At 35.7% G+C, this 70359-nt stretch overlaps 6 protein-coding genes across 17 annotated transcripts; 3 read left to right on the top strand and 3 right to left on the bottom strand.

Annotated features, from left to right (window-relative positions):
* Positions 1-2253: 2253 nt before the first annotated feature.
* LOC111801044 (transcription factor KUA1) lies at positions 2254-5831 on the top strand. The gene is made up of 3 exons (XM_023685009.2): positions 2254-2719; positions 4226-4434; positions 5006-5831. Exons 1-3 carry the CDS (start codon positions 2431-2433, stop codon positions 5510-5512), a joined length of 1005 nt encoding a protein of 334 aa, XP_023540777.2. The 5' UTR covers positions 2254-2430; the 3' UTR covers positions 5513-5831.
* A 7953-nt stretch (positions 5832-13784) lies between these two features.
* On the top strand, positions 13785-14759 carry LOC111800979 (ethylene-responsive transcription factor ERF038). Its single transcript, XM_023684920.2, has one exon. The coding sequence runs from the start codon at positions 13840-13842 to the stop codon at positions 14479-14481; it is 642 nt and encodes a 213-aa protein (XP_023540688.2). The 5' UTR covers positions 13785-13839; the 3' UTR covers positions 14482-14759.
* Positions 14760-19127: 4368 nt separating this feature from the next.
* On the bottom strand, positions 19128-23594 carry LOC111799829 (formyltetrahydrofolate deformylase 1, mitochondrial). The gene is made up of 9 exons (XM_023683306.2): positions 23426-23594; positions 23144-23345; positions 22810-22922; positions 21229-21379; positions 21087-21160; positions 20854-21013; positions 20537-20635; positions 19857-19943; positions 19128-19404 (listed from the first exon to the last, which is right to left on the bottom strand). The coding sequence occupies exons 2-9, from the start codon at positions 23291-23293 to the stop codon at positions 19258-19260; spliced, it is 981 nt and encodes a 326-aa protein (XP_023539074.1). The 5' UTR covers positions 23294-23345; positions 23426-23594; the 3' UTR covers positions 19128-19257.
* Positions 23595-25981: 2387 nt separating this feature from the next.
* Positions 25982-34580, bottom strand: LOC111799830 (DWNN domain, a CCHC-type zinc finger). Of its 2 annotated transcripts, none has more exons than XM_087126273.1 (15): positions 33568-34580; positions 33050-33146; positions 32662-32746; positions 32417-32583; positions 32248-32324; positions 32041-32097; positions 31751-31907; positions 31516-31664; positions 31135-31302; positions 30736-31035; positions 30460-30501; positions 30076-30328; positions 28682-28801; positions 27979-28060; positions 25982-26988 (listed from the first exon to the last, which is right to left on the bottom strand). In XM_087126273.1, exons 1-15 carry the CDS (start codon positions 33731-33733, stop codon positions 26332-26334), a joined length of 2577 nt encoding a protein of 858 aa, XP_086982399.1. In that variant the 5' UTR covers positions 33734-34580; the 3' UTR covers positions 25982-26331. The 2 variants fall into 2 exon arrangements, with proteins under 2 accessions (XP_086982399.1, XP_023539076.2); XM_023683308.2 differs by having other exon boundaries at positions 25982-26991.
* Positions 34581-37785: 3205 nt separating this feature from the next.
* G2484-1 (protein) lies at positions 37786-55928 on the top strand. Of its 11 annotated transcripts, none has more exons than XM_087125960.1 (17): positions 37786-38179; positions 42367-44147; positions 44365-44889; positions 46694-46795; positions 48766-49145; positions 49281-49753; positions 50054-50106; positions 50186-50293; positions 50364-52129; positions 52333-52441; positions 52704-52884; positions 53583-53650; positions 53753-53865; positions 53948-54425; positions 54495-54814; positions 55029-55125; positions 55214-55928. In XM_087125960.1, exons 2-17 carry the CDS (start codon positions 42380-42382, stop codon positions 55225-55227), a joined length of 6555 nt encoding a protein of 2184 aa, XP_086982086.1. In that variant the 5' UTR covers positions 37786-38179; positions 42367-42379; the 3' UTR covers positions 55228-55928. The 11 variants fall into 11 exon arrangements, 10 of the variants coding, with proteins under 10 accessions (XP_086982086.1, XP_086982085.1, XP_086982087.1 ...); XM_087125959.1 differs by having other exon boundaries at positions 42370-44147; XM_087125961.1 differs by having other exon boundaries at positions 37786-38152.
* Positions 55929-57325: 1397 nt separating this feature from the next.
* On the bottom strand, positions 57326-69227 carry LOC111800371 (O-fucosyltransferase 29). The gene is made up of 9 exons (XM_023684029.2): positions 68453-69227; positions 68237-68327; positions 67202-67278; positions 66334-66422; positions 66050-66239; positions 65563-65744; positions 59495-59597; positions 58997-59325; positions 57326-58161 (listed from the first exon to the last, which is right to left on the bottom strand). The coding sequence occupies exons 1-9, from the start codon at positions 68723-68725 to the stop codon at positions 57855-57857; spliced, it is 1641 nt and encodes a 546-aa protein (XP_023539797.2). The 5' UTR covers positions 68726-69227; the 3' UTR covers positions 57326-57854.
* Between the last annotated feature and the right edge of the window lie 1132 nt (positions 69228-70359).

Genomic DNA, 70359 nt, shown 5'->3' on the forward strand with positions numbered 1-70359 from the left:
TAGATAGAAAAGGACATCAAAACACTAACCTATTGCTATCTATACATATTATGGACTCAACTCTTGACTTGAGCACCAGAGCAGAGGTGATTTGACCCACGCTAGCTCATCTCTTTCTATCTTGTAAGTGTTGGATGAAAGTTTCACGTCGGCTAATTTAGGGAATGATTAATGTGTAAGACGTGCCTGTCCGGGGGATTATGCGATTGAATATGCCCGAAGACATCCAATGGGAGTTTCCCACGTGGCACAATCCACCAAGATCTCAGATTTTAGCCGCCTGGACCTTTTTGACCATTCAAGTGTTGACCAAATCCGACCGTCTACGTTTCATCATCGAGTTGTCTCTATCCAAATCTGCTTTTGACGTGGTCTATTATTTTATTCAATTAATTACAAAATGGTTTAAAAGTCAGCTTCTTTCCTATGCCACCCAATAACATTGGAATATACATTATCGATATTTTCCTTTTATTTTTTAATTTTTTGTATGATAGATTTTTAATTAAATCTTAAATACGTAATTTTGAAAACTTTTTATTGGATTATTATTTTCTTTGCTCGTTCTTGCTACCCTCGATCTAAGATGTTACGTTGAATGATATTGAATTAGATTAACCGTAGCTCAAAACAGTGATGCATGTCTAAAGGGTTAGGTATACATGAAGTGATCGACATGAAACAATCAGAGTGAGGAAAAAAAAAAAAAAAAAAAACTAAATTTTAAGGCGCACGATAGTCCGTAAGTTATTGGTTTAGGTAGAGATATCCATTTACTCCATCGGACCGAGTATCATGGTACCCATCCCAAATAGGTTAGGGAATCCCGTGGAATGAGAGAGTTACTGAGCAGAGATTTCTCCCTATTAGATAAATGAGGCAAGGACGGATATTACATTACCTTAGGTTTTTGTTTACATTTTTTTATTTATAAAAATTATATTGTAAAACGGAAATTATGTATTAGAAAAGGTTTTCATGGGAAACTCGATCCCGTACATTGATATGAGAAATACTCGCACTAATCCTCACAAAAAAAATTGAAAATTTCACGAAAATAAAAATAAAAATTGGGCAGAAACCAAGACTTGCACTACTCTGTAGACCTCTCAATTTATGTTTGTATATCATAATCCTAACAATGAAGTCAGTTACTATATAATTTAATACTCAATCTTTTCGAAACATTTTTTTTAGGTAAAGTCAAATACATACAAAATGAGTGACTAAAGTTATTCGTTAAATGTGTCATGAGGTCAGACATTCATGGCATTTCATGCTTTTTAAATTATTTTAAAAATTATGTCGTGATATTTTATTGAGAGTGCGACCAAAATCACTCCTCGATTTAAAAAAAGTAGTCATGGATATATAAATATATAAATGACTATCTTCACTGATAAAATGCATTTTATATCTGTTGAAAGTGTGACAAAAAGACGGGTATTCAAAAAATTCGATTAACCAAATTTAATTTCTACCCAACCTTATAGAGATATATTTATTCAATTTTATAAATTTTTATTTATTATTTAATAACTCTTAAAATAGTTTTTTTCCACAAAAATTAAATTAGAAAAAGATAATTAAATACTTAAAAATAAATAAATAAATATTTTGATAGATTTTTTATTTTTATTTAAAAAAAATTAAATAAATAATTAGACCTAAATGAATGCGACTTAAAGAATTTAGAACTGAATTGAGTTTATTATTTAAAATAAAATTTATTTGAATCGAAAAAATTTACAATGTCAGCCATTGAACCGAGTATAAAAAATATTTAAACCCGATTTAATTCAATTAAAGAAAATGGTGAAATAATATCATAGCTAAAATAAATTAAAATTCTTTTTTTAAAAATAAAATATCATTTTCAATAAACATCATCTATAAATTAACATATATTTTCTTCTCTTAATTCATTGTACCATTGAAAAAAAAAAAATAATAATAAACTAATTACAACCGAGAAATGCACGTCTTCTTAATATTAAAGAAAAAAAAAACATTTATCAAAATTTAAATTATAAATAAATAATAAATACTGATCGACAAAGACACCTTATCCGAATGGTGTGCAACTTTTCATGAAATGATCACAGCCGTTGATTAATGCGACCATCAAGATTGATGAAGGAATTGATGGATGAGATGGAAGAGTATAGGAAGAAAGATAGACACGAAGCAGGGGATTATTTCACATTTATCCAGGGCTGATAAATGGATAGTGTTGGACTTAGTCGGTCTTCTCTTTTTCTCTCCCACCTGCGAAAGCTTAGAGAGAACAAAAAAAAAAAAAAAAAGGAACAAAAATTTGCTGCGACGAGGAAATCTAGCCCTAATTTCTGGTTTTGATTGGATCATGTAACTGGGATCTTCTGATCTGATTCTACTTCAGTTCGATTTCTGAAACGCGGCGGCGGAACGATGACGCGGAGGTGCTCGCATTGCAGCCACAATGGGCACAACTCTCGGACTTGTCCCAATCGCGGCGTGAAGCTTTTCGGAGTCCGATTGACCGATGGTTCCATTAGGAAGAGTGCTAGTATGGGGAATCTGAGCCATTATGCAGGATCCGGGTCGGGTGCACTGCACGGCGGGTCGAACAATCCGGCTTCTCCCGGGGAGACTCCTGACCATGGAGTTGCGGCAGACGGCTATGCGTCGGAGGATTTCGTTCCTGGTTCTTCGTCGAGTTGCCGTGAGAGGAAGAAAGGTTTGGGAGTTTATGCATTAATTTGAATTAATTTTGCTGTTGTTGTTTGATTTTTGTTTTTTCAATCCTGGTGTTTGCTGGATTCTTTTTGGTTATTGATTGTTGTTCATTCTTTTTCCCTTTGTGATCGGCATGTTTTTAGGTAAATGAAAGGAATCTAAGTAGAGAATTTCGAGTATGGATGTGGAATGATGAAAAGTATTTTTTGCTTGATTGAGCAAAAATTTTGAACTGTTTGGCTAGGATAAGCTGTAGGATTTGTTTGGTACCTAATCAATTTTTCTTTTCATGCTTTTGGAAGAACAATAGTTACTGTGAAATTGTTGAACTTATGTGATAGGCCTGTATTTGGAAATGAATTCAGAAATCTGCAGTGCTTTTGATTCAATTTTGAAAAAACACATGTTATGATGTTTTCTTTGTTCTAGGAGTTTCATGTTCATGAAACATTGAGTGGCGTTGAATAATAGAATATCCTATTGTCTTGTAAACATGTCCTGTTTCTATGTTTTCAATGTGCACTACCAAGCATAGTATTTTTTTTTAGAGATTATTCCCTATCCATGTTAATGATGAACAAGGCAAGCTTATGTTCTTGTTAATACACTCTAAATATAGGAATCAAGGAACAATGTTATATGTACTTGACTTTGAAAAATAAAGAAAAATTATGAGAAGATGAATTTTGGAAACACTTTACCTTTAAGATGGAAAAGTTGTAATTGGGCCCACCGCTAGCAGATATTATCCTCTTTGGGCTTTTCCTTTCGGGTTTTTAAAATGCATCGGTTAGTAAGAGGTTTCCACACATATGCTTCGTTCTCCTCCTCAACTGACGTGGGATCTACAGTCCACCCCCTTATGAGCCCAGTGTTCTCGCTGACACTCGTTCCCTTCTCCAATCGATGTGGGACCCCCCAATCCACCCCTTTTGGAGTCCAACGTTCTTGCTGGCACACCTCCTCGTGTCCATCCTCCTTCGGGGCTCAGCCTCCTCGCTGACATATCACTTGGTGTTTGGCTCTGATAATATTTGTAACAGCCCAAGCCCATCCCTAGCAGATATTGTCCTCCTTGGGCTTTCCCTTTCGGGCTTCCCCTCAAGGTTTTGAAAACGCGTCTGCTGGGGAGAGGTTTCCACACCCTTATAAAGATTGCTTCGTTCTCCTCCCAAACCGATGTGGGATCTCACACATGGATTGACTCATCTGCTGGTGCCCGATGAAAGAACTTTTCCATTTTTTTTGTTATTTCAAATGACAACCATTCATGTAGGTTGTCTCTCTATTTTTTGAATTTGAAAATAATTTTGTTCATACTCTTTTAGCATGGATTACAAATATCCTTATATGCCAGTATTGTATTAATTGTTGGTATTTTCTGGAAAAAGTTAACCAGGAGTAGGATATTTGAATTGTACTGAATTCTCTACAATATACCTTTGATCAGTTAATAAGAATAGGTCGATTCTTTATTTGAATTATATGCGTGTCTGGTAATGCACAGGTGTTCCATGGACTGAGGAGGAGCATAGGATGTTTTTACTCGGGTTACAGAAACTCGGAAAAGGAGACTGGCGTGGGATAGCACGTAATTATGTTGTATCTAGGACACCTACTCAAGTGGCTAGTCATGCCCAAAAATATTTCATAAGGCAGACCAATGTATCAAGAAGAAAGAGGCGCTCCAGTTTGTTCGACATTGTTGCAGACGAAGTTTGTACTCTCCATCAATCCATCTGTAAATGCATATACGTTTCCGTCTTTTATCTATTTCATATCACAAGGATGCTATTACCCTTTACTAAAGTCCAGACATTCTAGTCGTACGGTTCATCTAGTCTTCAGCATTAGAAATGTCAATGATCGATCACCAGGGCCCTATCACAAGAATATTTTTTTAGTGGGACGATAGCTCTGGAAAGACAGCCCATCTTTTCTTTAATCTCGGGAGAAATACGATTGGGGGGCTAATTCAAACCCTTTAGGTAAAATAAGAACAGCCCCCCAGCTTCAAACTGCCTCTTTTCCCAATCGCAAGAACTTGTGTCAGTTGCACATCCTAAGGAATTCAAACAACTACTTCAAATACAGTATCAGGAAGTACCGCTTGTGGAACCTTGATATCCACGGGCTTATTATCTTGATTTCTCAAATGTGTTTGATGATAGCATAGTCATCGAGATGTTGAAATTTCTGTTTGATGCATACATGCCAATTAAGTAACATGATTAGCCTTGTTATTTTCACTGATTCTTTCTTTCCACTTCCCTCAACTTCTTTGCAGCCTGTTGAGAATTCAATTGCGCAGCAGGAGTTCCTATCAGTCAGCAGTTCACATGCTGAAACACAAAGTAATAACCCATTGCCTACACCTCCAACTGTTGATGAAGAATGTGAATCGATGGATTCGACCCACTCAAATGATGGAGAGTCAGCTCCTGCAAAGCTAGACGGTCCCCAATGCTGTTATCCAATGGTATATCCTGCATATGTAGCACCGTTCTTTCCATTTTCGGTCCCGTTCTACTCAGGATACAGTGCAGAGACTGCTAATAAGGAGACACATGAGGTTCTTAAGCCAACAGCTGTGCATTCAAAGACTCCTCTCAATGTTGATGAGCTAATTGGCATGTCGAAACTCAGTCTCGGAGAATCAATTGGTCATGCTGGCCCTTCATCTCTTTCACTGAAACTACTCGAGGGGGCGTCTAGACGGTCTGCTTTCCATGCAAAGGCAGCTTCTGGCAGTGAAAACATGAATTCTGGTTGCAGTCCAATCCATGCTCTATAATGGATGATAGTATATTTCTGAACCTCAGATTGTAGGTTATAGTTACAGGTTATTGTCAATCAACAACAAAATAATGTGCAGTCTGGTTTGGATTTATTAATATTTTCCTGTTAGGTCACTCCATTTTCTCCCATCCCATCCTCGCCTGCCCCATCCCGTCCCACCTCGTCCCACCTGTGTTAACTAACTTGGTTGTAACTTGTAGGCTCTAGCATCTTCTGTTAGAAAGTATCCGTTGCGACTCTTAAAGATTGTATGTTGTTTATCATCAGTTTCTGGACTTGATGCATATTTATATACTTTGTGACGTTTTCATTGATGCAGGAACGGTTTCGAGCCGAATTCCATCTGGTTGAACATGTCTATGATTTTTCTTCCTAAATCTAAAAGAGGAATTGTTGGGTTGAAAATTGGGTGAAGAACAGGTACGCTTCATGTGTAATCCTATTAGTTAGGAGATTGCATTGTTTCTTAAGCTGAATGTATAAGGCCATTCATAGTTGGAATGATGCTGAATGAATGCTTGTTTCTTAGGTCACTGTCGTTATTTTCTTTGGAACTATGCTAAGAAAAGTAGTGTTTTCAGGCCAAATATAGAAATTTCCTATGGTTGTTTTCTCAAGCATTGGGACAAAAAGTTGTCATTGCTCCAACTTTTCTGTCAGGGAATATGTTGAAGATAATGTGTTTCCTTTGGTAGAGGGAGCAACCATTTTTTGTTCTTACCTTTTACTAGTTATGTATTGATGGGCCGACATCGACATCGACCGATGTCGAAAGAAGTCACATGGCATATGTTAGCCAAGGGGGTATTGGATAAACATATATTAGTTGACGAAGTAACCAAAAAGATTGAAACGTATGAATTTCTGATCTTTTAGTTTAGCGTATATGTTTTAACTATTTGAGTTATGTTTAAGTTTAATCAACGAATCATTAGTGAGATTCTAGAGAGATTGATATGAACCAAGACATTTCAATTGTAATAGTCTAAGTCCATCACTAGCAGATATTGTCTGGTTTTTCCTTTCGGGCTTCCCCTCAAGGATTTTAGAACGCTTTTGCTAGGGAGAGATTTCCACACCCTTATAAAGAGCATTCCGTTCTCCTCTTCAACTGATGTGGGATCTTACAATCCACCTCCCTTTGGAGTCCGCCCTCGTTGGCACTTGTTCCATTCTCCAATCGATGTGCGCCATCTAATCCACCCCATTCAGGGCCCAACATTTTTGCTAGTACACTACCTCGTATCCACCCCCTTCGGGGCTCATCCTCCTCGCTGGTGTATCACCGGATGTCTGGCTCTGATACCATTTATAACGGTCAAAGTCCACTGCTAGCAGATATTATTCGCTTCGGGGCTTGAGCTGTTACATCAATCATACAATATGGAGTTGAAGGAAGTTGTGAAGACGGTTGTTCAAATTAAGAAGAATCAAATCTCATTGATGACTTCAAAATACTTCCGGATGTCACTTCATCTATTCTTAAATGGATATAAATTTATGAGGTTTCATTAACGTATTTTAACTTTTAAAAACTTTTTATTTATTTTTAGATTATACATACCTAATAAGTAATTATGTCAAATTATGAAGGTTACGAACTCTTGAAATGACTTACTGAAGGTCAATGATTTCAATTTTATTCAGTTTAGATTACATGTTTAGAATAATTCAAACTTTACATGATCAACCTAGTTTTTGAAGTGATTCGAATCTCATTAAGTGTTCTTGCCCTGAAATATTTTTTCAACAAGATAATTCAAATTTTACTTTCATTTCTTGTTATTAGGGCTAACTGTTCTCACCTTTCCTTTAGCCAATAGCTAAATTTCTTTGCCATTCTAAATAGTTTAGATTACATGTTTAGAATCATTCAACCGAGACATGATCAATCTTATTTATAGAGTGATTCATAAGTTGATTCTTTGTCAGAAGTTCATTTAAAAAGACTTCAATTACACCCACCTTAATATCGTCATTCAAATTAAAAACATTATAAACAAAGGTGAGATCTTAATTCATGTATATTATAATTGAATTTGGGCCATTCCCATATTTTTAAAACAATTATTTTATGTCATTAAATCCACTAATCAAATCCACAAAATTGAGCCATTCCCAACAAACCCACCAAAGATTCTTCAAGATTTCCCAAAATAAAATAACATTATAAGTCTCTTAAGTTTCCTAATATTGTGTGCAATTTGTCTTTGATTGCTTGATTTTGGTAATCATCTTATAAAAGCTACCAACATAACCATTTTCTAAACATCTCGGGACACCTCGACTTTGTCTTTTCTCGTCAACAACTATATTCAATCTTTACGAAATTATATAAAAAAAACATGAAACGTGCATCAATCAATGGAAATGGTTTGCTTTACCTGATAAAATGAACGAGAACAAAGATTTTTTGGACAATTTTTTAAAGGTAACTGTCACTAATACGTCCAAACTTAAGTGTTTTATTCATCGTGAAGATGAAGCTCGATTAAAATTAAGTAGAGGTTAGAATCAACTGATATTAAAGAATTAGTAAATAAACTATGGTTAATGATGAAATATTATTCGACCTTAAAGTTAACTTATTCTTCTCGAAATGTGTAGCATCTAGCACATACTTCGAGTCTTATATTATTATTATTATTTTTTTTTTTATCTTTATCTATTTTTTCCTTTTAGCCTTTATGCTTTAAGAATAATAATAATGATTGTCCCAAAATAATAATAATAATAAAAGAAAAAAATAATTAAATTTTATAAATTTTTATTATAAACTTTCCATTTCAAAGAATAAATTTGCAATGATTACTTTATATTGATTAAGGATATAAATAAATTTAGGATGATTATTTTATATCGATTAATTTTCAGTCGTTTTGAAATATATTCTCATGTGTTTTTTTTTTTTAAATTATTATTATAAAACATATGTTTAGTACCAAATTAGTTGAATTCTTCGACCGATGTAAGGTCTCAAAATCCACACCTTTTGGGGCCAGTGTCATTACTAGCACAGTTCCCACACTCTTATAAGAAATGCATCCACTCCCTTAGAGCCCAACGTCCTAGTTGACACACTGCCCGATGTCTGGCTCTAATACCATTTGTAACAACCCAAGCCCACCGCTAGCAAATATTGTCCACTTTGGCCCGATACGTATCGTAGTCAGGCTCACGGTTTTAAAACACATATGTTAGGGAGATATTTCTACGCCTTTACGAGGAATGTTTCATTCTCTACTCTATCAATGTGGGATATTGATCGAGTAAAAATCAAACTTGACAATTACTCCTTATTCATTTTCTCGACCTACATCACGTCACGTCGTCGGAACAACAAAGAAATTAAAACGTATTTGAATACTTTTATTATTTGTTTTAAATGAGAGAGTTTTATAGAAAGTTATATTCAAAGAAATGTCCTTAGTGACTTCTAAAAATATAAATAGAGAGGAAATTTTCATATTAGGGCTCCACTTTCTTATAATTACCAAAACCACAACAAATCCAACTTTTTAGATGTTTCAATTTGGTCCCTCTAATTTTCAGATTTCTTATTTTGATCCTTCAATCATCAAGTCGTTTTCAATTTGGTTCTTCGAGTTTTTAAAATTTTAATTTTTAACCTTTTTTAGAACACTATTTTTAATCTTTATTCTGACTATATTGTAGTAATAATTAGGATATGATATATGGATAACTAAATAATGTAATAATATTTCGGACATTCAATGATTAATTATAACAAAATACTCATAACAAGCATTACCGTTCAGAGTATTAGCTCTTTTTATATTTAACGTATCCTAATTAATTATATATTTGTACCTATTATTATAGGCGAGAGATTTATATTTTCACTTACTATTAATTTTTTTATGTCATAATTAAGACGTTAGATTATGACATAAAAAATTAATATCTATAAACTTTTAAAAGTTTTCAATAATATCTTGATTTTTCAAAAAAAAAATTTAAAAAATTTAATTTTGAATAAAAACCGTTAGTATTTTATTTAAAGTGTTTGAAAAATACACTTGAATGAAAGTTAAAAGTTTGATGGTATTTTTGAAATATTTTTAAAATTTAAGGATATTTTTACAATAAAGTATTAACGGTTTCTATTCAAATTGGTAAAAAAAAAATATATTAGTTGAAGAATATTTTTATTAATTTAATCAAATTAAAAAAATAATAATTGAACTAAAATTCTACAACGATAAAAACACTATAAAAAGAAGTGGAATTTAACGTATCTATATGTATATTTGTAATATTTTAAATATTGTCGAGGGATTATGTTTTCGATAATGAAAAAAATTTAATAAACGTCTGATTTGAATGGTCATATTGGAGAGTCGAGGTTAATGATTGTGACAAACCATCAACGATATTAATTAGTCAAATATAGTAAGATATATAAATCGAACATGTCATGAAAGTTATGATATTTCTAGAACTTAAATAACGTTGATGATTTAAGCTTAATATATTGTTGTCACGAAACCTAATATTATTAACAAAAATTTAGCTGTCAACAATGCTATACCAACTCTCTCTCTTTCTCTCTCGTACGTTTCAACCTAGTTCAGTAAATAAATATAAATTACTATTACAAAAGTTAAATGATTCGATTTTTAATCTTTACTCGGATCTAAAAAGAAAGAAAAAATCATATCACATTAAATTGCTTCTATTAATATTGGTTCGGACTCGAGCAAACTCTCGTGCCATTCAATACCATTCAAGGATGTAAAATAATATAATTTTTAAGATGTTTAACTTAAAAATAAATTTTAAAGTGAGTACGAGTTATAGTAAAAAATCTTCTCTATTCTATATGTTCATAAAGTAACATTAAAAAAAAATGAAATTAATAGGTAAAAAAAAAAAATCCTTTTTCTTTCTTTCTTTATTTTTTTTTTTTTTTGAATTTGAAGACTGGAACTTGATAGTAAAAAGATAAACTTTAAAAACACTAATAGATATAGCAAGAACCCAAAATTAGAAAGAAACTTTTTGCAACGTACAAATAATACTCGTTTGACAAATGAAAAAAGACGTCAATCGTACTCCCATGAAAAATGACCTAAAAGTCGCCCGAGAGCTAGTGGATATAGTAAGATATCAAAACGAAAAAGAAAATTTCTGAACGTCCTAATGACACTCATTTGAAGAGTAAAAAGACAGTCGCAAATGATACCGAGTAAAAAAGTGACCAAAAAGTCGGGACAAGTAGATATTTAAACCAAGGTGAAAAATTTTGTCGAATATACTTTATTTAAATATGAAACACTATTTTCAATTTGTCATTTTATAATTTGGTTTTAAAGCTTTATTAGAAAGTTTTTTGACTTTATAATGATGAAGAAAAGGATTGAATTTCTTCTTTAATTAGAAAGAAATTATCATAAAAAGACTAAATACAACTAATTTTAATATAATCATTATGAAAATATATATATATATATATATATATATATCAACCAACCAAATTTGGACAACAAATATGGTTTTTGTGTGGACCAAACTCATTGATCTTCATGCAATCATTATGCTCTTAATTATTTTTGTTTACCCTAAGTTCTAAATAATTTTAAAACTTTGGGTTATAATTTTTACTATAAGTCCTTCATGTATCATAATTTCTCATTCATTTTTAATGATTGCCAAATATTATTAGGGTTAAATTATTTTGTATAGTAATGTGTACAAACATTTGACCCTACCATATAGAGTTCTTGGACACCTTATTTCTCAAACTAACATGTGCCATTGTCTTCCTTCTTCGATAAACCTTAACTATATACCAACAAAATATAATCTCGTCGTTTACATTTGATTTTGATAGTTCTCGTGAACGGTTTACTTTGTGTCTTTTATGATGTTTGTTCTGAATGTCTCATGTTTAACGACCCATTTTCAGGATTCGGAATTTAAATTTGACACCTGATGGTCTCGATATTCTCTTGTATCCCCTACGACATGGATTTTGAATCCTTATCTGAATCTTGGGTATGAGTCGTTACATCATATTAACGATAGAGAATATCCTACAAACTAAAATATTTTTTTAGTTTATGTATCTTCATACTCTACTCTAACAAAAAGTCTGAGACTTTTAATGACGTTTGTGTAACAGCCCAAGTTCATCACTAGTAGATATTGTCCTCTTAGGGCTTTCCCTTTCGAGCTTCCCTCAAGGTTTTAAAACGTATCTACTAGGGAGAGGTTCCCACACCTTCATAAAGAATGCTCTGTTCTCCTCTCAAACCGATATGGGATCTCACAATTTACTCTCCCTTTGGAGCCCAATGTTCTCGCCGACACTTATTCCTCTATCTGATCAAGAGGTTCCCCTTCGGAGGTGGATTTTGAGATCTCACATCGATTGGAGAGGGGAACAAAACATTCTTTATAAGGGTGTGAAAACCTTTCCCCAGCAGAGGCGTTTAAAAAATCTCAAGAGAAGCTTGAAAAGAAAAACCCAAAGTGGACAATATCTAACAGTGCTGTTCTTGGGATATCATAGTTCGATTGTCAATACCTACAAAAAAAACCTTATAAAAGGTCTACGTTAGCTATCGTATCCATTATTTCTTATAGCGATCAAAATTTCTGTGATCGAAAGATTATAAATAGATATAGATCACGAAAGTAAATATATAACATCAAAATATAAACGGATCGAAACTTTGGTTTTTGTCGGAATAATATAAAGTAATTTTTGAGTGTGTCCTATTTACTATCTCAAACAACATGTGGGAAATTTCCTAAACATGAGGAGCCATCAAGTGACAAGGCAACAACTCTCAATAGAAATTTGCCAACAATTATTTATTTTAGTCAAAATTTTCAAGTTGGCCAATAGAAATTTGCCAACAATTTATTTATTTTAATTAATTTTCTTTGTATTTTTAATGGTGACCCACCAACCCTTTTTATTGCTAAAGTCATTTGAATAAGACAACAAGAGGGACCAAAAATAACCAAAAAAAATATTTAACCTAATTTATATAAAATAAAATAAAAATTAATAAAGTAATTAATTGTTAAATGGGATTAATAATTTAAGCAAACACCACCTAATTTGAATAATTAAATTACCATTTTATTTTAAATATTCTCACAATTAATTACTCAATTATGTTTTTTTCTTGTAAAATATTATTCAAAGGCTTTTTTATATCACCCGTGCTTATTTTTGACACGTCGAAACAAATATAAATAAATATTGTCCACTAATAAATAAAAATAATTAATATAATGAGTTGAATTTTTTTTAATTTTTTTAATATTATATTTATTATTTAAATAAATAAATGAAAACAAGGTTGGAGTTGAGAAATTAAGTTTATGATGACTTGCATCTGAATAAATTAATTATGCCGTCACTAAATCAAGAAAAAGGTTTTATTGACTTCCAAAAATATATTTTTTTTTCTTTTTTAAATTATTTGTTAATAAAATAAAATAAATAATAAATAAATAAATAAATAGATAACTAACTTTTTAGCACGTCACCATTTAATTCTTATTTCATAACCATTTTTCTTTTTAGCTTTTTATTTCTTTTTATATATATATATATATATATATATATATATATATATATATATATATATATATATATATATATATAATGGACTCAGTTTGAAAGGAGAACGATATACTTTTAGGAGTATTGAAGTCTTTCCATAATAAATGCATTTTAAAACTTACCCGAAAAACCTTGTAAAATTAAAAAAGGAGGACATGTGAAATAGAAATCTAGAAGGACAGGTGAAACAGAAATCTTTCCCTAACAGACACATTTTAAGATTTTCACGCGAACACTAAACTGAAAGGAAGAGGAAGAAACTGGACTCAAACTTCCAAGAGAACCTCCAATCGTAACGAGCCAGAGCGGTCTAACAAGGGAGAATCTTTGTTTACAGCTTCACATCCTAATGCCCAGCCGGATGATGAGGATATGCCGACATTTGCTCTTTGGTAGCCCATTTCAAGTCGGTGATTGTCAGATCAAGCACGAATCAGAAAGCCTCAATTGAAGTTCTATGAGATCAGACAGAAGTTAATAAGAGAAAAGGACAATATCTACTCCAAAACCTCTCCTAGAGACGTTTTAAAACCTTGCTCCAAGACACTTACCTCTCCTAGAGATGTTTTAAAACCTTGCTCCAAGACACTTACCGATAGCAATAGGCATAGACTGTTACAAAATATATATATATATATAAAAAGCTCTATTTTAAGGCCCCTGGCCTTTTACATTCCGTCCCTAACCTCAAAAAAAAAAAAAAAACAGAGCTCACTCCAATGGAAGATCCTCTTCAGAGATTCCAGTTTCAGTCGTCGTCGTCGTCGGACATGAAAGAAAAGAACTCGAAGAAGATGAAGCTCGGAAACGACGGCAAACATCCGACATATCGCGGCGTCCGAATGCGTCAATGGGGAAAATGGGTATCAGAAATCAGAGAACCCAAGAAGAAATCCAGAATTTGGTTGGGTACATTTTCCACTCCAGAAATGGCCGCCAGAGCTCACGACGTCGCCGCCAGAACCATCAAAGGTCACTCCGCTTACCTCAACTTCCCGGAGTTGGCTCACCGCTTCCCTCGTCCCGCTAGCTCCTCCGCTAAGGACATTCGAGCCGCCGCCGCCAAAGCCGCCACGTTTCCTATTAATTCCACTGATGAAGACGACGACGACGACGACGACGATGCCGCCTCTCAATCCGACCGCAATTGCTCTCCCTCCTCTGTCGCCGCCGCCGCCGCCGCCGCGAAATCTCCCGGAGAAATCGATGATCCGTTCTTCGATCTTCCCGATCTGTTTCTTCACCCGAATCACCAAATTGGTACATTCTGTCTCTCTCAAATGCTTCCGATTGACGGCTTCGACTCTGCTTTCGGCCGCCCGCCGTCGCCGTCGGAATATTTCGCCGCCACTCCTCCTTGATCGTAGAAGGCTGCAGATTTTGAATTTTTTTTTTTTTTTTTTTTTAAATTTCTAATACCAAATCAGGAAAATTTTCTTCTTTTTTTCCTTTTCTAATTTCATCCTCAGATTTATTATTTTTCGAATGATTGTGATTTAAAATTATTACTGTATTTTACAATCGTATGAAAATTTCTAATAAATCTGAGGATGAGATTAATAAATAAATAAATAAATAAATATATGAAATTCGTCATTTTCTGTTGTATAGGTTTGTTGTTTTTCTTCACCAGTGGCATTGTGTGTAATTAAGTTTGTTATAATGTCCACATTTCTATTTTTGTTTCACATTTACGTCTGTCAGTAAGTTCATAACTCAACTTAACCCTATATTTTCAGGTTTGATTATATTGTTCAATTATTATTTTTTAAATTATTTAAAATGTTATATTTATCCACGGTAAATATACAATTAAATATCAAATATTTACAAGTTACAATGTAACATTAACATTAGGTATAGATGTTAAAAATTCATAATCTTTTTAAAAGTACGATTGGTTTGAGTTGGGTTGTAACCTTATTCTCGGGTTGATTTGGTTGACCTGATCGAAAAAATGTCAACTTACAAATCGAATCAATTTTTCGAGTTTTTAAAAAATCAACTCAAACCAAACCGAAAGAAAAATCTGATCAAATCCATTGTAATTCACCAGAAAAAAAAAAAAGGAAATTGAACCAATTCCAGCACCAAAGCTACTTGAAAGCATTCTTATACCCTTCAAATTTCTCTGTTGGTGGCTATTGTAACGCCCCACGATACCGAAGACCATGGGGAATAGGTGGCTCGACATCGACTAGGTGGCGGCGAGGCTACATTGGCAGCAACTAGAGAGAAGAATCTATGAGGCTTGTGATACTGATAAAAGTTTTGTGATGACTCAAATAACCGACGACAATAATTGGCGATCATACGAACAGTAGTGAAACGTCGTCTATTGAGAATCGCAAACTAAATGATCTAAGATCATCAAACCAAAAAATTCAACAAATCCAAGGATTAATCAAACAAGTCGATCATCTTAATTTTCTTCAATATCTATGCTATCAAATTTTGTTTTACAACATTTGGAGTGAAAGATTGAGATCCCACGGTCGATTGGAGAGAAGAACAAAACATTCCTTATAAGGGGTGTAGAAACCTCTCCCAAATAGTTGCGTTTTAAAAATCATGAGGCTAACGACTATACGTAACGAGCCAAAACGGACAATATCTAATTAGCAGTGGAGTTGGACAGTTTCAAATCGTATCAAAGTCAGACACCAGACAGTGTGCTAGCGAGGACGCTAGACCCTCAAGCGGGGGTGGATTGTGAGATCCCACATCAGTTGGAAAGGGACGAGGGTGTGAAAACCTCTCCCTAACAGACGAGTTTTAAAACTATAAACCTGATGATAATACATAACGAGTCAAAGCGGATAATAACTATCGGGAGAGAACCAAATTCTCTCAAATATCTCTTTCACTATCCAACATAAATGAGCTTAGTTTTAGAACTATTGAGCTGGCAATTTTGGACTTGTTTGCAACGACAAACTTAGCAAACTATCATGTAACCTTCAAAATAATAATTCTCATTTACCAACTATTTTTATATTTATTTCAATTACTTTATTTTGATAAACGTTCAAACGCTAAATTTATAATAGAATTTTTTTAAAGAACATTATGGAAGATTTAATCTTCGTGCAATTTATATTATATATAGAATCTATAGAGCTAACGGTTGAGCCAGGCTGACCAATCGCTTTCAAAGACTAAAACTGTACGGTGCACATGTGGTACGAAATAATAATAAAGAATTTGAACTACTCGGGTATCGAGCATTTATGCGATATCAAGTTATGATCTAAAATGGGTTTGTGATAGAAGAGGGAAATTTGTGGGTAGCATTAGTTTGAGAGGTTGGGTGTTTTGAATGCATGGAATATAGGGTGTGGGCATGTTATAAAGACATGGTGTGCAAGAAATGGTCATGTCCTATGTCAAAATATGAATAAAGCACATGAGAGGCTTGGAATCCAATGTACCCACAAATATTATTAATGGTATCTGTGACGTTTGAGTAAAGAACGAGTACATGAATGGACCGAGATTATATCTGAATGAAAGCAATTTTGATAATAGGATGACTAAGAAAAGTTTTTCAGTGATTCAATCATAGAAATTTAAAAATTAAGTGTAAGAGCGTTAAAAAAAGATAAAATAAAATAAAATAAGTTACCTCAACGAATCCGTCTCCCTAAAATACCTCAACGAACCCTCCTCAACTACAGAAGTTGTATCGGTAATTGCTTGGACTTCTAGTCAGATGACAACTTCTATTTTGACTGCCCTGAAGATTAGAAGGTATCATGTACTTCTTTCATGTTACAAGACGGTATAGTGTAGAGTTGACATAGGAGAATCTTATTCTTAAAGGAGACGTAATAGTATGGTCTCAATTCAAGGAAGCGTCTTGGCAGAGTACTACTCAAGTGTAGCCTAGTATTGAAAGCAACACGAATTCATGAAGTTGCAACAAAATGGGTAATTAATTCGCCTATATGAAAGAAAATTTATGAGACTGGTGAGGTTTGCTCTTGAGTGAGTCGAGGTAAAGACCAAGAAGGTGAAAAGATTTATAATAGGCTTAGATGACGGGGTCTGCGACGTTATTGTCCCCTTGGCACTTGTAGGTTACATTGGGACCTTAAGAGTAGCCACAATGATGGAAGAGGACTTGGTCGGAAACGACATTAGCAAAGTTTCTTAAGATATAGGTGGAGGTTTGACCCGATTACACTAAGTTCCCAACAATCGGGTAGATCATGTGCGAATTAGAGGCGTGGCCAACAGTCTAGCCACAAGACAATAGTGGAGATGACGGTGTTAAATGTGACCCTGGTAATAGTAAACCTGAACGATTTTGGTCAATAATTTTGTTAACAACGGTCACAAATCAGTTTTAAATTTAAGTATATCATTGTTGAAGCTATCCCCGAAATAATATCCACGATGAACGCGAAAAGACTGATCAAACAAGAAGTACGTGGCATATTAGCGAATGTGATAACACTAGAAGAGAAAAGATGTCGGTATCTATGGTACGTGCAGGAGACAAAGTGAGAAAAGTAAAAAGAAAAGCGTGGCCATTGGTACTAAAGAGTTCAAATCTTGGAAGACAAGGAAGGAAATGGCACAGTGACCGACCTATGTTATAGCTTTTCAGCTCAAATTTTTCTTATGCTATTCCATGCTGTCATTTTAAATATGATAGTACGGTTAGCTAGATCGCATTTATCGCTATCTATCCACATTGTTCAAACTCATTATGTTACACTCATTTCAGGAAATTTTGCACTATTTTTATGGTCAAGTATTTTTTATATAGAGACTTGAATTTTCATCTCCTAATTTTGAAGCAAAATATGCCATCGAAATAGCCTTAAGAAGATATGTTTCAAGCAGGTACAGTACCTGGCATGTACCCTCTTTTCGATTCATCATAAGAAAAACGAAAACTAAAATTTGTTTCATTTGATACCATACTTGAGCTGCGAAAAAAATAGAATATCTTTTTAAGTAAGTAATATCGCTAAGGAGGACATTCGGAATGGGTAGTTATATAGTGATAAATGTTCTTAGTGTATCCGATCAAGATTCGAATAATTCAATAGATACACTTTTAATGATGAAGCAATAAGGATATAATTGTAGAAGTTTGACAAATCCATTCCAAAATAAGATACAATCAAAATATTAATGCCTCTCATCTCCAAGTTTAAATTACAAAAGATTTAAAAGACAGCCATTAAAATTTTAAAAACTTAAATACGAAATTGCTATAAAGCAGGCAACTTAATCAAACCGTTGAAGATTCAAATTATCTCGTTATTATAGATTAATGGTTTATAAAAGTCAATATGTGGTATGAAATGTGAGTTTTATAAATCTAAGTACATAATTCGAGTTTACACAGCGACGTGCGTAATCTTGACATCTTAACTTCAGAGGTTGCAAAAAAAAAATTGTAAGCTGAACACTCTAAAAAAGGAAGCCTTGAATTATATTTATATACACTGTGAGATCCTATATCGGTTGGACATCTTAACTAAATTGTAAGCCGAACACTTTCTAAAAAAGGAAGCCTGCAATTACATTTATATACGCTATGAGATCCTATATTGGTTGGATTGGGGAACGAAACATTTTTTATAAAGGTGTGGAAACCTCTCCCTAACCGTCATGTTTTAAAAACCTTAAAGGGAAAGTAAAAGAAAGATAAACATACACCTACACACATACACAAGTTTACCAACAGAGAGGGAAAGACTAACCAGATCATAAAACACAGAGTTCATCAAGATCAACTCAATGAATCCTTGTATAATGGTCCTTTTGCAGAGAGATCCTTTCAAATGTCTTAATATAAGTTCAGTTGTCCCAAACAGAATACAAAAGGGTCCTAACAGCCTGAAACACTTGGCTAGAATCTAACAGTTCCCCATTCAAAACTCAGACATCCTCGAATGTTCTCAGACCAAACAATCAAAAGAATAGACAAGATAATATGAAATATTTTAGCTGTCAAACTACAACATTTCTAAAATTGCAAAAACGAGAGTTAAAAAGATCTATTTATTCATCTTGTAACTTGCTAGTTCAGTTGAAACAAGTTGAGGTAGAGGTATAGGAATCAATATATGAAGTATACCATCAAGAGTATATTGATTGAAAAATACTTCCTCATTCTCTTAAAAGACGACAGTCCTGTTCTTCTCGTATGGTAAGACGCGCAGTTCACAGTATGATTTAATTGCGTTTGTTAGGCATTGCTTTTCTAGGTTCTCTGACTTTTGTACAAAGCTCTGCAAATTATCTCTGTGGGAAACCCTTTCAACCTGATAATTTTGAACAGAAACATAGTTAAATTGATGAAAAGATTCTAACATGCTTTCTAGAGCTGTACAGCAGCTATATCACCATCAACTTTTGAAAAAAACATGGATATATTTTTTTTTTTAAAAAAAGCAAAGGTAAAGAGTAATTTTATAATTTATTTGGTCACTAGAAGTCAATTTTGATGGTGCGTAAATCGTATTTAAAAAGGTACGATCAAACATTAAAATGATTTTGAATGATTAAGTGCAAAGTTATCTTGAATACGACAAAAGTGATTTTAACGGTTCAAAAACACTATGAAACATGCCCTTAATAGTTCACTAGAAAAAAAAGGGTTAAGAATGACATGGTTTATAATCTCAGGAAAAAAGGGCTACTCATGGTTCACAAATAAAGACCAAGACAATAGAGAACAAGCAAATTTAGTTGCATCAAACAGCCTAAAAGATACCATCTGCTCAATGATGGGTCCAGCATCCAGTTCTTCGGTCACAAAATGGGCCGTAGCACCAATCAACTTTACGCCAGCATTAAACGCCTGTCAATGTAATATAACAAATTAAATAATCAACGACAGTTGCACAGTTATGGTAAAAGCAAAAAAGATATGTAACGGTGAAAGCCCACTGCTAGCAGATATTGTCCCGTCTGGACTTTCTCTTTCGGGCTTTCCCTTAAGAATTTTAAAATGCGTCTGCTAATGAGAGGTTTTCACACCCTTGTAAACAATGTTTCGTTCTCTTCCTCCAACCGATGTGAGATCTCACAATTCATCCCCCTTCGGGACCCAGCGTCCTCGCTGGCACTCATTTCCTTCTCCAATTGATGTGGGGCACAACGTCTTTGCTAGCACACCGCCTCGTGTCCACCCCCCTTCGGGGCTCAACCTCCTCGCTGGCACATCGCCCGGTGTCTAGCTCGATACCATTTGTAACAGCCCAAGTTCACCGCTAGCAAATATTGTCCTCTTTAGACTTTCCCTCAAGGTTTTTCAAACATGTCTGTTAGGGAGAAGTTTTCCCACCTTATAAAGAATGTTTCGTTCCCATCCCCAACCGATGTGGAATCTCACACGATAATTGGGGTGGGTTGATGGATTATGTAACTAGAAAACCAGACAATGTTCCGAACCTGTTTTGAAGGATTACTCCCTTTGAATGAAGGCAAGAGACCATGGTGGATGTTAATTATATCATTCCCATAGCTCTTCAAGAAATCACCAGATAATACCTGCAAAGAAAATTGAAAATTACCAGGATCAGATATTTAATTTCACAATCAATCACTTAAAAACACAGAAACTGCATCAGACTTCATTTGCAACATCCATTTACTTTGTTCATCTGTCTTTGTATGTATGATTTGGAACAACACAATTATCCACAAGTTTTTTTTTTTTCTAAAGAACTAAGCTGGTAAAAATGCACTAGTATTATGATCTAATTTACCTGCATGTACCTGGCAAGTACTAAAAAATCAGTATTCTTCACCAATTCCAATATCTCTCCTTCTCTCTTATTGTCATTGTATGTTTGCAAATAATGATAAGCAATACCATGCCTTTCAAGAAAGCACATCACATGGGTATTGGGGGCTCTCTCATGATTACTGAAACAAGTGGATTGAGAAGAAAGTTTATGGGCACTTCAAAACTAATTAAAATAAGTTTCAGAAAATTTACCTGACAACACAAGTTATTTCCACTGGTAGGTTCCCTCTTTGCCATTGATGAAGTAGGTCAACCAGACAATGATCCTGCAATGGGAAAAGTAATGTTAATATCAAAACAAAATAAGTTTATGACATGAAATTGAGAGGTATACATGTTTTGAAGCAAGAATCGCAATCTTATATTTGGTGTCTTGATCTGGCACCCGGACAACAGACTTCCAAGCGTTAAATAATTTTGAAATCCTAAGGAAATCTTCATCCATTTGCATCCTTGGCCACTTACGAGGATCAAAAAGGAACTGGCTGCACATAAAGCGAAAGTCAGACATGAGTTCAAGCTTGAATGTCAAGAAAAGTACAGCATAGTGCACTAGAGAAATTCAAACTACTTCCCCGAAGATATAAGGCTCAACCTAATATGCATCACAACCAGGTTGACTGGCCACAAACCAAAAATTGTACTGGTTTGTTCCTTTCTGGGATATTATTGAAGACTAGCCTGATTCAATTCATGACTTGCATTTCTAGCTTGAAATGAAGAAGTATTCTGGTTGTACGATTGTAATATTGTAGTTACTAATGCAAGTCCTCAGTAACACCCTTGAATACAAGATAAAGTTTCACTCTTGAAATTTATCGACTACTCCTGATAGAATATAAGGAATGCTTTCTGAAAGGAGGATATGACTTCTAGAAATATAAGAAAAAATCTAGTAGAAAATGAAATATGAACATGGACGTCTTTCTTGTCTGAATAGATTGACTTAAGCCTCATATGCAATTGTGTAAGTTAGATTACAAAATTGAAAGTTGGGTATACTATGGCCAAGAAATGAGTCTGCAACTTTGTCGATGACAACGCATTAACAGACACCTCCTTTTTATTTAATCGACAATGGATCATATTTTTTGTTAATTCCTCAAAGACCCCTAATCAAGTTGCAATGTCATTTAATGAGATCACCACAACATGACTAGTATAGTTACAAAAATTGCATTTTTTTGAATCTTCGAGTCCAAAGGAATAATAGGATCTATAATGTGAGGTCCCAATCGGTTTGAGAAGGGAACGAAGCATTCCTTATAAAGGTATGGAAACTTCTCCCAAGCAGACACATTTTAAAAACTATGAGACTGATGGCAATAAGTAACGGTCCAAAGCGGACAATATCTACTAGCGGTAGGTTTGAGCTGTTACAAATGGTATCAGAACCAGACACCAGACGGTGTGCCAACGAGGACGTGGTCCCCCAACGGGTGTGATTGTGAGATCACACATCAGACGGAAACGAAACATTCCTTATAAGAGTGTGGAAACCTCTCCCTAATAGATGCGTTTTAAAAATCGGGAGGCTAATGGCGATACATAACAGGTCAAAGCAAACAATATCTACTAACGATGGGCTTGGGCCGGTACAAATGGTATAAGAGCTCACGGTTAATACTCTATGTCACTTGAGTTATTTATTTATTAGCTGCCACTCTATAGCATCTACTGACTATTATTTCTAGGTGTAAACTTGTCTTTCCTATTAAGAAGTACTTTACTAATACTCTTTATCAATTGAGTGATTTATTTATTAGCTGTAGCTTGACTTTCTTTTCTTGTTTTAGCTTCATATCATCTATAAACCCCGTACTAACACAGAAAAAAAAAATGGCAGCTACACAGTACCAGCATATAAAACGACTTATTCAGAAAGCACCACAAAGCAAAAGAAGCCAAAAATTACCTTCTGTAATGGAAGACGCTCTTGTTTTCAGGTACAAAAACATCAGCATTTAGTATGTTTCCCCCTCTTGAAGCTATACACTCCGACAACTTAGCAACGATTCCCACAGCATCCTATCACAAAACCAATTCAATTTGCACCTTATACTTCCAAAACTGTACACTCCCACGAACAACAATATAAGTCTCAACAAGAAATTTGCGCCTTATCTTTATACCCCAACTTGGAAATATCAAAGCATATAAGAACAGAGCATAGAGTTGTTGAAGCAGTCTAATTCAATCAGCAACCGAACCAAAAATGTAATGAAAATTACCGCTACAGCAGAACTTACAGGACAATGGAAGACATGGATTCCATGAACAAAAGAGGAAGAGGTCGGGGAGTCCAACGACTCACAAGGAGAATTCAAAGAATACAAGGCCCTGTTACCAAACCCAACAACTCGAGGAAAGCTCGACGAAACTCTCCGAATGAGGGCCATATCTCTTCCGAGCTCCACAAGGCTCACAACTCATGTCCAACAAACGAATCCGCTGCAATAACACAGCAAACGAAATCAAATTTTGGGGATTCGAAAAGAAGCACGAACAAACTCCACAGAAACGAACAGTACCAGAGGACTGAAATCGAGAAATGCTATCTCCCTCCATTCAACGATGAAAAATCCGAGCCCCTTTGATATCAATCGCTGCTCTACTTCGAGAAGAACCAGGCCTTAGCCTCAATCAAATCGACGCCAATGCCACAGAGAAATTGAAGCAAAAGAGCATATATTCTTCACGATCACTTTAATTCGCATATATTCTTTCCCAAAATATTCAAATCTCATGAAATATAATACTTCCATGAATAAAAATATTGAACTCATCAATTACTAAAATTGTAAATTTTTAGAGATATTTAAAAAAGAAAATTAAACAAATATAATATTATTTTTTTAAATTATACTTTTAAATACATATTTTTGACATTTATTAATACATAAATGATAAAAAAAAATATATCCTACTAATTCTAATAATATTATTAAAAATTTATTGTTTTCTAGAATAGACCATAAAATATATAAATACAATGTTTTTTTTTTTTGACACGTGTGAAATAAAATAGTATAATTGTTTTTTAATTCGATTGAAAAACTAAACCATCATAATTATATATTATCTATTAAATAAATATTATATATTATAAAAATTTAAGAATCTTTTATATATATATATATAATAAATATAGTGAGGAAGTGAAACAAAAGGATAGAAAGGTATTAATGAGTCTTTTCCTTAAAGATTTTTAAAATTGAATTTATTTTATTCTTTGGCATATATTCTTCAATAAAAAGATTAAATTAGTCCATTACTCACAATAATTTTTTAAAAGGTCGTAAAGTTAAAAGGTCGTAAAGTTATAGATCTAAAATAAGCCTCGCTTACTAGTATCTAAGCAATTCTTTATGTTGCTTTTACAGAACTTCCCTCCTGTATCTTCCTGTTGCTTTTACAGTCTTCCTGTTGTTTTTACAGAACTTCCCTCCTGTATCTTCGCTGAACAATTCTTCCTGTTGCTTTTACAGAACTTCCCTCCTGTATCTTTCTGTTGCTTTTACAGAACTTCCCTCCTGTATCTTCCTGTTGCTTTTACAGAACTTCCCTCATGTATCTTCCTGTTGCTTTTACAGAACTTAACTTCCCTCTTGTATCTTCCTGTTGCTTTTACAGAACTTCCCTCCTGTATCTTCCTGTTGCTTTTACAGAACTTCCCTTAGAACTTCCCTCCTGTATCTTCCTGTTGCTTTTACAGAACTCTTCCTGTTGTTTTTACAGAACTTCCAGAACTTCCCTTAGAACTTCCCTCCTGTATCTTCCTGTTGCTTTTACAGAACTTCAGAACTTCTGTATCTTCCTATTGCTTTTACAGAACTTCCCTCCTGTATTTCCTGTTACTTTTACAGAACTTCCCTCTTCCAACTTCCCTCCTGCCCTCCTGTCTCTTGTTGCTTTTACAGAACTTCAGAACTTCTGTATCTTCCTATTGCTTTTACAGAACTTCCCTCCTGTATTTCCTGTTACTTTTACAGAACTTCCCTCTTCCAACTTCCCTCCTGTATTTCCTGTTACTTTTACACCCGTTACTTTTACAGAACTTCCCTCTTCCCTCTTGTATTTCCTGTTACCTTTCCTGTTACTTTTACAGAACTTCCCTCTTCCCTGTTACTTTTACAGAACTTCCCTCTTCCAACTTCCCTCCTGTATTTCCTGTTACTTTTACACCCGTTACTTTTACAGAACTTCCCTCTTCCCTCTTGTATTTCCTGTTACCTGTATTTCCTGTTACTTTTACAGAACTTCCCTCTTCCCTCTTGTATTTCCTGGTATTTCCTGTTACTTTTACAGAACTTCCCTCTTCCCTCTTGTATTTCCTGGTATTTCCTGTTACTTTTACAGAACTTCCCTCTTCCCTCTTGTATTTCCTGTTACTTTTACAGAACTTCTCTCCTGTATCAGCCTTCCCTCTTCCCTCTTGTTACTTTTACAGAACTTCCCTCTTCCCTCTTGTATTTCCTGGTATTTCCTGTTACTTTTACAGAACTTCCCTCTTCCCTCTTGTATTTCCTGTTACTTTTACAGAACTTCTCTCCTGTATCAGCCTTCCCTCTTCCCTCTTGTATTTCCTGGTATTTCCTGTTACTTTTACAGAACTTCCCTCTTCCCTCTTGTATTTCCTGTTACTTTTACAGAACTTCTCTCCTGTATCAGCCTTCCCTCTTCCCTGTATCAGCCTTCCCTCTTCCCTCTTGTATTTCCTGTTACTTTTACAGAACTTCCCTCTTCCCTCTTGTATTTCCTGTTACTTTTACAGAACTTCTCTCCTGTATCAGCAGCGCACTCTTTTGCCATAGTTACGTTTTCCTACTCCACAATTTTTTTCAGCATGATTTGTCTACACTCACATAAACAAACTTAATACCAATAGCAAGAATATCACAAATGAGGGCACATCAAAGTAAATGATACCAAAAAATGGTTGGAAAATGAACAAAATGAAAAAGACAATGAGAGCAAGAATCAACATGTTAAAGAAATAGGAAGGGCAAGCTAATTTATTCGAAAGAAAATTTGAAAGTTGCAGATTCCATAATGAGTTTTATTCGAGTCATTTACTCGAAAGAAAATTCGAAAACGCCCCTTAAACAAGGCCTTGGCTAATTTATTTATAAAGGAAGACAAACAAATTTCTCGTGATATAAAGATTCCTCAGAACCCAAATAGAGAACGAAAATTTCATTCGTATATTTATGACAAGCAAATACAGAAGAAGCTCGAGCACAACGCACAAGCCTCTATTACAGTTAGCATCCCCACTAGATACCACAAACAATGCAATCTCATTCATACATATGCTGCTTGTACTTCCACTTCAATCCCATTTGGATTTTCCAGCTGAATCTCCTGACCTTACCCTACGTGGGCGTCGGCCGCTGCATTCTTGGGTGCCGCAATTCTTCGTGGCTCCCTCAAACTACTACCTGTGTTTGCTGTAGCTACTCCGCTCACGATCGCGATCGCGATCCCGCTCTCTTGTTGAGCCTCTAGGATGTCTAGATTCCTCCTGATCCCAGTCCGATGGTGGAGGAGGTGATGGCTCGTACCTAGATGGTTTTCTCTTGAAATGCCTATCTTCGTCGCTTGACTCACAATCAAGCGAAGTAGCACTACTCCTCCCACGACTGCTCATCCCTGCTGTGACTGTTTTCGCCTTGTAGTCATCGTAGTAACCATTGGATGATGTCTTGTGGTGTGTTGCTGAAGCACCAGTGTCACTTGGTGGTGCTTCCTTTGAAGAGTGCAATTTCCGTTTCTTCGCCATCTCTTCCTCAGCTGGGAAGCTAATTCTAGAGAACACGCTCATCTTTTGCTTGCGATCAGCAGCTGCACTGGCCGCAGACTTAGCAGAAGCTTCGGAGGCTGCTCGGGACTCTGAATGTTGACGATGATGGCGGTGGTGGCCATGGTCATAAGGATCAGAATTGTCATCCTTGTCAACATCATGATCATGGTGCTCAGATTTTCTTTTGCGTGGTGGCAAGCAAGGCGGCCCAGCATTCCTCGCAATGTCAGGGGAGCTCTCAGGTTGGCGACGGTTCTGGTTGTGTTCACCAGTTGACGTTTGGGGTACAAACTTCTGCACATAATAAGAAAAGAGTCGGACAATCTATTTTGACGGAGGATTCAAATTTGTGTATGTCATCTCAATAAAGAAAATAAAATGATTAAAATAAATCATACAATAATAAAACACTGTTAAAAAGAGGCAAGCTATCTCAGATTCTAAGAAAGATGAAAATCATGCTCTCAGACAGAGAAGATCCAATGACATAATCCAATCAGGGAAATGAGGGGAAGGACTTGAAAGAAATTCAAGGAAAATAGTAGAACCAATATTAACAGAAACACCTATACTATTAGCAGAAGCACCGATATTCATGTTCTCGAGTCAAGCTTGCGCACATCTCAACAAATCAGGACAACCATCTTAATCCTCTATATTTGATTGCAAGGAAACTCGTAGGATATTAAAATCTTAAGGGTAGGTAACCATCATGGATTGAACTCATTTTCTCCAAGCTATTTATTATGTCCATAGTCCTTGTCCAAGGTGTGCATACCCAGAGTACATCAGATATCGATATAGAACAGTTGGTACAAAACAGAGCTCCAAAGTAAATTTAAGAAAAAAATTAGATAAGAACCAGTTTCATTGATGAACAAAATTTACAAGAAGAGAGGGAGAAAGAAATCTCCAAACAAAAAGAGTGACAATAGAGCTCAAAAGTAAAGAAAAACTACAGAGGAAAAAGAGAATTCAGTTTACACCAAAAAGAGTAACAAAATTTACCAATAAGAGAATTCACTTTTTCCTTGGACTCAAAAGTTCTATGGTTCTTTCCAATCCAAACCAAAAACAAGAATGCCCAAACAAGATTCTGCCGCAGGATTTATCAATGTGGTAACTCTTTGCCATTGTTTATCTTACAGGTAAAAAGGAGGAAGAATTTCATGCAGCAAACTTGTCTTTTCCTCTGGCAACTTACTATTTTCTGACCAAATTGGTGCCACAAAGAATTCATAACAGAACTAGAAGTGCTATAGAGTTATGAACATGACATACAGATTTTTGTTTCACTGAAGAGACATCGCCACTGCTACTCACTTCCCTTCCAAACTCCCGATCTTTCGGAGGCTCCCGCTCCCTACCACAAGATGTTTCACAAAAAATTTAGTAAATAAATTAATATTAAAAGTAAAAAATAAAAATAAACCCGATATGTTGCATAATATTAACAACTTCATGTATGGACAAAGCTAATCTAAGAACAAAAGGCTGAAGTCTATTCCCCTCCCCCCTACCCACCCCGACTAAATTTCTTTAAAAAACAAAAATGGGTTATGCAAAGATCTTTAACAGGTGAAGGTTTCACTCGGGATCAAATTTTCTATCCGATTGTTTGGAACCAAAGATTTTTGTTTGTCCACTCTCATCAGATATGCAAGCCAATTAGAGATTTCTTTTTATCCAATTTTGTTTGGCTTTTTAGGACAAATCTCTACCTAAGAGTTCCCCATCTCACCAGTGTGAAAATCATTCGTACCACCTCCTTTGTTTCTTATTTTCAAATAAAGTATTAGTTCATATTCTAGAGTGCGGTCAACTGCGAATAAATTTCATCACTAGAGATTCATTGATAAGGGAACGTAACAACTTCAGTAATTAAACCTATTAATATATTTGAAACCAACAACAGGAAATTAAAATTCTTTTGAAAAAAATAAAAGGCTAGATGAACAGGAGCCATTATAAAGTTTCATATTACCTTTCAACCCGCCTCTCATTTTCATGCTTCCTCCTCATGCTAGCTTTCCGAGCCTCAAATTCCTCACGGCTCATTGCAGGAGGTGCAATATTCATACCCATACTAAAGTCCGCAAGATCCCTAAATGTGTACAAAGTCAAAATCTCTTCAGTAATGATATGACAATGTGAAATTTCAACAGCATTTATTTAATAAAGTAGCACAAATATATAGAATAGATTGGATAATATGATAATACACAATCAGTCACAAGCTCAGAAAAACACAAAGTAGATTTCATTAGCAACGGCACAGGAATTGCACATCAAGCCAAACACAACAAATGGGAAGCAGTTGATTTAAGTAGATAAGTAGATAAAAAGAGAGGAAACATTAGTATATATTGTAATTGAAAGGTAAGATATACATCAGCAAAATAGTTTCGAATAGTTTCTAATATGTATCAGGAAAGAAGTGAGTAGCCACAGAGGCTCTAGCCAAAAAGCAGTAATACAATTCACGTAGATTGTAGTCAAGAAGATTTGGTTCATGAATACCTTAGGTACATTCCCCACTTCGATTCATGAATCTATAGGATTCATTTGGTTCATATCCCATATTGGTACATTCTCTCATATTGGTAAATGAATCATCTTGATTCATGTATGAGCATTAGTGTTGCATTGATTCATGTATAAGAATTAGTGTTGCTATGCTTATATTTAAAAGTTTGTCTAGCATTGTTTTGAGATGTGGAGTCATTGCCGTTTTGTATTTGCCTAGAGGCAATTGAGAGGAACTTACGAGACTTTGTAGTGTGAGAGTGTGAGAGTGTGAGAGATACACTTCGTAAACACTTTGATTATAGTAATTGACTTCCACTAGTGGATGTAGGGGAATTTTTTCTCTTTGAACCACGTAAATCTTTGAGTCTCTTTGTTTAATTTATATTTATGGGTGTATGAGTACGATCAATCTTGTTTCCGCTTCTGCTATAACAATTGGTATCAGAGCATTTTGGTTGCGGCATTAAGGTACAACATGGAAATGCCTTTGAAAGAGGTGGTTTCAAGGAAATAAATTTTCTTCCTAACATTTCAAGGGAGGGGGAGGGAGAAGGGACTCTTCAAGACATTTCAACGTTCAAAAAGGTTTTTGATATGTAGCTAGCAATAAATAAAATTGAAAAGTACCTTTCTAATTAGTCAAATCGCAAAAGAAACTTTAGAATACTAAAAAAAATCCAAAAACTAAAAGAACATCCGTAAAACACCAGAGGGATTCTGCTACTACAAATACCACACAAGACTTTTGTCATTCCTTAAAAAATTCAGCAAACGTTGCATTTCATATTCTTAACAAAATTATAAATAAATAAAAATCGGCCATTTCATATATAAAGTATGAGGACATACCTCTGAGGTGGAGCAACAGGAAACATGTAACTTTGCATGCCATATGGGTCCTGAGGCATGACAGGTCCAAATGGCATGTCCATGGGACCCATCCCATAACCACCCATGTAGGGCATTGGAGCAGCATATGAAGGCATATATCCATCAAATCCAGGTTGCATGCCAGTCCAATATGGATTATATGGGGTTGGGCCACCCATGGGCATCATATAATTTTCCGTTGCAAGATCTTGCGAAGTTTTCCATTGAAAGTCTGCAAGAACATTCAAAAATAACATCACAGAAATCAGAGCAAACTTAACTAAGTTCTTAATAAAAAAAAGAATTAAATGCCAAAACTGTAGAGACAATAGGGTAAAAACATCATGGAACAGATTCGAGTACCATTTGTAGGCATGCGAACTTTCTTCTTCTTCTTTTTCTTTACTGCATCAAAAAAGAGAAGGTAATAAGTTCCAATCCAAATTATAATAACACTAAAATATTTTTAAAAAAATTTAAAATATTAAAAGAGAGAGAACATCAACATGGTGTGTGCCACAAAATTCATTTTCCAAATTGCCAAAGAGTGCTGCTATATGGAAACTTATCTTTCAATTATAATCGAACATAGCAAACAAACACAATTCAAACACTCGCTCTATTCCTCATAAATATTACCTGCCTCACTAGCAGCAGCCATCTTCTGCTGCACTTCTTCATCAACTATTAAAGCGCTCCCTTGTGAAGCTTGTTCCTTCACGCTCATTGACTCGTGTGTAGCTTCAGACTCGTCAACTACTTTTGTGGCCTTCACTTTCTCTGCGGTTGGAGGTCCAGAGGTAATAGCCTTTTCCTCCTCTACCTCCTTGGTCTTTGTAGTCTGTTCGTTGACTGACAGTATAATTTTGTCTCCCTTCGAAGCAGCAGATAAGGTAGGGGAAGGAACCTTTGGCTGTGCAATGCGAGCAGATTCCATATCTAAACATGAATTATCAATCGGTATAAGTCATAATACGGGAAGGAAACACCACTGTCTAAATGAAAGACCAAAACTATAAAATGGGTGAATTATCATACCTTGCACCTGAAAGGTGCTACCAGCATTATCAGCACTACTATTACCACCAGACTCCAGAATACGATTAATTGTATCCCTGAGTGTCTTATTTGGCAAGAGATCATCTGCAAGAACGTTGGTTGCTCCACATACACATGCTGACTTAGAGATAATGTGGTCCCTAATACCTGTGACAAATTGTTTAACACATTCAAAAAATCTAACATTTGGTATGTGCATGACTTGAGAGGCTTGCATAATGTGTACAGAACTCAAAGTAATTAACAGGATCAAGCACAACAGAATTCAGGTAACTAATACATGAAATAAGTGGAGTACTAAAACTACAAGATGATAATAAGAACCACATGGTAGTAAAAGTTATAAAATGGTGATCTTACATTTATCACAAAAGCTCTTAAAGCAACACTTGCTTGTTAAAACAGCATCTTTCATAACCTCCTTGCACAGAGGGCAGTGAAGCTCAGGGGGAAAATCACCAACTGAACGAGTGGAAGGAAATCCTTCAATCTCCTTCTCAAAAGCAGCCCTGTTTCAGTTCAGACATACTGAGTGAATGGCTAGAATCGGCCAAATCAACAATGAAACAGAAGCACGCAGAAAAGTAGATCTTACTCATTCGGCCTCAAGACAGCTACAGCACCACTTGGCAATGCATATGAGCCATCAGGTGTGGCCATCAGCATAGACTTTGGAATCCCAGTGGGAGGCTTAACTCTTTTTATGTCATAATTTGGGTCTCCATTTGTGGGGCAGTGTTGAATAAAGTGCCCTGGACGTACAAGTTAATGCACAATCAGATCCCCGCAAACAAAAGGAAAATGAAATAAGGAAAATACCTAAAACAATCAATGCCTTAATTAAGATGATTTTGGTGCATAACAACAGAAAAAATATGAACGCACCAGGAATTTTACATCTATGACACACGTATCCCTGTGGAGGTGTCTTCCTTTCAAAGCCTGCACAACCTCAACAAATGATACTGAGATTAGATTTAAGAGATTTTTTTTTCCCCCATTTTGAGGTTTAAGAAGATGGCAACGATATAGGCACTAGCCATGACATGAATCATCTAATAAATTATAAATTGGTCAGGGACAAGTCCATACCAAAACCACGTCCTCCCATTCTTCCACCAGCACCCCTCCCAAAACCCCTACCAGGACCAAAGCCATCAGAACCTTGACTGCAATTCATCAAGGCACGTTGGTAATCAGAATCTATCATAACTAAATACATCACTACTGACAATTGTAAAAATAGTACAATCTAACTCACTGTTGCCAATCTAAGGCTGGGGTATCAATTAAGGCCTTAATCTTGCTGTCTTCTTCAGCTTTATTTGTAGGAGGTGCATCTGGAATTGGATTACTTGGCTGAACAGGATGCATTTCAGGAATTGCATACAGATCATTACCAAATTCATCCCACTCAGAATCTTCAGGCTGTAACATCAAAAGACATGTCAGTAAAGAGAGAGAACTGAATAAAGAAAATTTCATAATATGAAGACTAAGGCTCACAAATCTCAGGGCGGATGATGAATCTGCAACTAGAACAGTTGACTTTTCTTGTTCAGTCTCTTCAATTTCATTTTCCACTTTTGGCCTGCAAGATCAGAAACGGGCTGATTGTGTCAAATCTTCAAAATTTTGCTCCAAAAGAAACTGACTAGGCATTTGCATTTCCAAGCTCAGCAGTTTCGTTTGTTTTTAGGCTTCAGTTTACAAGATACATGGAAGGCACCGACTCAGTGCCACTAACTCATGTAACACAATGAACATCTTATCTTTCTTGGAAGAAAGATAGGATGTCAATTTAAGCAGATGATAGGAGATAATTCAGAAAAAATCAAACACACATAACACCAACTCAATACAAAAACCATTTGATTAAAGGTTAAGATCGTACTCTTGTTTTGTAACAATGGGTAACCGAGGTCTTCCAGGAACACGACGAATTAAAACTGATGTATTCTTTGGGATCAACATTGCTTCATCGAGATATTCTGAAAATTTGAAAGGAGATAATAGAATCTATAAAACACTAATAAGATATCAATCCAAAAACCAGACTTAGAATATGTGATTATCCATCGATGGTCATAAAAGCCCCATTATTAATCTTCCAGATTCATGCAAGCAATCTGGTACAATCAATCAGTGTTAAACTGACTATTATAATTAGACTAAATCCCAGCCAAATTCAACAGTTCTTTGTTTAATAAAAGTCAAATTCACTTCCGCATTTATGCAAGTTAGTGACCTCAAACCAAGAATGTTAAGACTATAGAAACCAAGATATATCTCCCAAAAGATTAGAGGAGATAACTAGTGATCGCATGTAAAACTCATCTAAAGCCCGCAACCCATAATCGTTTCAAATGTTTCTAAGAAAATTAGCTAAATTCAATTAGAACAAAAACCCACCTTCATTAGTCTGGGCGTTGGTGACCACAAGGTCAAAATCAGTGCCCCTTCCCAAGTGCTTCGATTCGAAAATTTTTTCTTTCAAAATACCAACTGAGATGAAAGGACCGTCCAAAGCAATTGAATCATAATCTCTTGCACTCTTAAATTTATAATACACCGCCATAGTACTTTTTTTTTTCAAAAATAATATGTAAAAGCCAGATGAACAAGCAAGGAATATATGGAAATGGGAAAAGAAAAAATTCGAAGGCCTTCAGAAAAAGGGGCCCTATATTTAACTCGAAGAAATGAAATAATACAAACTATCAAACACTTTTCCCTTCAACAAAACCGGGATGGAACAAATCGAACTGCCGAAAAGAGGGCTTCTACGAACTTCGTTCGCTGAAAATTCCCGTTATTCTCGTCCAACAAAAGTACAATATGTCTCAATGGATTCGGTCGAAACCCCGAGGACAATAAGAACCTCCTCTCAAATTCAATGGAGTTCTGTAGATCGCCGTGGCAGAAGTAGTGATCCTCTTTATCGAAGAGGCCGTCGAGATACAATTAACTCAAAAGGGAGATAAACAAAACCCTTAAAGCTCCCAAAGCAACAAGCAAGCACCAAGAGTCTTCAGCCCGATCATTAAAAAAATTCAACAGAATCAGAAATCTAATCTTCTCAAATCTACCCAACAGAAGAACAGCAGCAGCGAGAGATCAGATCCTCAAATCAACACCAGTCGTCAAGCAGCAATCGAAATCCAGGAAACCCAGTGGCGGGAGATGAAAATTAGCAAAGATCAGTCGGATTGTTCAACAGCGCGGCGATGAAATCACAAACAGGAAGAGAAATCAGTGAAGTCCAAGGGGAAAATTGGCGCCAGAAAAGAAAAGGAGGGTTTGGGAGTAGCGTTAGGGTTAGGAAATTTGGGAATTGGAAAAAGAAAAGGCATCGAATTTTGAGAGAGCTTGAAGAGATTGAGACTACGAGAACGAAGGGCCCCCATTTACTTATCAATTTCGGGTTTTTTTTCTTCTTCCTATAAAGCCGCCGAGTTTTCCTTTTTCCTTTCTTTTAAACCGCCGAGTTTTTACGCCGCGTTCTTTTTAACTGCCGCGGAAAATAGTTCAAGCTTGGAATTATTACTGTTTTTTTATTTGAATTTATGAGGTCGACCCTAATTATCTCGGGTAAGATATATGGATTTTTATCAATTTAAATTTTACCAAATATTTTTTTTTACTATTGCACCAAAAATGTTACGATTACCCATTTCTCACCGTAATATTTAGATAATATATTATTTATGGAATATATCTTAAAAAAATTTATATTTTATTTTATTCTCAATGTTTGTTTATAGGTATTAGTTGCTAACTTGTATCGTATTTGACAGATATGAATATCAATGAAAATATACCTTCTTCGATTCCAATTCTCTTTCTATTTCTCATTCTTAACATCAACGAATGTTGATATTTTAGTTGTTTTTAGTTTTATAATAATGTTAAACTACGTTAATATGTTACCATTTTCGCTCCGGGTCCTTGATTGATTTTTTTTTTTTTTTTTTTGAATAATTATAGATTGATTTATGAACTTTTAATTATCTTTCATTAAAGATGGTATCTGAATAATTATAAATTGTGGATAAATAATTTTTTTTAATAATCCGACAACTCAACCCGAAAATAGAGGGTTGGGTTGGTTTGGGTTATGAAATTTTTCGGGTTGGGTTGGGTTACCAATCCAACCAACCCGAACTTTTGGGTTGGGTCAAAAAATCCCCCAACCCAACCCGACCATGTACACCCCTACCTTTGGGGAAGCTCAAAGCCATGAGATCAAGGTGGACAGTGTCATGCCATTGTGAAGGGTTGTGTTCATCTAACATGAGCTACATTATGGAGAAGTGGCAAAGAATCCACGATTGGTGTCAAATGGATCTTTAAACTTCTATATTAATCGGGATTCTTGCTTACATCATTTAAAGTGAAAAACAATATGGTTAAATCATGATTGGATTTAGAGTCGGACTTGTGTAACAAAAGAATCGTTCCTTTCCATTTTCTTTCTTTCTTTTGTACTAGCAATGCTCTGAACTAATTTTCTTGCACGACAATTTAATTTACAGTATCGGTGGTTTTCCTGCTATGAAGACACCTAATACACGAGAATTAAGTGAGTACTTCTTAAGACTTTCAAAAGCGTACTAACATACTTGATCTTACTCAAAATTATCTCCTTTATAAAGTAACCTTGAAGAGTTTGCATCGATCGGTCAAGTTGGAGATGAATCCACGAATATAAGGCTGATATGAAAACTCTAACCAATTCGGATCTAAATTGTCTTTGTTTATCAACGTTTTGGACTGCTTCTTGTCCCTATAGGTTCATGGTAGGAAGCAACACAACATTGGAGAAGAACTCGAGTGTAGATGCATACATGATGAAGAATAAAATGGTAAAGTGACACTTGTGATAAAATATTCATGTATCCGATGTTTGATGTTGTTATATAGGAGCGATTAGAAGTTCACTAACTAACCCTTAGTTCCGAACTCAACACGGTCGTCAAGGGTCCGGATAACATAATATAAGGGACTACATTTTATGTGTACTTTATAGGTCAACCATTCTTTAATCGTGATTTTGTTTGGATGAGAGCGAGATTAAGGGTCACAACCTCTTTTATACTGCTTGAGTACGACTTTCATGACTTTGCTTTGGGCTTTTGTTCTATTGACCCCTTAGAGGAGCCTCCTTTTGGAGTCATTTGTTCTATTGACATGGCTAAGTTTAGGGCATGACTCTGATACCGTGTTAGATGAACACGATTCTCCACAATGGTATGATATTGTCCACTTTGAGCATAAGCTCTCGTTGCTCTGCTTTGGGGAATTGTATTTCTTGATTATAAACCCATGATCATTTCCTAAATTAACCGATGTGGGACTTTTCTTTTCATCCAACAGACAATTGAATCCTTTTAAAAAAATCTGAAAATAGTGTTCATAATGGTATGATAAGAACTATAAATTGGAATACGAGAGGGGGAATACTAGAACACCTAAACAAGAACTCTTATAGCCGTAAGAATGAATCATAAGACCCAACCAATCAATTACGACCAAAGAAAGAGAACTCACGGTTTCCACTCCATGACCCTATGTTGAGCGTAAGTGACTAAGTAAACTTATAGTCCTCCAACTTAGGAACGAATTCCTAAATATGTCTAAGACATCAAATGAACGAACGAACCAATGTCATAAGACTTAACAAAGAATTAAAAACTACCGGTAAACTACTTACTAAGTATTTTCATACTCATCCACGATACTTCAACTCATATTTCAAATGAAGGTTAGACAGAATGATCGGGCAAATGTGTGCATGAGCTATAAGATTATAGACGTCAGATTAGATAGTTGTTTTACATTTGTTATTTTCAGTAATTTTGACTGATGTTTTACTAAGATTCTTTTAAATGCACACACGTCTTTATCGATTTAAATTTACATATATTTTCATATATCTTATATTAGTAAGTGATAGTCAGTAGCTTAAATCTCTTAAAAAAACAAGTCATTATAGAAAGATCAATATTACCTTATTAATCAAATATTTCAGATAAAAAGTTGGTTTGAAATTCAAATAATAATTCTAAACATAAATTTAAACTAGAATTACAAATAAATTTAGCATAAACGATTATATTACAACATTTTTTTAAATATTTTATTTACAAAGACAACATACATGACTTTACATAGAAATTTAGCGTATTACTGCATTTTTTCAAATATTTTTTTACAAATATAACATACATGAGTTTACATAAAAATTTAATATATTACTGCATTTTTTTTAAATATTATTTTACAAATAAAAAAATATATATTTTATTTACTTTTCTCAAGAATTGAATTAGAATTTAAAACTAAAAAGTTAGTTATTTTTTTAAACAAATTTCAGACAACTGTACTTGGCTCGAAAAATGTATATTCCTCATGAACGCAAGATACCACGTGTCGTGTTCTCTTTGGCGCACACTTTTAATTTTAATTATTATTATTTTACTTCAACGAAAAGAAAGCCGAGCTCGATTGCAGCTATTATACCGAAACACAAATTTATAATTACAATTTTACCACAAAAAATAAATAAATAAATAAATAAATACAATAAATAAATAAATAAATACAATAAATAAATAAAGAAAAAAAAGGGTACGAATGCTCTCTTGCTTCTCTTTATCTCTCTCTCTCTCTCTTTCTGTTGTTGTTCGTCTTCATCTCACTCTTCTGACATCATATCTCACCGTCGATTTGCCGGAACCCTAATTTCCATAATCGGAGAACCCAAAGCTCTTTGTCTTTTCTCTTATCAGCCTATTGGATTTCTCGCTGAATGCCGTTTGGGTTTTCTTTTTCTATTTTCGTTTGAGGAGTTAGTGCTGCGACTGCTTGTACTAGGTTGGTTGCTGCGGTCGAGACCGACTCAAGCGTAGGGTTTTTGTTTGAAGCAGTAGATGACTGTAAGACAAGTGAATAGCTGAGATCAAACGGGTTGGTTTTCATCACCGGATGGAGGGAGGTAGCGTCTCTAGACTTACTTCTTCTGGTACTGTTCATTTCCTTTTTTTTTTTCAAAAAATTATTTTGGCTTGTTGATTACATGTGTTTTTTTTGGTTGCGATTATTTAGGGCGAGTGTGCCTCTTAGTCTGCTTTGAAACGATGAGCTGTAAGGCTGGATTTATGAATAAAGTTATTGAGGATTTTCTTTAAAGTTGTCCCGAGATCAGTTTTCATTAATTTTTAGCACTTTGGTGTGGTTTTTGATACATGCCAAATGCCAATGTCGTGGAATGTTGGATTCGTGTCTCGCAGCTATGTGAGTATGGGGATTTAGGAGAGTTTCTCATACTAATTATTCCAGTCAGAAACCGTTCTCTGAGAGTATATGGCCAATAGTATGTGTACTTAGTAGGGTAACCTCGTCCCATGTGTTGCATCGATGAACTAGTTTCTAGAATGGGTACCTACTAGTTTTTGTAGATTCTATTGCTGGAGATTTGAGCTGTGTAAATAATAATTGGAAATGTAGACGCCTAGTCTTCCTACTTCTTACAAGGTCTCATGGATCAAGGAAGGGTAGAAACCTCTCTGAACAGAATTAGAAGTAGAAAAATGTACAGCCTTTTTGTATGGAAAATTTGTGCTAGTCTACTTGAACGATATTCCAACCAACGAGAAAGATAAATCAACACAGCTACTGTACATTAGTGGAATTTTATATATCTGAAGAACAAGTTGAATAAAAAACTTTATATCTATGTACATTCTGCTTTGGCGAACTCCTATTTTTAACATTCTTTGTATTGATAAATAACACAATGGTACTAAATGGTATGCAAGGAGGGGCAAGATTTAATTGAAAGGACTTACAATCTCATTTCATCATGAATTGATATTTGAAATTGACGTGTTGTTGCCTGCATATAGAACATGGATATATTTAAACGACGATGTCCACAAGTCTCATGGGCTTCTCGCACTTGTCATATTTTAATCCACAGCAGTACTTTTATCCTTTTTCCTCCTGTGCATGCTAGTTTTGCACGCTGCATAGTCCACTTTAAACAAGTTGTATATGTTACTGCAAAAGAACCACCAAAGCCAGCATAAATCAGCTTGCACCGGTTAAATACATGACGAATTATGTTTTGAAGAGGCTTGGTGGTGAGCTATGTTGAAAAGTTATTGACCATACCTAGGCCTAAATCCTATGTGTTTGTCATTTTCTTCTTCCTCTCTTTTTTGTTGGTAATTAAGGCTTCTTTGGTTTTTGATTCATACATATGTTTTCGATATAAAGAAAGCAAGAGGAAGCAAGATTTTGTTCACTTGCAGTTGGTTCATAATTTCATGGTCATGTTTGGTCATGAGGTTTAAAATACCATGCAAACAGAAAAAAAGAAAAAGAAAAAAGAAAAAAGAAAAAAGAAAAAAGAAATCCGCGTGCTTCAAAGTAATGTGGTTAATATATCTTTTCTTATCCTCTCCCAACTTACAATGTTCCTTCAAATTTCAATGTATAAAAAATGTTTAAAAGTATTTTTTATTCTAATTCCTCTTATGTTAACAGTAATCATTCAACTCGTCAATCTATGTAGTTTAATAGATGATATCCAAGCTATTTTTACATAATTGTCAATTATTGTAAAAATAAACTTTATGATGAAGGTGTGCTGAATTTTTCGAACTTCTAGCAATTTCATGAGTTTGTAAAATTATGAAATTATTAGAAGTTTAAAAAATCATTCAGTGGTTGCTGATTTGTCTCAGCCCATGTCTTCTTCCTTCGCCTTTATTGGGGTTTCTGTGTGAATTGTTCGACGACCTTCTTTCTTTGCTTTGGAAGTTGGAAGTTTTATTGTATTTCTCGTAGAAGGGATACTCATAATTGGAATCCTATTCCTTTAAAGGGCTTTTGTATAAATCCATTTTTCCTTGTCTAGTTAGTCTTTCTGCCCTAGGTGGTTCCATCTTTCCCTTGTTGTGAAAGGTGAAAATCGCAAGGAAGGTTTAAGTTTTTTATTTGGAAGGTCCTCCATGGACAAATTAGCACCTTATGGTGTTGAAGAGAGTGCCCAACTTGATGGCTCATTGTGCTGTATCCTTTGTAGGAGGGCCGTTGAGGATCTTGATCATATTCTTTGGTGGCGTGATTTTGCTTACTAGTCTAGAATTGGTGAGGTTTGGAGTGAGAGGAACAATAGAATTGTTAGAGAGTTTGAGAGATTTTTGAGTGAGGTTTTGTCTTTTGGTTCTATATTTCTTGCGAGCTTCTGCGGTGAAGCCTTTTTGTAATTTTACATTAGGTTTTATTTTACAGGATTGGAGGTAGTTTGCTTCCTTTCTTGTGGGCTCTCTTCCTGTATGTCCTTGTGTCCTTTTGTTTTCTCAATCAAAGTTTGGTTATATATATATATATAAAAAAAAAGAATTTGTATAGTTATTTTTATAACAAACGTTGGTGATCAGAGGTGCTTGATCTATTCTATTCTCTCAGTCTCTCTCTCACCATCTCTCATTTCTTTCATCTTTCTTGGTGTCAATTAAATTTACTCTTGCGAGTTTTTATGGATTACAGTAGTAGCTATGTGGAAAACAAGTCTTCCTTCATTAGGTGTGTTCTATTTGTTGTCTCTCTTTTCTACCTTTTCTTCTTGCTGTAAAGAAAACTCAATCTTGTGAGTTTTCATTGATTATAATAGTTGCAAGGGTGAAAACAGATCTTTCTTCATTTGGGTAGTCAATGTCTCGCCAGGTTTCTTGATGAAGTTTGCTGAGCAGAAAAAACAGAGCTTTGTTTCATATTAGAGTGTAATGGGAGCACATTCTATGGTTGGAACAAATATGGATGGATCTTTCTTCATTATTCTTAGATCGGTAAATATTTAAGAAAGAAATTTATGTTTGTATGGAAAGAATATCAAATCAATTTATATGATTTATGGAAATCTCTTCTCTTTCTAATGAAGGTGTCAAAGATGTACTATGGTTATAGCAAGGTTAACAAGGGTGGGTGGAGTGCGTTTTGGGAGCTGTTGGGAGATTTCAAGAGGAAATTGGACGAGTAGGAAGTGTTGGAATGGCAGCATTTGGGTAGAATTGTTTCTGATTTAAGGGGTTAGAGAAGCCATCTTTTGTACAAATCGTGAAAGGAAGTTTGATTAAAAATGCTGGTGAAAGGTGGAAAATTTGGTGCTGGAATGGCAAAATTTGGGTGGAAATGTTTCTGGTCTTGGCAGCAAGAGTAGAAATCTTTTGTACGAATCATGAAAGGAAATTTAATTAAAAATGGTGGTGGAGGGGGAAAAAATTAGGAAGGAATGAAGGAAGGAAAATTTCATGGAAAGGAGGATAATGTTACTTGGGTAAAACTTAGCTTTAAAGGATGGAATATCTATACCTGGAGGATTCTGAGTTTAGAAGGAAAAGACCGAGGGGGAGTTGAAGTTGAAGAAAAAAGAATTACCTGTGAAGAGGAAAATCGAGTTAGGTTAAACTGATTAGGAATGAATCATGGTTAGAATAAAACTTTGTCATATGAATCATAGTTACAATAAAACTTCATCTCTTCGTTGCAAGTTTGTGAAAAAGGTGTGGGATTCTTTTGAGTAGATTTTTTTGAATATTCCAAATACGCTAGAGGGATATTGGTTGAAGCTCTGTCCAGTTGTTGGCTGAAAGATAAAGCTAAGGTGCTTTGGGCAAGTGTCTCAAAGGCAATCCTTTGGCTGACTTGGAAAGAAAGTAATGCTAGAGTTTTTACAGATAAGTCAATCTCTTTTGATCCTTTTTGTGATCTTGTACAGTTCACGGCTTACAGTTCGAGTGCCTTACACAATTCTTCCTGTAATTTTTCCTTTTACACTATGAACTGAGTGGAGTGCTTTAGGTAGGTCCTTCTTTTGGGAAGGGAAGCCTTGTCTCCCTTTGTCCTTTAGGCTGTTTTTTGGGTGCCTTGGTGTTTTGAATGTTTGTTCAGTTTCTTATATATATAAAAAAAGACATTTCATTTCTGTGATGGTTAAACAAGTCCAAACACAAGATGAATGACTTCTAATATAATATACGTTGCATGATCCCTGTATTTTACTTGGTTTGAAGATTTTTAAGAGCAGTATAAGGATTTTGAAAGTTCCCAATTTCTTAAGACGAATTTATTCTAAATGTGGATATAAATATTCGTATCATAACTACCTTTTCTAACCATTGTTTTTCCCAATCATTTCTAAAGCAGAGATAAACCCATGGATTATGATGACAATGACTTTCAAAGCCAGAATCTTCATTTAGCTGGTGAAGGAAGTGCCAAATTTCCTCCTGTTCTTCGGCAATATGCTCTCCCAAAGTTTGATTTTGACGACCCCCTTCAGGGGCATGTAAGATTTGATAGTTTGGTTGAAGCTGAGGTGTTCTTGGGTATTGAGACTAACGAAGATAATCAGTGGATTGAAGATTATTCTCGTGGAAGTAGTGGGATAGGGATTAGTTCTTGTGCAGCAGAATCTTGTTCTATATTGAGACGGAAAAATGTTTGGTCGGAGGCCACTTCCTCTGAATCTGTTGAAATGTTATTGAAATCTGTTGGGCAGGAAGATATCAATCTCGCACCAACGGTTACTGGGAAGTCAAATGCTTGTGAGAAATTGGACTACCTAACAAACCCAATGGACCCTACTTTAAAAGATGACGGTAGTAGTTTTTCTGAAGTAGGCGATGTACAGCCTACGCTACTACCAGATATCAGTCTTGAGGAATTGCATGTTAATGAGGACATAAGAGGGGAGCAACAACAGCCTCAAATGGACGACCCTACTGAATTTCAAGGGATTCAAACTGTTGATGGAAGTTTGGATGAGGATGATCCCGGTGTTTCCCATGAACTTGATGACATTCCAGCAAGTGAGGGAAGTCCAGTTATTGAAGAAAACAGTAAGCTAACATGTCCAAGTACGCCTGGTACTTTTGCTGCCATATCATTGGAAGATAAAGGGCAAGATGATTTTACCGCTTCAGGAAAGCATATAAATAATTTGGTTACTTTCACGCAAGCAGGCAGTGGAAAGTTGAGCAATCAGAATATTGAACAGCAAATAAAAGATTTATGCAAGAATCCTGTTAGTACACATATTGAAAATATTGAACAAGATTCACATGATTTTAGTAAAGAAGACCACCCTCTTTTATCACCTACAGTTGCAGTAGAAAGATTGATTGTGGATTCTACTACTGCGAATTTTCAGTCCCATGCAAGTATGACCTTGAAGGGAGATTGTGAGTTCCATTCAGGTAGTGGAGAGTTTACATCTGGAGTTCCTGCTGAAACTAACAATCTTGATGATAAGGTCTTGTGTAACAATTTGGAGATCGGGAATCCGTCCGAAGAAAACATGCATGAGGTATTACCTACAGTTGTTGAAGGCGATGCTAGAACGGAGGCTTGTGCAGGTGAGGGGGAAAACATTGATGCTGAAGTTTGTGCCTTTCAAGGGCCTAAAGTTCATTCAGTTGGGCAGATGGCTAATACACAGGAAATACTTATTGAAGAGCAGCAATGTTTTCCCTTGGACATCGAGATACAGAATAGTAAGTCTGAGTCTTCTGCATCTGCCATAGATGAAAGTAATTCCTCTAAGGTCGACAAAAGCATCAGTGGTCATATCAGAGATATTCCTGATAATTTTTCAAAGGAAACACAAGTTATTGTTAGTTCTAGAGATGTTTGTGAGTGCACTCTTCCCTCAGACAACTTTCCTACCACGGGGGCTGAATCAACACACTTATGCGAGGAAAATAAACCGTGCCAGCCAGTTGATAGCCATGCTGAACATGCTTCTGTCAGTGACATGGAAGAAAGGCGGTTATCTTCTGATTCTATTAGTGTGAATGACAAGACTACTGAGTCTCCTGTCACAGATAAGAGAATTGTATCCCCGTCTTTTCAACAGAGTGGTGTCGAAAGTGAGACGATAGATACAAAATTGGAGTCCAGTGTTAATGCTGGTGAGGAATCAGGTATGTGATCTTCATACGTAATTTTTGTGCATGTTTGATGTCAGATAGCTATACTTCACTTTTGTTCATGGAGAAGTTTATTGTAACTCATTTAGAGAGTTTTTCCATTTTTGGTAAATTTCATACATGAATGAAATTGTTTCTTATTAAAAAAAAAAAAGTTATATATGCAGCATATTTGAGCCATTTACTTTTTTTTTTTTTCTCCTTCCTATAGTTGCAGTGTCAGTTTCTACCTCTGACCACACATCTGAGGCAGTATGTGCTATATCAGTTTCTGGCTTAGAGGATGCCAATGTGAGACCATGTGGCATATTACAGGGCGACTCCTTACCCTTAGTTGAAGCTTTGACAGACAGAAAAGATGCTGATGACAAAGAGTATCTATTGCAACCTAATGTAGTGGAGTTTACTCAACCAGATAGAAAAGAAGAAAGTGTTGTGATACTTCCTGCTGAAGGAAGTTCTCTGTTGGATACTTCTCAACCTGTGGCGGAGTTTCATCCTCTTTCTCAAGCTGACAAATCTGCTTGTGTTACTGCTGGCCAGGGATTAGATGAAAGTGTTGATCAATCTATTTCAAAGAATTTGAATACAGATGGCTGCAACACAGAGAGCCAACCTATTCCTCAAGTAGACGTTGCCAATAATCTTATCCAGGACTGCGGACAGGAAATGGACATTGATCCAGCTTTTGTGAAGACAACTGCAAAAGCATGTGATAGTGGTGTTAAAAAGTCAGGTGCGTCTCTTTGGATTTGCGAGTTAGTTTAAAGGTTTTAAGTGTCTGTGAAATTAAATTATTAGTTTTCTTTATTACTAACTGAAGTGAATTTAATATTCTTTACTTTTTTTTCTAGCAAAGTCTTCTAGATTTCTTTAAGTAGAAGTAATTTCTTGAAAATCTAATATTGATTAACTTGTAACTGGAATATACTTAACTTCAGTCTAATAAGTAATAGTTAACAAGTGTCCTAGTCGAGTTAGGTTTATTTTTCTTTAAGGACTATCACTTTTCCTAGTGTTTAGCAGAGTTCCCTATGTGTTAAGACTTGTGGACTCTGGTCTGAAACCCTAGACGGATTCCTATGGTGCTGTATTGCATTCTACAGCTTTATTTTGGCTAGTTTTCCCTATCTTGTTTTTCTTTGTAGATGGTACCCAGAATCTGAATTTTAGATACCAATTGCCACAATATAAAAAATCAAAGATAAGAGAGACGTGTACACAAAATGTTATCATGTGCCTTTGCATAGTGCATCGTGTGTTGTGTCACAATCGCACTCTTGTGGCAGCGGGAGAGCGATTGTGAAGCACTTGTTCTAACCTAGCAAATAAGTCAGCCGTGTGAAGGTTGGATTTTGTGGACAATCTTGACACAAGTCTCAGGTCACGTTTGAGAGAAATGTTTTAGAAAACATGAGTAAAGAAATGCGTTAAAAAACAATTTGAAAGAAAGCCATGTTATAGGCTAAAAGCGAATAAGCAATGACCACAACTTTGATAGTATCTAACTCAGGTAGAAAGAATTGACAACTAGTCATATCCTTCTATAGTACATTTTGGCTAGTGTAGACACGATTTTGGTAAACGGTCATACACCCTCGTATTGACACAACATGAATATTAAAGACCTAACTATACATGAAAGAAAGTTAAGGGAGTTTGGAACAGGCATGCGACCATGGACAAAACGTCTTGGACAAGCATGATCGGAGAATCCGACACACGGCCACAGGCAACATGCCTTGGATAAGCATGACACGTTGAATGCACTTACTGTGCATGTTGCTTGCCCCACGACACATGTTTGTTGTGTGGTGGTCTTTCTCCTCACGGCATCTGGCGTCTAGGTGGTGTGCATGAGTTTGTGGACGGCTGAAACACCGACGCCCCATCACGACTATGTGTATCTCTTGAGCTTCGTTCCCTTGTTGGGTGGCCTCAGTTACCTTTCATTGATGGTGTGTTCGCAAGTTCCCGATTTCCATCTCTCTTGAGGTTCCTCTATACAAGGCCCAACATTGTAAAGGATACAAGGGCTTAATCAGTCGGCAAGGGTTGGTCACCCTCCATCCCCCAATGTGTGCGCATTGCACTTTGGAGCTGCCAACATGTGTTATCGACTTTACTGGCTCCATGTATCATTTGTCAATCCCCCTTGATTTACATGGTCTGACCTATTCCCATCGTCATAGTGTTACTTTGGGACCTTCGAGAAAGGATCTGATAGATAATTACATTCCAATGATTCTCTTGCCTGCACACCGATGGTTTCAATTCTCTTGTAGAACACTGCTAATTACTAATGCGATTGAAAAAAATATGAAAATGTGTTATATTGCCAGTTGTTTTCTGATTTTTCTTCTGTTTAGAGTCCTTCAAACCATGACATTTTTTTTTTTTTTTAAACATTGTTGGTTTTGATCACTTAACTTGCACAATTATTTCAGTGTATCTTTTCCATGTTTTTAACGACCAAGTTGTTAAATGATTTCTTAGAATTTTTTTGCTACATGACTACTCATCTTTAACTCCATTGCCAGGAGAAACATTTGATACTTATCAGGAAGATCAGGAAAATACTAAAGTTTTATCGGAATCTGTGGGAAAAAATTGTCAGAAAGCTATTGCAGTGAACACCGACAGTGAGTAACCAAATTATCTAACTTCTAGATAAATGCATTTGAAACAATATGTTATGATAAATTATTTGATTTTATTGGTTCTTGAAGTTTAAATCTTTTAGTTTTGTGGTAAATTTTCTGTTTCAGCTAGCAGCTTCTTCTCGTGGTTGGTTTTGTGAAACTCCTTTAGCATTATAGACCTTCAGCCGATGAAGGGTGTGTTTGACATACCTTCTAGTTTAAGTGCTTCTTAAAATACTTTTAATAAATTTGTTTTTATATCTTAAATTTTTTAGAAAGTGCTTTAAATATGTTTGATTGTACTCCATTGAGAAGTGTTTCTACTTATTTAAAAAAAATTATTTTACTACATATCTTGAAGATTTTTCAGTCAGTCATTTTTTTTTTGGATAATTTATCTTTCCAAGTGATTGTTCAAGAAGAGATAAATTTTTTCTTTTTTAATGCCTTTTACTTGTTAAGATTTTTTTTTTTAATTTTTTTTTTTAATTTTTTTTTATTAAACCCTTTTGATCACCTAAAATCATTTGAACCACCTAAAAGCCTCCGCACGGGTTGAGGGTGGGCTCCTTTTGAATGTTGTAATCAACCAAAGTCCAACCATCCTCCAATTGTTTCCAGCAAAGATTAGTCTCTGTTGATCGGGAGGTATTCCTTCTTTGTCTTGAATCTTCAGTTTCACATTGTCGATTGTGTCCAAGCTTTCAACCTCTAATGTGATCGCCGTCCCCTTCGACGTCTTCACAAAATCTGATCCCACCGCGCAGTTGATGCACCAAATGCAAAGTTGATTCCTTTTGGATGTTGTAATATGCTTGAGTTCTGCCATCTTCAATTGGCTTATACCCATGAAGATTAATTGCTGTTGGTCAGGTGGGATGCCTTCCTTGTCTTGCATCTTGGCTTTCACATTTTCGATCGCGTCTAGCTTTCTACTTCCAGGGTGATCATCTTGCTTGTCAATGTCTTCATGAATCTGGATTCCACTGAGTAGTCAGAACACAAGTTGCAATGCTGCCCCTTTTTCCTGGCTACTTATCTCCTTGGGAATGACTTTCTGCTATTTCTCCTCATTTTCCTCTCAAAATCAAGCCCCCCAATCTTCTTCTCTCATCAAAATACAGCTACTCCATCCTTATAATCCTCCAAATGAATTTGAGGTGCTAGAGTGACAGCTTTTCATTAGTTGTTTTGGGTTGAATGTAACAAAAGCGTGAAATCAATTAATGAGTTATTTTTCCTCGTACTACATCAAGTACACTTTGCTCCTAGAAATGTTTCAACCTACAAGTTTACTGGTAAACTATTTCCATGGATACTGTAACACCAAATTAGCATAATGTTGTTTTTTCTTAGCTTTCAATTACTTAGATGGAACAATCAAAGCTCTTCAAATATATATTCAATTATAACCAAAGATTTAGGGAGATTTAATCATAAAAGCACTAGAATAGCATAAAAGACTTGCTAGAGTTATTAGATGTTTTGTTCTTTTTTCATTTTTTTTAAATATTTCCATTTAGTAGTGTTATCATAGTGATTCCTTTCACCTTTTCTTTTAATGATGGAGCCTCCAAAAGAAAACAAATACAACCAAACCAATAGTCAGCATCTCTTGTTTTCTTATCCGTGCATTTTAATATGTAACTAGACTTGGATCGGAATTCAGTATTGAACCTTCTACTCTGCTTATTCTGTTCATCGCTTTTATCATTTTGTACAGATTGTTGATTGCTTCTGGTAAATGCTCTGTTGACATGAATTTCGTTTTGCATGGAAAAGAATTTGCATGCGGCAGGCTACATTCTGAGCAAATGTAGGAAAAGAAATAAGGGCATTTAGTCTTTCCTCTAGATGAAGTAAAATTGAATGATATGTTCTTGTTTTTGTGCTGTGGTACTGGAAATGCCGTTAAAACTTGTATATAATTTCCAAATTTCTTTAAACTTGAATTTTCTCTCACTACTCGGTTGCAGATGCTGCTGGCTTAAAGGAAGGTTCATTATGTTCAGCTACTTTTCCTCAACCTCATGAACAGACGACTGTGATGGAGAGTGATAATTGTACTGATACTGATAAACATCCTAATTTACCTGATGTTGTCAAAACTACTGTGGCTTCTTGTGATCCAGATGAAAAGGAGTCAAATAATGGGCCATTAAGTAAGAATGTTGAAGCTCCAGAGGCCAATGGTACGGTGGTTGGCAATGCATCGTCTGGTTCCCAGTTGCCCAAAGGAAACGGTGCCTCCGAAAGTGAGACAGTTCTTACCTTTGTGTCCAGTTCATCGGTAGATCTGCCAAAAAATTATTCTGATATTGCAGTTGCACCAGCAGCCAATGCTTCTTTGGTGATTCTTTTCCTTCATGTCATGGATGCCATTAGATCTTTTCCCCCTTCATAACAACTTTTTGTTCACAGGATAATATATACATTTTTTCTGTTCACATTTCTGTTTTCACATTGTGGATTATTTTTATCGAAGGTTGTGGCGGGACCTCAATCATCTTCTGGCCTATCCAAATTGGACGTCAAGAATGCTCAGGAAATTTCGCATGGGAGCCCTCAGGTGTCTGAGGTAAAAGTTGCACGTGGTCGTTCCAAGGGCACTTCTGAGCGTAAAAATAGGCGTGCTTCTGCCAAAGGATCAGGGAAAGAGTCATCTGCAAAGGGCAGTCACATGAAGAAATCAGAGAAACTAGAGCAATCTAAAAGTACGCCCATGCACAATCCTGGAATTTTCCAGCTTGCACAGTCTAATGAGATACAACATCATGGGCATGTGGAGTCCAGTGGTGCTAAACCATTTGTCTTTATTGGTGCTTCAGCTTCCAGCATTCCAGACTTGAACAATTCTTTGAAGAATTCTGCTTCCCCATCTCAAATGTTTCTACAGCCTTTCACAGACTTGCAGCAAGTTCAATTGCGCGCTCAGATTTTTGTTTATGGAGCTTTGATGTGAGTTCTTAATTTATTTTTCTTACTTAAAACAACCCAATAAAATTATAATTTTCTCTCAGTTTCCTGTATATGTTTTAGAGAAGTTCGTGTCAGAACTGAAAGCCATTGTAATTGTTCACCATTCGTTACTGTTGAAAAACGTTTTAAGAGATTGAAGTCTTGTCCTATTAAAAAAAGAGGCAGACAGAAAAAAAGGCACTTCATCCTTTTAAATAAACACAGAAAATTTCTCATACAGTTCGTTTAATTGAGCTTCTTTCTACTATGTAATTTTTATGGATTTAATCGTTGCTGCAGTCAAGGTACAGCACCAGATGAGGCATACATGCTGGCTGCATTTGGAGGACATGGTAAAATTTTCCCCTATCATTGATTTGGTTCACTATATGGATGTCGGTTTTTCTTTATTTATGTGATTCTTAAATTCAGATGGTAGAACAAACCTTTGGGAGAATGCCTGGCGTATGTGTGTGGACAGGCTTCATGGAAAAAAAACTCAGCCTATTAACCCAGAGACACCTTTGCAATCACAATCCGGTACTTTGTGAGGCATTTTATACTTTTCTAGGCTTATTTGTCTCTCTGAATTTAAAATTTTGCTCTGTAGGTAGGAGTACTGAGAAAGGAAATAAACAAAGTACACTACAAAGTAAAGCTGTATCTCCTCCAGTCAGTCGAGTTAGCAGTAAGAATACTTCAACGGTGTTAAATCCTATTATCCCTCTTTCCTCACCACTCTGGAATATTTCCACACCTTCAAGTACTTTGCAACCTAGTATTATGCCTCGAAGTCCAGTCATAGACTATCAGCAAGCACTTTCTCCATTGCATCCGTATCAGACTCCTCCTGTCAGGAACTTCATTGGTCATAATCTGTCATGGTTTTCTCAGACCCCATTCCATAGTACCTGGGTTGCTACTCAGACATCGACACCTGACTCTGGTGCACAGTTTTCTGGTTTGCCAAATACTGAGCCAGTTCTCTTAACGCCATTGAAGGAATCATCTATGCCACAATCCTCCACCGTGAAGCCCTCTGGTTCAATGGTTCACGGTGGAACTACTTGTAATGCATTAACTGGGGCCTCCCCCCTGCTCGAGTTAAAAAAGGTGTCAGTAACCACCGGGCAAAATTTGACTGAATCAAAAACGAGAAAAAGAAAGAAGATTACAGTTTCTGAGGATCCGGGCCTTATAACTATGCAGGTTCAACCACATTTAAAACCAGTTTCAGCTGTGGTTACAACTACAATTTCTACTCTTGCAACATCTCCATCTGTCTACCTTAAGGCACCTTCTGAGAATTTGATTTTATCTGCATCTTCATTGTGTCCACCTACTCACCCAAAGAACGCCGGTCAAGATTTGAGAGGGAAAACTATGTTTTCGGAGGAAACACTTGGCAAGGTTGCGGAGGCTAAGCAAGTGGCTGAGGATGCTGCACTGTTTGCATCTGAAGCTGTTAAACACAGTGCAGAATTGTGGAGTCAATTGGACAGACAGAAAAATTCAGAATTAGTATCAGCTGTTGAAGCTAAACTAGCTTCTGCAGCTGTTGCAATAGCAGCAGCTGCTTCCGTCGCAAAGGCTGCAGCTGCTGCTGCCAATGTGGCATTAAATGCTGCACGTCAAGCAAAATTGATGGCTGATCAGGCGTTGACTTCATCTAGCCATGAAGTTTCTTGTCACAGCAATGAAGTTCCTGTTCATGGAAGTGCTGTTGGTGTAGGGAAGGCCACTCCAGCGTCCATCTTGAGGGGTGAAGATGGAGGAAATAGTTCCAGTTCTATTATTGTTGCTGCTAGGGAGGCAGCTAGAAAGAGGGTTGAAGCTGCATCAGCTGCTTCTAAGCATGCTGAAAATGTGGATGCCATTGTCAAAGCTGCCGAGCTGGCAGCAGCTGCGGTGTCACAAGCTGGAAAGTTAGTTGCCATGAGCGATCCTCTTCCCTTGGGCAAGTTAGTAGAAGCTGGTCCAGAGGGTTATTGGAAAGTCCCTCAAGTTTCATCTGAGATGGTTATGAGATCTGATGATGTTAATGGAGGATATTCCAATTCAGCAATTAAGCATCCTAGAGAGGGACTGTCAGGTAAGAATGAAATTCAGGCAAGTGTCAATGTCACTTCACTTATTCCTGGAGACATATCTATGGGTTCTGTTGAGAATCATCCCAGATTGGTCGAAGGTATCCCAAGTTCTGTACCACCTCGTGAAAATGATCTGAGAGGGGACAAGGACCAAAATGCTTCTGGCCTGACAAAAACCATTGGTGTTGTTCCAGAATCTGAGGTTGGAGAAAGATCCTCCCAGAACGAGTGTGAAAAGCCCAAGGATTTAAGACAAAGTAGCATCAAGGAAGGTTCCCATGTCGAGGTATGAGATTGTTATATTTAATTTTTTAAAGTCTCATCATTGTTGATATTTATTCTTTCTTCTTCTTTTGAGTTTGCTGAAGCTATGAGTAGAAGTTCCAATGTGGAATTTAAATGCTAAGAAGTATGCACCTGTATTTACTAATCATTTATTGATGTTTTCTGACTCTTGATTTTGTACTAACTAGATTGGTTATGAATTAGGTTTTTAAGGATGGAAATGGATTAAAAGCTTCTTGGTTCACAGCCAATGTGCTGAGTGTGAAGGAAGGGAAAGCTTATGTGTCCTACACTGAACTTCAACCTGAACAAGGTAATGACTAGCGAAGCATCAAATGTAAGCTGATGATCTTATGATTTTGTAATTTGAGATTGACCAAGGCACATTATTTGATTCTTGCTTGCAAGAGAAGATGTAGTTAAAACTATTTTATCATTTTCTTGTCCATAAATTATTTTGACAAGTTCATGAGAGTATATTGGGCTCTTAAGAAACTGAGAGTATATTGAGGTTTAGAAACATGTACAGTTCTTGACTTCTCTTTGCTGACTGTTCACTTTCTTGATTTGTACAGGGTCAGGTCAACTAAAGGAGTGGGTTGCTCTTGATGGTCAAGGGGGTATGGCACCAAGGATACGAATTTCTCGTCCTATGACTAGCTTGCCAAGTGAAGGAACGAGGAAGAGACGCCGAGCAGTTGCAGGGGACTACATCTGGTCAGTTGGAGACAAAGTTGATGCTTGGATGCAGAATAGGTGTTGTTTTCTCTCTGTGCTTCCTCATTTCTTTATTGCAAATAGTTTTAATTACGCAACATAGTATACGGTGAGAAGGGGGTGGATACACTCCTGTCCAAAGTCACTGAGAATCATACAGATCCCCGACATACCTATCTTATCTTTGGAAAACCCCTCATATTCTTGGAGCCAAGTTTCCTTAAGATAGTGCAAATGTCATTTCAAAGAACAGTATCTTTAATGATGACTGCACAATACTTTCTGGATAAACTCCAAAAGCTTGAAAGCAAGTAATTATGAAAATGATTTCATCACATTCATAGAGAGAGTATAGAACTACGAGATTCCAGTACTTACCTCTTTTATCTGAGTTTCTAATTTGGGAGTTTATCATAAGAGCACTGACCGTCCCAAAACATAGGGAGAACCTTACATTCCTGTGGATACTTGATTTTTCAAGTCCTTATGCATAAGGATTGGTTAAGAGCCATCATGCAAGTAATTTTTTGTTATCTTGTCACGTCTAATACAAATGAGGCTTGCGTCTCTAAATAGGTTAGAGACTAAGTAATTACAAAATTACGCTGTTATAAGGGCTAGCTGCTTTGAGTAGTTTCAACAGCTACACTGTTAAAAGATATAGATTTTGTGCGTGGGTACCATTTATATCACCCCATGTTCAATCTGTAATCTGCTGTTTGTTTATATTTTTCCAGCTGGCATGAAGGAGTGGTTGCTGAGAAGGACGCAAAAGATGAAACGACATATACTGTCTGCTTTCCAGGCATGTCACTATGATTCAGAGTTTAATTGACCTTTTTCTATGAAGATTGTGCTCTCTCTTTTTCTTTTTTCTTGTAAATTAACCATCATTTGGTTCTTGCAGCTCGAGGTGAAACGTCCACTATCAAAGTTTGGAATCTCCGGCCTACTCTCATATGGAAAGATGGGGAATGGCTTGAGTTATCCGGCTCATATGTAAATGACTATTCTCATGAGGTTCTTACCTTACTTATGATTGTTTGACCCTGATTCTAAATTTTTAATCTGTCGAAATATGCTGAGTTGCAATTGCATTCAGACTGTTATGCCTCAGGAAAAGCGCATGAAGTTGGGCAGTCCAGCTGCAGAGGTTAAAAGGAAGGATAAAATGCCTACGATTGTGGAGGATGTAGAATCAGTGAAGCCAGCGGACTCAAGTTTGCCTTCGCTAGCAGCAAATGAAAAAATATTTAATGTTGGTAGACATACTCAAACTGAGAACAAGTCTAATCCATTAAAAACTGGTCGGACTGGTATGCAAAAGGGGACATCAAGAGTGGTTATTGGTGTTCCCAGGCCTGGAAAAAAGAGAAAATTTATGGAAGTGAGCAAACATTATGATGCGGGTGCTCGAACTACTGAAGCAAATGATTCCGCTAAGTTGGCCAAGAATTTGATGCCGCAAGGATCTACCTCCAAAGGATCAAAAAGAACTTCAAAATATGAAACGAAGGAAAAACATGCAAATGACGCCAAGCCCATGGGTGTCAAGTCCGGAAAGCAGCCAAGTTTGTCAGGTAAGACTAATTCACAGAATAAAGCCCTTTTGGCAAATGTTTCTGCTGATGTTTATCCTTCGGCAACAGAGGAAGCAGTTATCACCAAGGATCCTGGAAGCCAGAATGAGGGTGCTTCAGGGAAGAACGACCAAATGGATGTTCCTTCTTTTTGTAGCATTGAAGAAGCACCAGAGGGCTCGGTCTTATTTCCTCCAGCACATGCTCCCAAGAAAGCATCCTCATTTCACTCGAAGCCTGAACGAGCAAATAAAGGAAAACTTGCTCCTGCAGCTGCGAAATTGGCAAAAATCGAGGAAGAGAAGGTTTTCATTGGGGATTCTAACAAACCAAATTCTAATGTTATTGAGCCACGTAGATCCAACCGCCGAATTCAGCCGACCTCAAGAGTAAGTCTTTGATACAAGAACCTTAATCAATAAGTTTGTGCCTGTGCATTCTGTTTTCCCTTGAGCCTAACGTTGAAAGGAGTCTCTCTCTCTCTCTCTCTTTCTGTTTTATTTTTTTCACTTGTTTCATTTATTCATTTTGTATTTTACGTACGGTGTACCCTCATATATGTTTTGTAACGTGCGTGTGCATTCTGAATCTCGGTGTTTGCAGTTATTAGAGGGACTGCAAAGCTCATTGACAATTTCAAAAATTCCTTTTATTTCACACGATAAAGGTCAAAGAAGCCAGAGCAGGAATGCATCTAGAGGTAAGAACTGATGTGCCAAATTCACTTCAGAATTTTGCCTCAAATTTACGTTACATCATGATGAAAATGTATTTCTTGATTGTGGCAGGGAATAAAATCTAAGGGGGGTCTCTAGCGAACTTGGTTCTAGGCCCAGGAAATGTCCTCTGCCGATAATTAATGTGACTTTAACAGTAGTTTTATATTGTTGTATTTAATATATAGATAAATGTAGGAAAGGAAACTCTTGCTTCCTTAGTTATACTCCTGCAAGTTTAGCTTTAGTTGTTCATATTTATTGAAGTTACCTCACATTTGTGCTCTCTCAAAGCTCCTCTACCATAACAGGATGTATATTGAAACTCTCCTTGTAGGTTGGTCTTGGAATTCAAAAGGTAGTTTGGCTATCCATTCATGTCCTCTTCCACCACCCCCTTGATCTATAATAATATCACATTAGTCTTGTGTGATTTCAGAATCAAAGCATCGACTCCGCTTCGTTCCCGCGGAGTTAAATACAGACTTGGTGCTTTTAGATTGTTACTGTTTTCCCAGTACACTAGCAGAAGGTGGTCAGAAGGTTCAGGTACTGCCCATAATTTGTTCACTGAACAATATATAGAACAGTAAAGTTTTCCATAGATCAGTAGGAATCTTTTCCTTTCTTTTCTTTTCTTTTCTTTTTTTGTTTTTGCTTATATTATGTATTTTCTTCCCCACTCCAGATGTATTGAAAATGTAAATGTTGGTTTGGCTTCATAAAATAGTGCTGTGACTGCGGGTAGCGTTGGTAATGGCATTTGAATGTGGCTGTTGTTCTGAAACCTGAGAAAACTATACTCATACTCTCTGAACCACAGAATTTTTTTGGTTCTACATGGGCAGACCTTTAAAGGGGCGTTTGGTCCTTAAATAATACAAGGGCGTACCAAAAAACAATTCAGAACAAAATCATTCTAAAATATTTATTAAGAAGGGACTCCAAATTCAAATGATTCACAAGGAGGCATTAAATGTAATCCACCTCCTGAGAAGAATTTTTAAACTTTGGTGTATTTCTTAAGGGCATGTTTGGATCGCTCAAACAAAAAAACGTGATGAAAAGTGACTTCCAAAATCTTTTTATTATCAAGTATGTCTTAAATCGAACGTAAAAGGTAAAGTAGATTTATAGCAAAGTGGGACAAATGGAGGAGTGAACGAGGGGCTATTGCAAGCAAGCTAGAGCACCCTGGAGAGTCCTCTCAATGTTGGTTTTCCTTTTTTTTATTACTTTTTATTTTGATTGCTTATCTTAATAAATAAACAAACAAGCAAAATTCACAAAATTTATTTTAGAAAATTGAATATTTGTTCTTGGGTTAATGATGAATCCAAAAACATGCGTTTTTTTTATTAAAAAAAAAAAAAAAAAAAAAAAAAAAAAAAAAAAAAAACATCAAATTGTCAAATTCCAGGCTTTTCAAAAGGGATGTGTTGTAGTAACTGGCTGGAATTAAGAGTCATGAAAGCAATGTTTAACGAGAGTTCTTTGTTCCATTTATACCCGAGTATATGCTCTTACCTTCGAATTTATCAATTTCTAATTTCTTTTATTTTAAATCTTCTACATTAATAGATATTAATCATCGTTTTCCTCTATCATTTATATTTAAATCATTCATCATAGAATGACAACAAGATGATAACACAAAATATAGAATTAAAGTTTTATAATTAAACAGTAGAAAACTTCACAAAACTCCTAAATGTACTAAATCATCTTTTAGAGGGAAAAAAAATGTTGCACGTTGTATAATATAACAATTTCATCGACGCATTTCAGTGAGATGAATTTATATCAACCCAAGTGAGATCCGATAGTTCCGCACTTAACCCGACATCCTTTACTAATGAATTTAGCTTTAGATTAAATGCATTTCAATGAGATAAATACTACATTGTTACATCTACAATGCTACCAATGTCTCTCAAAAGTCAACCAACTCAATTATGTTATGGCATCCTAGCAAACTCATTGATAAATTTTCGATGTTTTTCATTGTACCAATCTCAATAAAACTGTGAATCAATCACAATTCTGAAACTTAAAACAAATCCGACTTAATTAGAACATCATCTACTGTAACTTTCACTGGAAAACTTGCAGAGCATACTAAAATGATCCATTATGTTTGCTTGCAAACAAAAGTTCTCTGAAATTGCAATAGATGAAAAACAATGACAAAAAATAACAATATTACCTTAGGCTCACAAATGTCTGACATGTTCAATCATATGAAGTCAGTAACGCTGGCCACAATTCGGCTGCGTATCGAGCATGCTGTCGAGTCAAACTGTTTCCAGTTGTAGTGCCACATAGGTTCAGTTCATATATCATAGTTCCACAAACTAATAAAATAAATCAGGAGGGGGCGGGGGTATGTTAGCTTGCGCATAAAAAGACTAGAGCAGCAGCAGAAGGTTTTGGACAGAACTACATATCTATATACTCTTTGACAGAGAAAAGACTAAGTTATGAACAATTGATCGAACTTCCTGTACCATGGATGAAGAAGATAGGCTTGATCGAACTTCCTGTACCATGGATGAAGAAGATAGGCTTGATCGAACTTCCTATACCGTGGCGCGAAAACGATAGGGCAGACTTCATGAAAATTGCCTCATAGAGATACTCTTCTCATCTTATCGTCTATGCCTTTTCTTCCTCTCCATAAAGGGGACAAAAATTCTCTCTAATGCCATGGAAACTAAATGAATTCCATCAAGTTTCTCTTTTCCACTACTCCTTGCCTATTTATCAATGGAAAATCGAGGTGATTACCTTCATCATCTTCGTTTACTTTTTCAGTGACGGGTTTCTCACAAATACAGGAGTCGGGAAATTCATGAAATTCTTTACCCCGTTTCAAGTCATCAGGCTCACCCATGAACCCTCGTTGGCAAGATTTTACCTTTCTGGCGAATGTATTCCAATCCATCTTGTTCCTTTCCATGAACAGAGCACTGAGTCTTTTTGCATTTGGCCTAATGGTCCTTCTATGACCTGAATACCTCCTAAAATACACAAATCAAGGTTCAGTGTTAGGAAGGCAAGATGAAGAATACACAAAGGAACTTTAAAACTTCCAATTAATGTTTTAAAAGGTTTTCAAGGCAGTCTCAAGGCTTACAAAGTTCTTAGGCCTCATGTAATAGTGGGAAGAATTATATATCAATTTGTTGGTCAATTCTTCAAAGATATAAAAATTAACTTAAACATTCACCGGTAATACACCATGTGATAAACAAGATTAAGAATGAATTTGAAATCTTTAATTAAGAAGACAATTAATAGAAGTGAGTTTCATCTTCTTTTGTACTTCATACAATCAATATTGTTATAGTTTTTATCAATTTTTGTAGATCACCTGAACACTTTATGTTTCACTCTTTAAGAGAAAAAGCCTGTGAGGCACCTCTAGCCATTTAAAACATTGATTTCTATACTAAACAGTTCTTAATAAGAGATTTCAGGAGAAGTCCTGGGAAAATAATGCTATATAGCGAAAAATATAAGGAATTTAAGTATATAAAAATCTATTTTCGAGCTGCCCTAATATAATTCGTACAAAAAAAAAAAAAAAAAAAAACTAGTTTGAAAACAATCTCTCGAACAAGACAGTCTTTTACGGTCCAAGAATAGATACACAAATATTCAGTTTCAGTAGGCTGAATTATATTCTTGGATGGTGGATCCAATTCAGTCATCCATAGGCTGAATTATACCCACATGCAGAGCACAAAAGGGGGTATCAGAGAAGATCAAAACAGACCGCCTTTTTACAATCTAACCAATAATCTCATTCTTGATAATGATGCAGCAGATATAGAAAAGAAATAAGCTTGGTACCTTTCACCAGCAAGAATCTTGGCCATGTTCCCATTATTGTTAGTGACAAATACGTTGCTCTCATTGCATACAATGTAGTCGATGGCAGCAAGACGGGAAGAGAATGGAAGAAAGGGTTTCAGCTCTGCATCAGCAAGCATCTCCTTGGTATAGAAATTTGGGAAAAGTTCCCTAAGAGGCTTCAGAGTTTCTTCTCCACCATAGATTTCACCAGATGCAACATAAATATAACTATCATTTCTAAAACCAAGTGCACGTAGCATCAGACCCACTTCATAGGGAGTAAGTGGGCATTTCCCTCTCTTCCTTTCTTCCTCTTCACTTACATCCTGTAAAGCAATACCGAAATTTTATATAAACCACTTGCTTATTGCAGATCAATCGTACATGTCCAAATACACAGAGTTCAAGAAAAAGCAATAATAAAGAAAAATTTTAAGATCAATAGTTAATATTCAGATGTATTTAAAACTCAAAAACAGATAGAATACTGCTCACAGGTAGTGTTGCCCATCGCTTCCTTATTTCACCCAGTTCATGCCTTTCCTTTTCACCTCCACCATAGTAACATCCAGAAAAGGCTAGCATATCAGGCTCAAACCTACAACCAAAATGGATATTCATATAGAAATAAAAACTAATAGTAACAGATATAAATTAATTAGTTTATCTACGTGCACATGTAAGAATGTCTATGGACATCCTCAGAATCATAACATATTTGAAGTGTGGCCTGGCCAATCATGGGGCTCTTCTCAATAAATATTTTATTACCGAGCAACATCGGCCCTAGATAAATCAACTACAACTACAACTGCAGCAGCCGTAGCCTCTTTAATAATGCTTTAGGCCTTACCTTGTAAACCATCAAAACAAACAAAAGCATTATAGCCTAAAAAAAAATGTTTAATCATACGGTGTCTTACTAACTGGTGTAGCCTAAGGTATTTAAGGACAGAATTCACCAAGAATCAGATCAAGGATCTTTAATAGAATGAAATTATGAATAATTCATGAGGCTCTGTATTAACAGTGAATAAAAGTGGATAAGGAATTACCCTAATTAACCTTATTCTCTCTACATCACTAACTTAGTAGGAGCATAAAGAAAAACATAAAATCAAGCCGTCAAATAAAATGATGACCATATTTCATGTAGTGTAGCACTTGCTGTTGGGTTAATTTGGTAACAAAAGAATAAGACAACTTTCAAACACAATTAAAAAAAATGTGGATTCTCCTTAGACCAATGAAATTTGTATCGCGTCATTGATATAAAAGAAAATGAACTCTTCAGATTTGATATCTTGCTTACTTTTTGTGTTCTTGCTCTTATTTAACAGCTTCTTGTTGTTTTCTATAAGAAAATTAATATCACTGAACATATGCAATTGCAAGAGGAGAAGAAAAGCCTTGACCTATTTTTCTCTCATGGCTAAAAGAGAACTTACACACAATAAGAAGTCCGCAGACATAATTTGCATCAAGTAACATCAGTGAGACTATCCAAAAATATGCTTGAAGGGCCTTCCTTCATCCTTGAAAACTCATCTATTTCTAACTAATCAAGTGACTCAAAGAAATACTCTGATGAATTAAGGCAAAAGAATAGTTTTCTCCATCTTAAAATGGTGATCGCAAAATCATAAATCCAAAAGGGGAGTTTTGGCATATTTAGGAGTCTGTTTGCCAATCAAATTTAAAATATTTGAAAAACAAGGACTTGACAAAATATTTAAGAACGAGCGAAGGTCCACTAACAATCACCAACAGAAAAGAGTAGTCTACAGCACAGTCCAAGAACTACTTGAGGCAGACTTCTTCTGAGCAGGATGGTTATTGATCCAATCTCTAGCCTTCGTACTTTATCAAAGCTCCCGGCCAGATGGATACTATTCTTTAAAAAAAAAATCATGGAACAAAATCTGCTGAAGTTGATCATTAAGCCTTGTCCACTTAAGCCCATTACTTTAGCCCAAGTTACCGCTAGAGGGTGCAAAAACATTCTCAAGTGCAGTTTTTTTTTTTTTTACAAGAAACAACTTCTCGTTGATATACTAAAAAGGATTAAAAGGTCAAACGAGATAAACTCCCGAAGGAACCCAAAGGGAGTGAAAAAGAAAAATTAAAAATAACAAAGACAACCATGAACAAGAAATTTTTGTGGACCGAATAAAACAAATCCCTATAGAAAAAAAAATGACTATTATTGACTTTTGCTACCATCTTGAGAAACTTGAGAAAACTGTGAGTGCCTACTAAATTTGTTGTCAGTTTTTACTTTGATAGGAATAGAATTTGAAGAGGACGGATAATCAACTGAAGAAGAGGTGAGAAATTAATAGGGGATGAGACTCCTACCATCATCTTGAAAAATTAATCCAAAAGTGTTTGCGAATGAACCTTCAATATTAATATATAAAAAAAAATCTCCATAGGCTACAAGTCTAATTCCACGCTGCCCATGCTGACTATTGATGCCACATTAGAGTCATCCATCCAAGCAATGATGTGGGGTGACCTACACGCAGAGGGGTCTTTTTCTGGATTAAAAATTCCCCTTTCAAATGTTATTTCTGAATCACCGATAGAACCTTTAGACAGAGTGCAAGGATTAAGAGAACCTTGTTGTGTGGGCTCAATTAATATTTTATTTCGAATGGTTATTTTCTTAAGTGGAGGGGCCAAAAGACTTGAACAAGATTTCTTCAATTGTACCTAAACTAAACTTAGAATTCCACAAAATGGTTGAAAGCAAAGAGTCACCCCCTTTTTCCGAGAATAAAACAAGGAATAAATTTCAGTAAAACAATTCTTAATTCTTGAACACTTAGAAGGCTTGTTGAGTCAGAGAACAAATAAGGGCGCCTTGAAAAGGAGCCTTTTCCTTCCTTACTAACACTTGGATCATTAGTAGTCACAACTGAATTTGAATCATTATCAAGAATAGGGACGAAGGCACCATTAAAAACCTCTGAGACTCTCGGATGTATCAACAAAGCTGGATACATTAATTCCCTTTAATAAACCCGTTGAAGATGGTTGTTTACTTTGTTCATTATCATTAAGAGTGTTTTGTTTTTTTTATGATGAGAGATAGATTCATCCATAAATGTTGCCGTCAGAGAAAGTATTTCTAGCCTAATTAACTCTTGATCTTATTGTGTTGGTGACCACAAGGATTTATTTATTTATTTTATTTCAATGTGGGCAGATGAACAATCGAGAAGATTAAGGGTTTGTGAGAAGATAACGACCAAACCCCTTGGCTGTTTTCCAACTGCTTCAAAGACGTGTTTCTTTGAATAGATCAAAGGTAAGTTTGATAGTGAAATCCAACCATTATAGCCCTTCGGGTAAATAATGTTTTTCATTGGACCAATTTCCAACTTTAAGTGATAATCCCCAATTAATTTTCATTTTTCATTGAATAGTAATCCAAAATCATCACCAATACCCTTCAACAACATTACAGCCAAGAAGAGGTTGATGATTAATTGGTTCAAGATAATGTTCAAGAATTCGATGAATTTCGTTCCAAGAATTGTGAGCATAAGATTTTGAGACCACAAAGAGATAGATAAAATCAACTTCTACCACTTCTTTTCTTTGCTCACCCGTACGGTAGAAGAAATTCGAAACTTTACTTGGGGCTAAATTAAGGAATTGCCATTGCCCGGAACAACCTTTGAATGTGTCCTTTCTGACTCAACATAACTTCAACTAGAACTCACCATTTCCTTGCGAATTATATTAAACAATTGTTGTTGTGAAGGCTCCTTAGAAGAAAGTATTCCATCCCCCCCCCCCCCCCCCCCCCAAAAAAAAAAAAAAAAAACCTAGTCATCCTTCCTTATTTGGACCAACTGGAATACTGAGTCTCTTCCTAACCCCTGTGGAAGGCAAAACAACACTTACAAGAAACCATCCTTGTTGAGACCTGAACTTAAATAAACAAAAAAAATCAGAGGAATCTCTATCTTTCTTGAGGAATTTAGAAGTAATCGGCATATGCAAATGATCTAACAAAAAACTCTCAAACAAAGGGAGATGGGAGAGGGATAAAGGGAATAGTTGTTTAAATGTCATATCTTCAACAAAAATTACTTCCTTCTCTCTCCAAAAATAGAAAAACGCATGATAAGAGAAAGATTCTAAGCAATATCAATCCACTAAGATTTCAAAAAATATTGGACTAAAAACTAATAACTTGAGTTGAACAGACGGAAAAACAAATTCTGCCAATGAATGTAGACTAGAAAACCAGGCTACAAAACAAGTTTCTATGGTTGTACCACTCTCGATATGCACTGCATAGAATTTTCTTCCTAGCCAAAAATTCATGTTATAGAAGTTGTCCCTTCGGGCATTGCAATACTCTAACTAGACAGAGAAAGATTCTTACTGGGGAGCAAGACTTGGGATTTTTTGGATGATAGTTCCTTGACTTCTGAGCTAAATCTCTACTGCAATGGAAACCAAAATTGAGGCCACAGAAGCTTAAGTTCGACTTCTGAGGAAACTCCTTCTGGGCAAAAGTATCAACAGGAGCATCAGGTACGCTAATATTAACAGATCTTCACATCTGTAAACAACCAAAGGATCCACTTCTGGGAAGACAATTGGGTAGGAGACAGATCTTTTGCAGCACGTTTTCCAATGCAGTCTCTTTAAAGAAAGAGTCTTTTGTTGCAGAATGTTTGGACAACATTGATTAAACTTGGAATTTAGGCCTCAGAATAGGTATTTTTTACTGGGAACTTCACAGTAAGAGATAGGTTATCAGAAGGATTGAACCATTTCGAACGAGGTTGGGTAAGATAAAATTAGATAGAGTATAGACCCATCTGCTGTGTTCTCTAGTAAATTTGCCTTCCTCCACACCAGGAAAAGCAGTGGATTGAAAGGTCCTTTGAAAACTTAATCTGGAAGTTTAAAGTTCCAAAGTCGGTGAAACTATTTCTTTGGACCAGTAGCTATAGAAATTTGAACATGACTGAAACGCTGCAAAGAAAATCCCCAAATTGGCCCTCTCCCCCTCAATACATCGTTTGTGATTGGATGACTGAATGTTTGAGAGGCACATCTTTTCGGGGAAAAGCTAAAACTTTGTGGTGTTGGACAACGAGAGCGCTCCTTTGGCTCACGTGAAAAGAAAGAAGCCAGTGGATCTTTGAAGAAAAATCAGTTAAAGTGGATATTTTTTGAGCTAATGTACCATAACAATTTGTTGGTGGATTTCAAACCACAAAAGATTATTTTGTAATTAATCTTCTCAGAATATCTTCGAATGGGAAGGCTTTCTTGTACATAGCTCTTTGTGGGGTGGGGCTCCTCTTCCCTGGCCCTTGGGTTGTTCTTTTTGCGATTAAAACAAGTGCTTGTCACTTTAAAAAATGATCCAGGGTGTGTATTGAAGAGTAATGACGAAAATTTTATTTTCTCTTGATGGTTTCTTAAGAGATCCATACTGAAGATTCTTCCTTGATGTTTTGCGGGTTTTGGAAGGTTTTGAAGGGCTTGCATTAGTCTAATAACTCTTTCAATGCAAGAAGTGTTTCTTTACTGCAGAGCTATAATTTTGTTTGTTTTGCTAGTTGTTTTTCGTTGTTCTATTCTCGTGTATTTTTAGGCTTATTTCTTCTTGTATTGTCTTTTTTTGTTCCCATTGGGAACTTGTATCCTTGAACTTTTTCCTTCCTTTTTATACGTTAATGAAAATCTTTTTTTCTTTTTTTTTTTTTTTTTTTGTTAACAAAAATTAATGAAGATAGAATCCTCCAACAACTTCACATAACAGAAATGCGTTCATTGACAAAGATCTAGAGGAGGAAATTTACATGAATTTTTCTAACAGGGCAAACAAACAAAAGTAGAAAGTACGCTCACTTAAAAATCCTTTATGATTCTTTCGGGTGGAATCTTGATATATGTGTGTTGTGCTGCGTCAGTTAAGACGCTTTCCAAAACCTAGGGGCCATTCTAAATGTGGATGTAATTCAGTGCTCTCCCCAGACGTTTGTGTGATGCACAAATGAAATGGGGAGTCTATCAATCATCTTTCCATTCATTGCTCATTTTTTTAGGAAGGCTTGGTAAATTTCATTCACGTAAGAATAAAATGATTATAGCTTCTCATCCAAGAAAACGTCTACGGAACAATAGTTTTTTAATCCAATTCAACCAACTATTGCTCAAAGATCTGTAATCATCTACCTCCAAACTGTATAAAATCCCATCATAAAAATGCAAAAGGGGAAAATATCAAAATCATTTATCACGCCAGAAATCGTCAGCTACTAAAAGAATGACACTAAAACAACATATGTCACAGTTCACTTCCCATTTTCTCACAGTATCTGTAGCAAGGGCCAATGAAACATATAATCATAGCCCTCCAATTAGCCAAAATATCATTGAGAGAATAAACGAGTGCCAAGTTTCTATAAAATAATTGCTAGAAGACCAATGCTGCAAGTACAGGACAACAATAGTAGGAAGAAGTGCTAAGTAACATTTTGCAAAATATAGGAACAAAATTCTGAATAGAGTAAGTAAGAGTAAACCTCAAGTGAATGGCAATGTAACGTTTTGCCATATTTCTCATTCTCTTCACAAGTCTGTGACCGAGATCTTCTATAGGTTTTACGAATCTCAAAGCATGATAATTAGCCCGACAACGCAACTTCTGTAGCTCTTCATCAAGCATATTTGAAAGTCTATAATCAAACTTTGTCAACTGGACAACCTGCAAATTTACATCAATGAATTTCACCCCTTTGGAAAATGACCTCAAATGAAATTCAACATGGCAAGAGATAATCTGCAACACTGATATTTTATTGTCACCACAATAAAATGCCAACACTAGTACCCCATGGTTGAAAGCATGTGGCTTTTAAATAGAAATATCTTGAAGTGGCATGCACAAAATAACTTGTCAAAGACAATGTACGTAACAATTAATTACCCTAAAAATTATAATTAAAAAAAATACTTTTTAAAGAAAAATAGCTCTGAATGCATCAGCAAAATGTTGGAGAAGGGCCTTACACGTCTCCTTAAAAGTATAGGCAAAACTTGATCAAGATAGTATTCAGGCTCTGACTTTCTAGGGACACGCATAGTATAGGGAGGTTTCTCCATGGCACGCATGACTTTATCGGGAACTCTTTTCACAATAGTCACATCTTTTGAGAGGGAGGAAATGAACAGACCAACATCAAAAATGTTGACAAAGTCACTGCATACCAAGACAGTTTTGCATTAACAATTACTATAATTAAAAATAGAAAAAGGTTAAAGCTTCAATGCAAGGGTCATTCATCCTTAATTACCTATCGTCCTTCCAATAGGAATGATGATCTAATTCAGGTACCACAAGTGTAGCATTAAGGATCCGTGCAACTGCCACAGCATCTGTTATCTAAGAAAAAGAAATACATCCACATCAATTCGAAGATAATAAAAATTTTGGAACAATTTAGGAAAATTTTGACACAAGAATCTTTTGGAACCTGATGTTGATGAACAAAGATGACAACTCAATCATGATAAGGTAAAAGAATTTAGGGCTCGTTATGTATGAAACCTAGATTTTGTTCTATGTTTTCTAATTCACTGAGTTCGATAAATATATATTTGGTAGACGTGTTTTCAAGAATTGTTTCCAGGTTCTACGATCCAGATAGTGAAAATTCTAAAAACAACATTTATGTTTCCATTGTATTCAGATTTTGAATTTGGAATTTTAAAATGCATAATTATACCAAAAAAGATAAAACTTCAATAAAGATGGTATTTTGTGTTATAAACTCAATTTATTTTTGTTAAGTTAAGAAAAATGTATAATATAATATATTATAAGTTATAAGATATTGTAAAATAATAATTATAAAAAAATTATAACAAAAAAAATATGTATATAAATTAATTAATAATGGTTTAATTCAACCTAATATTTAGTTTTCCAGCTACAACTAGTTTCATGGTCTATAAATATATTATAGAACGAATTTTGAATCATTGTTTAAACTGGAATCCAATTTCCAAATCTACAATCAAACACATATTTGAAAACATGAAATACAACTTTGTTTCATTGATTCCATTTTTAGATTGGCTGACCCTTAATTAGCCATTAGATTTTCCCTTCTACACTCCGACATAAAATTGTAACAGAAAGAAAGAAAGAAAACCACTTACTCCTGTTCTCTGCTGATTCAAGCCTCCACTCGTAGCGATAAGCAAGTAGCCATTCGAAGACTTCTCACTAACAGCAGCTGAATTTCAAATCACAGTATTAGCGATAAGCAAGTACACTCCGACATCAGATTCTAGACATATCGAAGGAATGAATCATGTAGGCATAAAGCAATAAGCAAGTAGCCATTTGAAGACTTCTCGCTAACAGCAGCTGAATTTCAAATCACAGTATTAGCAATAAGCAAGTACACTCCGACATCAGATTCTAGACATATCAAAGGAATGAATCGTGTATGTAGGTATGCACTGAGAAGTTTAAAGAGTGCCAATTTGGCAGTTAAGCAGACTAACCTTTCTTTTGATAAGAAACCAAGATTTCATGGAAAAGAAAGGAAGTAAGGAACTGACTGTCAAATGCTAACCAACTGATTAACTAATTATTAGCAACTGAACCAACAACCATGCTATAGATCGAGGAGTCTAAATTCTTAATACAATCCATTCAATTTTAAATTTGAAAAAAGTATCTAAAGCTAGATGTTCTTTGAAAAAGTTTTGCACTGAAGCGCACGACAAAAAGGTTAGTAGGCAGTTAAAGTAGTTGCAAAAATATCTAATTAGAGAGGAAGGAAACGTAAATAGGCGATTCTTGGTAAGAAGTAATCTTCCTAACATGTTGAACGAAGAGTTTTAAGAACAAAAACTTGGGTGGCATGAAGATAGCCATACAAGAAGAAAAAACATTAGCGTCCTGTTTCTGTTGGTCTATTCAACTAGTACCAAATAAAATGAGGAATGAGGAAATAATAGAGGTGTTAAGCCAGCACTCCAAAATACCCCACGAAATCAAGAAAAATATAGTCAAGAAGAAATAAAACCTTAACTACAAGCCATAATAGGAGTTTAAGTTTTTGCACTTGACATCTTCAGGTAACCAAAATTTTTCAAATGAGATCACAAAATGTATAAACTATTCAAAATTACAAAAGCAATGCCAAAATCCTACAGAGAGCGATGGTAACCATGATAACTTACAACCAAAACGTGGGCTTCTTTTGCTGCATCCATAATAGTTCTTCGAAAGCTTAGACTCCCAGATATTGATCGGCCTATGACGAGTTCCCTCCTGAAAATTCAGATCAATGATGAACTTCAATGAACTGTCGGCCAACAAACCCCCTCTTCTAAAGAGTAAAACCCACACAATTTCCCACAGCATTTAACGTGTAAGGATAAACAAACTACAATTACCAGCGCCGAGTAGAGCCTCTGGTTGACTAAGTGCTGAGAGTACCATTCAAGATCAGAAGCAACATGACCCGTAAACAACGAAATTAAACCTAACGCAAAGAGCATCAAACCACACAACATCGACCATGAAAACGTCGCCTTCCTCTGCGCCGACGTTGATCTCGACAGTACATTCTTGCTACTAACAGCATAACCTTTCCCACTATCCTGCGGCTGTAACAGAGCCAGGTTCCCTGATATCAAGCTAAACCTCCAAGCTTTCACCACGCCCATTCAAACCCACCTCCAGCCTAATTACACAAGCCTAATAACACCAATACCCATACTCGAAATTCCAAATGTTCCAAGTTTACGAAGAATGCGAGAAAGAAAAGAAAAAAAAAAACAAAACAAAAACGTAACCGATTGGGGACGACAATAATGCAAACAGCAAATGCGAGCGCGAGGGCGTGGAAATTAGGGCTCTGTGGCCGTTAAACTTCAAGTAGAAACCCTAGAAATCGTGATCGGCCTGAACAGAGCGTGTGATTGAATCGGAGCAGAGAAAATGGGGGAGGAGAAATGGGATTTACAGAGGAGAATTGAAATTGTTGAAGACGAAGAGAAGAGATTAAAGGGACGGAGAGATGAGATGAGAGTGAAAATGGCGGAAAGAGAAATGGAGATTTATGCGAAGGCGATCAATGACTGAAAATGGGAAGAAAGAGAGAATTTTTCAGTCCGGCTGATAAGGAAACCCGATGCCCGATGAAGATCACTCACCTGACTGACGGCAGTCCAATTTTGCCGACGCCCTTCTGGGAGTTTCCTATTTATACGAGGGCAAATTTGACATTTCATTCCTTCTTTTTTTTTTCAATTTCATTTTTTTTATTAAATTGCAAATTTAGAATTATTCTCTATATTTATTAAATAGTCGAATTATGGAGACGGGACTATTTATAATAATTTTATGATGATAGGAAAATCTTAATTTCCTTAATTGTTCAAATTTATTATTTAATTTAAATTAAGTTTAAATGGTTAGTAAATTAATACATATAATAAATGTAAAATTATAAGTTTGGTAGAATATATTATATTAAATTATATAAAATATCATGAGGTAAATTTAAATTATGTCCTTAAAAGTTTCATTTATATAGTTGGATGTTGAAAATATTTTAAATCTACCAACATAAAAATTATAAGAATTGGTATGATGGGTGATAGGTGAAAATTAGAACATTCTCCCCTTCAAAGAAGCTAAGGAAGATCCGAGAGCGACTAAAGATAATTTTTCGTTCTAAAAAAATACGAATATTCTCAATTATTTGGTTCATGTATGAGAATTAGTATTGTTATGCTTATATGAAGGCGTGTTTAGCATTATTTTGATGTGTGGAGTCATATGAAGTCATTATTATTTTGTATTTGACTAGAGTCAATTAGGAGAAACTTTTGTTGAAATACTTTGTAGTGTGAGAATATAAAAGATACGCTTTGTAAACACTTTGGTTACGGCGATTGGTTACCACTTGTGGATGCGTAAATTTTTGCGTCTCTTTGTTTAATTTCTGCTAGTGGTTATGTGAGTGCGATCGATCTTACTTTCGCTTCCACTACAACCATATGTATTAGAGTATTTTGGTTGTGGCATTCAGCCCCAACAATTGGGTATCTTTTGCTACAATAATTGGGTATTAGAGCATTGAAGATTGTGGCATTTTGGCACAACAAGTGGTATTAGAGCATTTGAAGGTTGTGGAATCATTACGGCATAACAAATAGTACTAGAGCATTTGAAGGTTGTGGCATCGGCGCACAAACAAGCGGTATCAGATCATTTTTGTTGTGGCATTCCGCTACAACAATTGGGTATCAAGTATTTGAAGGTTGTGGCATTTGGGTACAACAAGTGGTATTAT

This window comes from Cucurbita pepo, chromosome 8 (assembly GCF_057944985.1).
Source record: "Cucurbita pepo subsp. pepo isolate OVF chromosome 8, ASM5794498v1, whole genome shotgun sequence".
Lineage (NCBI taxonomy): Eukaryota > Viridiplantae > Streptophyta > Magnoliopsida > Cucurbitales > Cucurbitaceae > Cucurbita > Cucurbita pepo.

What these genes read in the sequence shown, in the direction of transcription:
- G2484-1 (XM_087125960.1), top strand. Translation starts at nt 42,380, where the DNA reads ATGGATTATGATGACAATGACTTTCAAAGCCAGAATCTTCATTTAGCT. An exon ending in TAAATGACTATTCTCATGAG is followed by an intron (nt 53,866 to 53,947) that starts GTTCTTACCTTA and finishes AATTGCATTCAG; the next exon opens with ACTGTTATGCCTCAGGAAAA. An exon ending in GAATTCAGCCGACCTCAAGA is followed by an intron (nt 54,815 to 55,028) that starts GTAAGTCTTTGA and finishes CGGTGTTTGCAG; the next exon opens with TTATTAGAGGGACTGCAAAG.
- LOC111799829 (XM_023683306.2), bottom strand. Translation starts at nt 23,293, where the DNA reads ATGGCCCTCATTCGGAGAGTTTCGTCGAGCTTTCCTCGAGTTGTTGGG. An exon ending in TACTTGCCAGGTACATGCAG is followed by an intron (nt 20,636 to 20,853) that starts GTAAATTAGATC and finishes TTTTCTTTGCAG; the next exon opens with GTATTATCTGGTGATTTCTT. An exon ending in GGAGTAATCCTTCAAAACAG is followed by an intron (nt 19,944 to 20,536) that starts GTTCGGAACATT and finishes TTACATTGACAG; the next exon opens with GCGTTTAATGCTGGCGTAAA.
- LOC111801044 (XM_023685009.2), top strand. Translation starts at nt 2,431, where the DNA reads ATGACGCGGAGGTGCTCGCATTGCAGCCACAATGGGCACAACTCTCGG. An exon ending in TTGCCGTGAGAGGAAGAAAG is followed by an intron (nt 2,720 to 4,225) that starts GTTTGGGAGTTT and finishes GGTAATGCACAG; the next exon opens with GTGTTCCATGGACTGAGGAG. An exon ending in TCGACATTGTTGCAGACGAA is followed by an intron (nt 4,435 to 5,005) that starts GTTTGTACTCTC and finishes ACTTCTTTGCAG; the next exon opens with CCTGTTGAGAATTCAATTGC.
- LOC111800371 (XM_023684029.2), bottom strand. Translation starts at nt 68,725, where the DNA reads ATGGGCGTGGTGAAAGCTTGGAGGTTTAGCTTGATATCAGGGAACCTG. An exon ending in AAGAAGCCCACGTTTTGGTT is followed by an intron (nt 67,279 to 68,236) that starts GTAAGTTATCAT and finishes TTTGAAATTCAG; the next exon opens with CTGCTGTTAGTGAGAAGTCT. An exon ending in CTATACTTTTAAGGAGACGT is followed by an intron (nt 65,745 to 66,049) that starts GTAAGGCCCTTC and finishes GTAAATTTGCAG; the next exon opens with GTTGTCCAGTTGACAAAGTT.
- LOC111800979 (XM_023684920.2), top strand. Translation starts at nt 13,840, where the DNA reads ATGGAAGATCCTCTTCAGAGATTCCAGTTTCAGTCGTCGTCGTCGTCG.
- LOC111799830 (XM_023683308.2), bottom strand. Translation starts at nt 33,733, where the DNA reads ATGGCGGTGTATTATAAATTTAAGAGTGCAAGAGATTATGATTCAATT. An exon ending in CATCATCCGCCCTGAGATTT is followed by an intron (nt 32,584 to 32,661) that starts GTGAGCCTTAGT and finishes TTGATGTTACAG; the next exon opens with CCTGAAGATTCTGAGTGGGA. An exon ending in GCTGTCTTGAGGCCGAATGA is followed by an intron (nt 31,665 to 31,750) that starts GTAAGATCTACT and finishes GAACTGAAACAG; the next exon opens with GGCTGCTTTTGAGAAGGAGA.